This window comes from Columba livia, chromosome 1, assembly GCF_036013475.1.
Source record: "Columba livia isolate bColLiv1 breed racing homer chromosome 1, bColLiv1.pat.W.v2, whole genome shotgun sequence".
Lineage (NCBI taxonomy): Eukaryota > Metazoa > Chordata > Aves > Columbiformes > Columbidae > Columba > Columba livia.
In genome coordinates this window covers 174,375,823-174,447,911 of record NC_088602.1, presented here as the reverse complement: position 1 = coordinate 174,447,911, position 72,089 = coordinate 174,375,823, and the positions used below count along the sequence as shown (strand labels likewise).

The window sequence follows — 72,089 nt, the reverse complement described above, 5'->3', positions numbered from 1 at the left end:
ACACTTTGGGACAAATTCTTGCCCTTAGGATACAGAAGTTGGGTCACCAGACCTGTGGTGCTGCCCAAGGGCAATCCATGTGTAGGGCAGTGGCAATAACAGGGACCAGGTCTACACAGCTCCAGAGGATGAGGTGATTTTACAGAAGCTTTTGGAGTGTCACTGTGTCACTCTGGAGTAGGTCACACAAGTCACACTGAGCCGCATTCAGGAGTAGCGTGGTAGGAAATCTCAAAAAAGCTGCTTGCTTATGTGGTGTAATATTCCCTACATCCTAATACTTCAGATAACTAAGTGTCATCTTCCGAGCCTTCCACCCACTCCCTTAACCTCCCTACATCTGAGCTGAGGAAGTCTCAGCCACAGAATCCTCCGTCTGCACCCATCAAGCCAGACCTTGGGTTCAGAGTACCCAATCTTGTTTCACACAAGCTCCCAAAGCTCTGCTGGCACACCAGCATCGCCGCTGAATCACCGATGTGTCTTAGTCAGCCTGCTTAAAATGGCACAGCTTTGAATTATTTGGTTGCCTCCTCCAAACTGCATCTGACCTTCTGCCAATCCTGCTCACTTGTTTCTAGCTACAGGCCTCATGTCTGAATTTGCACCCCCATGCTCCTTGAGACATCTATGCTCCAAAGGCCATGCGACAGTCTGTGGCCCCTTCCTCTAATGAGGTACTAGGGCTTCCCTCCATTTGCACTGTTGGACCATAAACCCTTCAGGGCAGCGTGTTAGGCACTGACCTCTTCCTGTACCGCATCATGTACATTTACAGTACTATCCATTATTTAAAATAGCTCTGCCTTCAGTTCAGCCACATGCTGAGTTAAGCTCCATAGCCTTTGGGTAGTTTGTAGCAATTTTATTTTTCTTCCTCAATGTTTCACAAATTGCTTGCTGCTCTGTAGCACTTGTTACTATTTGCTAAGGGAGATTATGTAGTGTATTATCACTCAAGTGAAGTGTTTTTGTGGAGACAGTGGTAGCTTGCTTCCCAAAAATTCAGCTACGCCTGCATAGGAATGGAAGCCCAGACCCTACCCCCAAAGGGGCTTTGACTTCATTAGCACTTTCGTTCAGCTCAGACAAGTAATTATTAATATCAACATCCAATTCTAGCAAATCTAGCTGGATATGCCACAAGGTGATAAGACGTAATAAACACAAAATGATATAGACTTAAAAGAAGGGAAAATGTTCCTGTCAGTAAACAAGGGACAGACAAGACAGCAACAGCAACAAATGGTGATGCACATAAGTAGTTTCATATTTTTTGTCTTAATCTTGTTCCCATAAACTAAGTTAATTTTTTAATGCTTTTTCCCTTGAAGCGTTGGGGACAATTTTAATTATTTACTCAGGTTAATGAAGAAATTAAGCTCTACCTCCTGAAATATAAATAGCAAGATGTTAGATGACACAAATACTATTTTTATTTCACTCAGGAATAGCTGGAGACATGTGAACAGGACACGGGCAGTGCTCTGGTAGGCTACTGCAAGCAGCTCCAGCCCCACAACCACACCATAGACCTTCACACCTCCAGGTCTACTTAGAGCTTCAGGAACCTCACCTCTCTTGGCAGCCCTTCAGCTTGATGACTGAAACCTGTTGTTGCACATCCCTCTTGCTTTTCCACTGCCTCCTTGCCTCCTCCTGCATAGGGCTGTCCATGCCACCACCTGGAAGGTGAAGCCTCCCCTCCCCAGGGCCTGCCAGGGCTCAAAACACCTCTCCCCGTCTTCTCCCCTGTGTGTGCTCAGGGCTAAACCAGGAACAACAGAGTCAGGGCACCCAAGGACAGGGCAAAAGCCAGTCAGAATGAGAGAGACATTTCTTGCACTGTGCACTCTGAGCGTGGGTGTGTGTATACATGTGTGGTAAGGTCCAGCAAGAGGAATCTAGGAGCAAGACTTTTACCAGGGGACCATGATATCAAATGACTCATGTTATAGTCATGAACAGTCCAATAACATTATCGTTCCTATTTTTTGCTCTTCACTCAGGCCTGGACCTCTACATAATTACTTTTTTTGGCCACCATGTCAAGAGCATTAGACCCTAAAACTATTGAGCCTCATCACAGAAGACACAAACCCCACTCCCTCTTTTCAGAAAAGCCCTCAAATCAAGATGCAGGGTGACTTGCTTAGGCTACTCAGGCAGCACACTTGCGTAGTGTAATACATGGCAATCCACCTTTCAATGGGAAAGATTGAGGGAAAAGAAACTATTACGCTTTCCCATGGCCTGTACGTCTGTGCCCAGCCTCCTGCAGTCTCATAGCCATCACAGGACTGGATCTATTGGTTAGCTGGCTTTGGAGACAGGCCATGGAGCTCTGCAAAGACCTTTCTTGCAGGAATATCTGTGCTGAACACAATAAACTATAGTTGATCTTCAACTCCCAAACCCGCTAAACTCAAGGACAGCAGAAGAAGGGACAAAATCCTAAAGCATAGTTCTTAAATTTTGTTTGTATGTTAAAACCCCTACATTTGGCAAATTCATACCAGGAATTACAGAAAAATAGAGTATTTTTCCCTCTTTGAGCCTTTCTCTAGGATGTACAAAAGCTCAGGGCAGGGCTCTCTGGGGCATGGGTGACTAACATTGTTTGTGACACTGCCTGGCTGCATCCTCAAAAGGGGTATGGAGGAAAGAGGAAGAGCCTGAGAAATTAGCGAGCTAAGCCAGCTACTTCAATAGTGCTCCTGAAGTCGTCTTCTCTGTTTCTTTAGGACTTTGGCCAGCAGCCAGCACTTGCCATATGTGAAAGGGTGTCATCATTAGAAGTGTTTTCAAATATCTGACCAAGAAAAACATCCTTCTTCCTGCAATTGAAGCCCATTTCTTCTTGTCTAACTGGCATAATTTACACTTACCTTCTTTAAAAATATTTTTTTTTTCTTTTTCCCATATCTCCAATATCTCAAGGTTATTTTTAAATTCTCATCCTCTCCCTCAGTGTACTAACAGTCTGTCCTCAATTGGTGTTTTCTGCAAATGTAGTAGGCTGTTTCATCATCCAAGATGTTAACAAATGCATTGAATAGTGCTGGACTTAGAGAGGCCTCTATCCAAACCTACTGCATACCTCCATACACTCTGCTGGTAAACTGTCGATTACCGTTTTCCAGACATGGTTATACAATGAACTTGACTAATCATGATGTGCCATTCAGGGTCTCCAGTAACTTCACCATCAGTCCAGGGAGATGACTCAAGTAAAGCCTCATCACCAACCTTCAGGGTCACTCCCCCTTCCTTACAAACTCCTCACATTTTTGCTGCTTTCCACACTTCCTACCGTCCATCATCTCCCTGCCAGTGTCACCACAACAATTATTGCCACTGCTGCTCTGAGGAGCAGATACTAGATGATGGAGGCACACATGGAAGACCCTTTGGCACCGGGTGAGGGAACTTGGGCAAGTTCTCAGTCCTACATTTTGTCTAGGGAAGAACATGGAAGTCCTGGAGAAGGAATTAAGAATGTAGTAAGCTTTTATACTTTCATCCCAGGAATCTGACCCTGGGACCCTATGGTGAAACACCCAAAGGAAGAACTTCAGCAAAATCAGACCAGAGACTGCAGATGTAGAATGAGGAGAAAATAATGCTGAATGAGGAGAAAATAATGCTGAAATTTGTCCTTGTCCACAAAGCATATTAAATAGCCACAGAAGTGCAGCAGAAATGAGGCCTCTAAAGGCAAAAATATAAAACTGTAGCTTTCATTTGACCCATGGCTCAAAGTTTGGGCAGCCCAGTGCTAGAAGTGCATGGCTTTCTTGTCCAAGTCTTAAGTCATCATCACAGTTCATTTGCCCTTTTTCCTATGGCTGACCAAAAAGATCCAGTTGAAACTGCTCACATCTTTTTAAAATTGCTTTTAATTCTTTATTCAGTGAAGCCAAGGTTTTACTCATAGTCCCTTAGCTCAAAGAAGGGAAGCAATAGAGGAAAAGCAAATAAGTATAAGCTTATGATTTATGTAGATGGCTGGTCCTGTATGTATTCTCCAAATCTCTTTTACCTGCCTATTATGCATAGACTGGTTTCTTACTGGCCTCCTAAGAGGCCTAAGTTTCAATGAGGTATATGAGCAAAGGGAACAGTGGCCTTAGTGACTCCTTAAGGCAATAGCTGAAATAATCTTCTCAGAAGAGAAAATATACATACATGTAACTTGATTAATATTCTGCAGCATAGTGTATTGCTTTTAGAACAACTTCTTACATGAATTGCTGAGCATCCTCTAACATTCAAAGTGGTTTTGTGCTAAAAGCAGTGTGCAAGGCAAATAGCATGACCTTGTAGAGCACAATCCAGTTACCGGGCGTACTGCTGTGAAATGCATGCAATATCAACAGTCACATGAGCAAACGTGTCCCATATGGGTAAAGCTGGATGCCTAAGGCATTTGTTGGGTATAGCCTCATAGCTGCAGCCACTGTGGAGGTTGTTTTCTAGCCTATTTTTCCAACAGAACAAATAAACTTTTCCAATAATAAAATACTACAAACACTGTGGTTTTGCTAGCAAATTTGGGGTAACAAAATAATGCTTCTCTGAGGATAATCATGTGATGGGAGTTCTTTCCTCAAGCACAAAGTCATTCTTTCTCCTGCTTATGGGCCCATTCAGAAACAACCAGTTTTCAGTGACTCCAACAACCAGACAATTGCATCCCTCATACCAGAACATACTCCTCAGGTGTATTTCTTTTTTCCTGTGTTCCTCTTCAGACAAAATTATTTTAAAAGGGTTAAGCACATCCAGACTAGTGTTAAGCTAGTTAGTATACATGACAAGAAGTGGTGGCATGGCCAAGTGACTACCAGGTGTGCCCAGGCTGCTTGTACTCCAGTTGCTATCCTGTGCTGTTATATCTTTACTGCTGCTGTTACCAGTGTGAAGTATACTAAAACTAACACATGTACTTCATAGATATGTCAAATCTGCCTTGAGAAAATATTTATAGTCTGTGTAGACATATCCAGTTCAAAAGCCAAAAAAAAAGTGGAACAAATGTCTATAAAGATGCACTTTTCCTACTCTTTTTTCTTTTTTGCATATTAGCAAAATAAGCTTCCTTTGTGGAAGTTCTTATTTTAGTCTTCCTTAGAATAGACTGGCAAGAGACAGGCTGAGTCATATTGGGTTTGATCTCCCTTATATGGCAGCAAACCAGGAGTCACTCTGCTGAAGTTTACTGGAATAAAACCAGACTGAGATCAGAATCAGACTCACAAACTTGTGCAAGGGTGTTATATGTGCTGCTGGTGGTACATGTATTTTGGAATTAACCCTCACCTAATTCACCACCATCACAGTCACAATAACAGTTTGAATTGAAATGTTCAGAATTGAACATGAGTCCAAATCCACATGGAAGAATATGTGGCAAAATGATCTACAGCCTGGGAAACAGGCTTTTCTTTTAGCATATGATGCACGATAGCCTCTCAAACACACACTTGATACTTGCATCCCATAATGGTAATGGCACTAAAAGCATAAGTAAGGGTTACAAGATAATCCCTGACATAATTTTACTAATGCCTTACAATCATTTTTTTCCAACTCTCTAGGCTGTCATATAACTAAGTATTAAAAACTATGGGGGGATTCCTTGTGATTTAGCTCTAAAAGGTGGTTTATGAATCTTGTGATCTGACTAGCTTAAAATGCTGTTTGTTCCCTGACATGTAAGCAACATTATAACAACATTAAACAGCAAATAATTTCATCTTCAGACAATTCCTGAGCATGTATTATTGCTCAATTGCTACAAGTTTTGTTAGCAAAGACTATACCAACTACTTTCCATGGTGTATTCATTTCTAACCATTGTATTGTGGTTCCTGCTGTTCTTCTTCATTATTTTTATCCTCTATGGGCCCTGCATCACTTTGCTGAATCCAATGTCTTTTTCTTAAAAGCTAGTTTTCCTTGCTAAGTTGTTAATTTTTTTTTTTCTGCTGGCTTTGATGTCTTTCTTCAATTTCCCAGTGCATCCTCAGAACTCCAATTCATTTCAGGCTTTTAATTCTGTTGATGCCTGCTCCTTAATTTACTACTACATATACCAGCAATTTACAACTGTCTGATTTCTTTAATTTTAATTTTTCACACAACGATAAGTAAGACACTAAGTCAATGTAGTGCTATCAACCTAAGGTGAAAAAAAAAAAAAAGAAAATTAAAAAAGGAAATGTACCAAACAACATCTTCAGGTGCTTTTTGATTCTAAGCTTTTGTGGCATTTTTAGTCTTCTAATCTAAAGGTAAAGACAGAGATATGCAAATTACAAACAGCAACAAAAGTAACCCTGAAGGAAAGTCCAGTGTATTTGAAAACATAATTTAGTTTAGCAATGAAGTTAATATACTCATTTTTTTTCCAAAAGGTATTCTAAATTTCAAGCCAAAATGCCCAAGGCCATTTGAAACTCGCTTTCAAGAATTGTTTGAAGGTGAACTGCTCTATGGGGGTAAAAACCCCAGCCCAGCCATGCAACAGTTGCATAGACCCAGCGTTACACCCTTCACGGGAGTTACAGAATGGGAAGAAAGCATGGGGGAGGAGGAGAAAAAAAGTAGAGGATGGAGGAAGGAAGAAACAAAGCCTTGAAGAATTACCCTACTGCTTCCTAGGTGCCCCACAGAATACAGTCGACATCCCATCATTCCCCTTTTAGCTCACTACAGGGCACAAAATTGTAATTTCTCTGTGCTTCATAGTTCATCTTCAAGACCTTCATCTCCTGAAGTTAAACACCTCTTAAAGCACTGACATAGAGTCATTCTGCTGGGATCGCAAGGAACAGGCTTATAATTTATGTTGATGCAACATATAAAGGCAACATTTTCTGTATGTGATTAAAACAATGAATTGAGAATTTAGCATGCCTGAATTCACAACAAGAAAACCTGAACATACTTCTGAAGGAAAAAAATGTTGGACACCATTCTCCTTGTCATGTTCATAAAACCATCATTTCTGTGTGATTCCTTTAAAGTTCAAAGCACTGTTTTTTAGTAAATGAGACAAGGGGGAAAACGATTCCCCTGTTCTTAAAAAGTTCGAACATATCGAAACCTTGGGGACATGAAAGCATTTTCTATTACGTTTGTGCTTTTGTTTTGGTTTTGTTTGTTTGTTTGGCTTGTTTTTTAATTTGTTTGGGGGGATTGTGGTGTTTTGAGGGTTAGTTTTGGGGGGGTCTGTTTGTTCATTTGTTTCTGTTTGATTGGTTTGGTTTGGGTTTTTTTTGTTGCTTGTTTTTTACAGAATGTAGTACATTGAGAAATAAAGAAACAGATAATCCAGATCCATAAACCAGCTCTTGCTTTGGGTGACACCAGCTTCTTCCTTCTCACAATGTTTTGAAAGGTTTCCCACCATTTTCATTGGGCCCTCATTCATCTGTTTCAGGGCTTTGTAGGTGTTTTGTGCCTGATGTGTTGATTATGGAAGAAAATTCAGCACAAAAAAAAACAGCTAGGAAGAGTAGTTTCAGTTATGTCCCAAATTTTTTAAAACATATTTTCATCTGAAATACCCTGGAAAACTTTATATATAGCAACAGACTCACAAATAGGAGGCAGGAACGGACCTCGAGAGGTCCTCTAGTCCATCCCCTTATCCACAGTAACATGGACCCTACCTATGCCACTTCTAACAGATGCTTCTCCACTTTCCTCTTAAGGATCTGTAGAACTTAGAGATCTGCTTACTAGGACATATACTCTAGTCTTTCACTATCCTCACCATTAAAAATCTACACTACTACCCAAACTGCGTGTTGCACTTGCATTATCCCCCTTAGCACATTGTTGCTGGTCTTATCTGACATGAACACAGAGGTCAGAGAGTTTCCTGTCCTCTCCCTGGCAGGCCTTGATGTGTCTGAAAAAACATGTTTGAAGGCTGACATCATGTCACTCCTCTCTCTTCATTTCTCCACAGAAAATAACCTCGGTTCCTCCTGCCTTTCCTCAGAGTCTATGCCCTTATGATTATTTCTTGAGCTCTGATCATTCTTGTTGGTTTTCTCATGAAACTCTGTCGTTAGTCCCCCTACTCTTCTGAAGTGGGATATCCAAAAATTGATTCTGTATGGATGAGAAAAAGATCTCATCCTTGTCGGGCCCCACCTCTGCAACTCAGTATGGAATATCAATATGGAAAAGCTTCATCTGCCACAGTAGAAACAAATAGTATTTAAGGAGCTATTAAGCTGCACTTTCAGGAAATTGCAATTTGGTTTCATTGTGTCATTTGCAAGCATTAATAGGCATTATGGCTAGTATGACATACACTAGTATAAGTGAATATGCATGCAGAGGGAAGGAAAGTTATAGGTGCTGTTGGATCCAGATGTAGAGTTCCCCTAACTGCCATGTAAGGCCATCCACCACAGCCTCTCCACTAAAGGTCATTTGCCTTCCTGACACATGAAAAAAAAGAGATGCAGAAAATCTGCAATGAGAAGGAGATAGTGCTGACCTGCTGCAACTCAATCAGTGTTGGTACAAAACGATGCTTGGATAGCAGGATCATATCTTCATTCTTTCCTTCTTTTACAAAACTCAATCTGGTTCACACTCAATTAGTATAAAGTTTGCTGGAGACTAACTTTCAGAGTTAATCTCCCAAGAGACTGGTCAGTAACTTTAATAAGACAAGAAACCTTGTGCCGTGTAGCTGCCCAGGGCTTCTCTTGTGTAGTACTTAGGATTCCATTCAAGAGCAGTTCCCCTTTGTCTGCTGCCTTCATTAATAATGGATACATCTTGCATTGAAGATTAGCAAAGATTGTTAAGCTTCCTTTTTTGCATGTGTAAGATTTCGTAGCTTTTGAAATATTTATATAGTTGTGCAATTTGGTGCACCTATTATATTTTTAAGTAAGAATTAAGTTTTTAAAAAAAACGTAGAGAAGAGAAAAATTATGGTAAATCTTAGAAAGCAGATCTTTGACACTCAAAAACATCAGAAAACATGATGCTTGAATTTTTAAGTCTAGGGGAAAATAGTTGCATTACTAACTTTTGTAATATTCTTTTAAGAAGACTCTACAGAGATTGCTGTAGGTTTCAAGGCAATTACGATAGGAGGTTGTGAAAAGCCTTCAGGAAATGCTGCCAAGGTACTGCACCATCTAAAAGGAAGAACAGAGTGCTGGAAACTTTTCAAATGTGATTGAGAATAGACAAAAGAAAACAAATTTTCAAAGTCCTCTTTGCTCTTTTCACTGATTTTAATTTTATTGTAATACTTCACAATTACATCTTTTATCTGAAAACACTTTCATGTTTATCCTTGGTATTCCTTTTTTGAAAAAAAAAAAACAGAGATAATTCACTGCATCTTTTGGTAGGAACCAGCTTTATCAAGAATGGCGACTTCTGTTTTTTCTTCTGTGCGCATGCTACCAAGTTTAACTGTCTAAACAGTGACATTGTACTTGCAATTGTGGTTCTTTGTATGCAATAAAGTCCTATTTCCAGCTCTCTGGCCCATCCCTTCTGCATATCCCACAGACAAGACACTAAGTGCAGCTTATTACAGGGACGAGTTAACCGGTAATTTCATTGTGCTCCGTGGCTAGGATCCTGAAATGCAGGCTGCCTAGCCAAAAAAGGGTGGACAAAAACTGAAAGACAACATTAAATAACCATAAAAGTCACAGGATCTGATAATATATACAGTTACGGCAAAATCATTGCTTTTGTGCTGTGGCCAACTTGCCATTATCCAGAGCGATGGGAGAGGAGGAGAGGAATAAAGGCCTGAAATAACCTGGCTAATGGAAAATTGCAGGCAATATGGTACTGAGCAACTTGGTGCCAAGACATTTGAATGGTTTGCTGTGAAGTCAGCCAGGATGGTTGGTGCCACATTAGTGTTAATATGCTCTTCTGGAGCACGCTGATTCCTTCAGGACCACACAAGTGTGGCCTTTTGTCCATGCTCCACATTGCAGGGATGCTCAGGGCTGGCTGAGGAGCACAGTGCAGTTGTATTCAGGGCTCTACAGGAGTTAGCTCAGGTCCAGCTGGACTCAATACCTCAAGTTTAGTGCCAGACATGCTGAACAGAGGCTGGCTTCGTGCAAAGCCACCTTGAGCCATGGGGTGCTTGGACACCCAAGTTGCCTCTGTGCAGAGCAAGCTTCAGTCTGGGGGGATTAAATAGTTCAGTGTACAAAATGTACAAAATTGGCTGAGTTTCCTCAGAGATGAACTTATGCTAGCTATGGTATGCCTGTCTATGCAACACTGTCTAAGCTACTGAGCCTGGCCAGATCCAAACTGCCTCTGTAATCATAATATAATTTAGCCTGAAACCACAGGTCACTGAGAATGGACTGCTTTAAAGACAGATCATCTGAGATGCACAGAAGACTAAAGATTTACTCGAGGTCTTATTGCATGTCAGTAAGAAGTCCACAGCTGCAAACTATCTCAACCATTTTCCAATCTTTAGGTCTCAGTCCAGGCTACTTTGTGAAAACCACGCTGGAGTCCCTGTCCTTACCTTCCCCAGCCGCAGGAAATGGCAGGGTGAGGAACTCCTAACTTGTGAAATGGAAACTGCAAAACTGATCATTCAGCATATCCAGAGTGGAAATAATAGGACTGAGATAACGGGGACTGAAATATTCAGCTTTTATGACCACACAGGGATACCACAAAAATTATCAAGAAAACAAAGCTATTTGGAAGTTGAAAAGCAGGGGACAGGTACTGTGCACCCAAATGGATTAGCTAAGACATGACTGACTAGAATTACATGTGCCTTTTTAAATTACCCATTTAGCAGCACTAAGGATGTGAAGAAAGCAAGACAGTTTGACCACATTGTTTTCTCTTGACTCTGAGGCAGAATGTTTGGACTGGAAGAGGGTCAGAACTTGCAACAAGCTCTCCACTCTTCTAAGATTCATCAGGTTACACAAAGTGCATCCAAAAGTGGCTTAACCTCTACTCACATCATAAATATGTTATAGAAGGAAAGTGAGAAAATACATAAAGAAATTACAATATTTGGAACTTTCCTCTCAATTTTCCTCTTGGTGACCTCTATTCACATTCTTCTATGAATTATCATTACATTCCTCTCTTCCTCCAACTTTTCCTATGAAGAAATGTGAAATAACCCACATAAATCTTTCAAAACATAGAAACAGGGACACCAAATCAGGGAACATTAGCACAGCCCAGTATCCCATCTCTAACAGGGGGCAGCAGTAAATGCCTAGAAAAGAATTTAGGAACAGGGCAAGTGCATGATGTTGTTCCCAGAATATCTATTGAGCACACAGCAATTTGTGGTTCAGAGGATTCCTGAACTAGACGTGGTGATTTTGCATTTAGTAGCCCCCAATGGATTCATCTTTCATTAAGCTGTCTAGTCATTCTGGAACCCATGCTAATTTTACTCATCTACAGCATTTTGTGGTGAGGGGAGTCAGATCTTCAGCATTCATGGATATTTGAAGAAGATATTTCAGAAATTTTTTCAAGAACTGACAAACTAGCATTGATCTTTGACCTTGAGATGAAGAGAGAAGATGTGACTCTCCTTCAGAAGATCAGACAAGAATACGTCTACCTTTAAGCAAACAAAAAGCCTCACAACACAGCATGACAGTAGCATGTGTTTCTACATAGTGAAAGTAGTTGATTCTGGTTTCAGGTGCAAGCCTTCAGGTTTAATCCACTAGAAAAGTTCTCAAGAAGTAACCTAAACTTGGCTGCGTAGTGGAACTGTGCAGTTGTATTGCTTTTTGAGAAGCATTATACTGAATTTATGCTGCTGTGTGGCTAGACAGACTCCATCCCATGGAGCTTCATAAGCAGCATCTTCTGTTTTCCACGATTCCTTCTTGCCAAAGAAGACAGTTCCCTGAGCAATTACTCATAACACTCAAAGGAATTCACAACAGAAGCGTGAAATCTATTGTATACTCAGAAAAAACAGACCCTTTGTGCCATAAGGTAATGGAGCATATCTAAAATAATACAGCACAGACATTAAGCTCAGCAAGAAAAATTGTGTTCTGTTACCATTAGCTTATTGACAGAAAATGAAGCTGAAAAATTTGGCCAAGCATACTTCTGTATTTTCTTCACGCCTGGTTGTTGATTCAAACAAAGGCCTTCTCTTTTCCACACAATATAAATGCTCCTTGTTCAAATCTAGAGTTCATAACTTAAGAATTTGTTCCTAGTTAAATTGTTTTATTGTTGTTACTAGTGCTACTAAGAAGGAAAAAAAAAAAGTTTTATAATACTAAATCATCTAAGATTCTGTATTATATTGATACAGACAGAAAGAGGGGAAACACTAAAGCAGTGAGATTACTTTGGCCAGCAATAGCCACTGCACCGAGCTGGCACACCCGGTTTGAACTGACCTGAGCTGGGAACTGCCACAGAGCAAGGTCCTGGGATTTGGACAGAAAGCTCTGACAGGGAGGCGGAAATCCAAGATACCCACAAGAATAGGTCACCTCATTTTGTGTTGGGCTGAAGGTGGACAGGGAGAAGGGAAGACCAGGGAGAATTTGCCCACAGGATCTGTACAGAAATCTTGAAGAGCTCCAAAGGAAGAGCTCCAACAAAAATGCTAGAAGAGGAGCTGGAAGGAACAGAAAGAGAAATTATTGTATTATATGACCCAGCACAGGACTAACTAGGAACAGAAAGTGATTGGGAAGGAAATAATTATGCTTTATAAACTCCAAAATGCCATCTCTGAAGATGTGGATCAAGAAATACAACAATAAATGAAAGGGTCAAACACTCATATTTTCGATTCTAATATGTGCAAGTATCTTCCCCTATACAAAAGCCTCTCTTTCCAGTGTATTGCTGTTAGCTGCAGTGGTGAATAAATTCTGCATTTGCAGTTCAGGGAGGGCAGGATCTGCTTTCAGCTTCCCAGTGAGAACACCAAGGCCCTAGAAGCAGTGAGACGGTGAACAGCAATGGTGTAAGCAGAAGGGATGGGATGGCTGCATAGATTACTATGCTCCAGCAAGTGGGATTTTGCAGAGGAAAAGTGGTCAACTAGACCACAGAGCTGTCATTCAGCTGACTGACTGCTTCTCTGCAAGGCAACACAAGGTGGGAGCTGCAAGCAGCCATGGGGCCACAGCCATCTGGAGGGAGAACCAGAACATCCCCTGTCTCTGTGAAGTCCACACTGAAAGAAGGAGAGAAAATCCCTTCAACTGCCATATTCCCAAGCATCCTTTCTGCAACCTCAGATTGAGCAGATAAAGATTTTGCCTTGAGGAACAGATGTAGGTTGTTCTTCAGTCACTACTAAGTCATGCTGTGCTGTTTGCTGTAAGCTTACATTCAAAATAGAGCTGGACTTTTGAACTGGAGGTCCCCAGGGAGGCAGAGCTATGTACCATCACTAAATTTAGATGCCTCTGAAGTGGGAAATGGTAAAATGTTTTGCAAATATCAAACTTTTCAGGATGCAGTGCACAGGAGTTGTTCCACACAGCCAGGCTGCTATGAACAGATGATTGGAAAACAGGCAACCATTAATCTCCTTCTGGAAAGACATACAGATTCCTGAACTGTTCACAGATGACTTCAGATACATCCAGAATGAAAGGCCTGATTTTTCTTCCTGGCTCCATTCGCAGAGAGCGTTTCACACTGGCACTTCTGCCTAGAAATTGCTGTTCCCCAAGGAGGCATTTGAACCCTCTGCAGAAACAGATAAATCTGTGTAAAAGATGCTGCATTTCCTGACAATATTCAGAAAGGGTGTGTCTTCCCTATATTTGTCACCTCTTTTTTTTTTGAGAAGCTTTATAGGTATCATCAAAATTGATAATCTACTATGCCAGATAATCATGACATTTATGGCCTTTATCACCTTTGTCTCAGTTCAGAGTATTTAATTATACTTTGGACATAACTTTTCTGTACAATCTTCAAAGGCATTGTTCTGACAGCAACATACAGCCGCATCTACAAATAAGTTATTATTTCTTAATATTGGGATACACAGTGTTCATCAGGGTACCTTACTACTTTGTGTCTTGCCAAAGATCTGTAAGAAATCTGCTTTATGATTTCTTTACTGTTCTGCAGAAGCTCATCCACTGCAATACATCACAACATCTGCTTCATGGAAGCTCCTTGAAGTTCACTGGGACTCAGCAGAATGAGTAGTAACTAGGGGTTGGCTTGGCTGGTGGAAGCAAATGTAGAACCTTTCTGACAAGCACTGCGGTCACCACAAGTGATCTGTGCATTTCCGTGGATATTCAAACCAGTAAGTCCAGATGGCTCTTGGGATCTACAAACTGGAACAGATCAGGAGGAACAGAAAAAGCCCAGAGCTATGCTTCCTCCTTTAGTTATTATTAATTAACAACAAAGAAGCCAGATGCAGTGAAATAAAATGTGTGTACTTAGGCCAGTATGCTTCACTATTTAGATAACAGAATTATTTAATGACAAGAGGCAAAATCCTATAAAAAATAGCATTTTGCCCCTCTAATGAGGAAAGTATGATGCAGACTGGTAGTTCAGAGTAAAACTAGGACAACACATTTGAACGAGTTATGAGACAATATAATTTAAGAGAAAATGTAATTCTGTTGCAACACTGTATCTTGGTTTAAGTTCCACAGGAGGACAAGCGTTTCCTAAGACAAATTTGATAACCACCATAAAGTTGTTTGTTTTTTTTTTTCTTTCTTTAATTGCTTAGTTACAGAGTTTGTAAGCATACATTACAAGGTTAGCCCATTTGCAAGGTATCCTAAATATGTTAGGTCTGAAATTATATAGCCTTGGCATTGTATCAGAGACCCAAAGGTTTCTTACAGGAGACTCTGATATGAATCAGTTTCCAACAAAACCTACAGATTAAGATAATTTTTGGCATACAGAAAGGTCCAGGCTAGATGCAGATGGACAATGACCCAGTGTTTGTCCATGGCTTCGTCATTAGGCTTCTTTGTGATTCAATCCTCTTTATATTTGTAATATGCAAAACAAAAGTATATTTCCTTCATTTCTATAAAGAATTTTAAGATTTACAAATAAAAGAGTTGTGTGACACAGCTGAGTACTATTATCCTAAATAACTCTACTGCTGTGTCTTAAATCTATTTATATTCTATGATTCATAGATTTGCTATCTTTTTAGTAGTAGTTTATACAGTTTTTGTGGGTTTTTAAATGATTTTCAGTATTTTCTGATGTCATGCTCTAGGATTTGCAAGGATTCACTCTCCTCAGGACTCTGGTCTAGAACCTGAATTGCCATGGGATCTGTTCCTCTCCTCTGTGATCACAAAGGTAACCTTGAAACTGTGATGGCATCATCAACCAGTGCAGTAACTTCTTCCTGAGGCTGCAAACAGTTTGAATGTGGCACAATAAACAGCCTGTTCATATTCCAGATGACCACGCTTATGCAGTGATTCTGTGGCTAGGGTATACAATTTGTTTAAGAAAAAACAGGTGGTGCCTCTTTACATAAAATATTTCACCTTCTCCAGCCTCTTCTCTCCAACACTTTGTTTCCTCTTTTTCTGCCCTACCATGACCTGTCTGAATCTGCCCTTTTTCAAGCCCTCTAGGAGCAAATTAATTGCATTAAGTGACTCCTCCTCCAACCACCACAAAAGGAAGTAGGGTGTTGGAGATCCTGTTTGCAGCTCTTCAGGCAGAAAGCCATGGATGCAGGAGGCAGAACGGGGCTGCCCAAGGACCAGCTTGGAAACTGGGACCAGCTGAGTCCCAGTGTGGAGCTGCTGAAGCCACCTAAAAGCAACTTCTTTCCTTTGAACAACCGAAAGGGAAAGAATGTGCTGAGTAAACATCAGATGTGCCAAGACCTGAGCAGCAGACACTACCCGAATGACAGGTGTAATATAACAAGCTCTTCCTCTGATATAAGCTTTGTTGAGAAAACTCACCAGTTAGTTTCACTGTCAACTTCAGCAACAGTCAGCTGTCAATTGGCCATCGATGATTATCCAGCCTGCACTTGGTAACTCCTAAGACAGCTCTGCATAAGCCCAGGTGGTGTATAGCAACAGTATGGACCCTTCACTGTTTTTTCTTATTGTATGTCTTTCTAGCCTAATTTAGATATGTTTCACATTGCTCATTTTTTTTCTTCAAGCCAAGTGTTCACCTCTGTCTTCCCTGCTTGCATCCTGCTAGATGATTATCAGCTGTGTGAACCATACTCATGGGATGAAGGTGGGGATGGAGAGCTGGGAGCAAAGATTAAGGCCCAATTCCTTCACCTTAGAAACAGCATTCTGTTTCAGAAGAACATACGGGTGTTGCCATGGCACTTGCAGATTGGTTATGTGCATTGGGTTCCACTGTGTTGCGATTTACATAGAGTTCCTTTTAATTTACTGACATTTTCAGTGACAGTGCTAAACTGTAATTCTCAGATATCTGAACTTTGTTCCTATTTTGTAGTTTGAGCTCATTTTATTGACTGATAATGGTTTTATAATAGAATTGTTTCACTCATTAGCAGTGCAGTGACTGCTGGAGGTCTGCACCCAGCACAGATTACTTAATCCAAGCTGGCCAGATACTTAAATGAACCATGCATTTTAGCTTTTTCAGATGAAGGCTGTTTTCATTGAAATGGTTTCTATTAATTTTTACTGCCCTCTGACAGCCGCTGCCTCAGAGTTTCTTTCCTGTAATTAGTTATTGCAAATTTGTTTATATGAACAGTTTTTAAATATGAAAGGTAGCTGACACTGGTGCTGTTTGCACTGCCAAAGCCATTAGCTCACTGGGAAAATGAGCGTAGCAGAGAATATGGGAGATCTTACAGAAGTGAACTCCTGCCATATGAAATGTCATTTGATATAATGAAAGGCCTCAGAGCTGTGTATCAATCATGTGGCACACAGCACCCCCCCAGCCACATAAAGCTGTGGCCCAACACGACCAACCAACACTCCTCAGGAGCAGCTCCCTTGTGCTCTCCTGGACCTCTCTGTCATGAAGGCAACTCTGCTGCTGTGCATGGCTGTATCCAGCCCAGATACAGCTTAGGCTGAAATGATTACTTGACATGAAATGCTAGTTGCAAGGAGTAAAGCCATGAAGAAGTGAGTTTGCTGGGCTAGGCTTGCCATCTCTCCACTGAGACACATCCAATGAACAAGTTACCACCCACCAGCATAGCAAATAGGCAGCTTTTCCACTGTCTGTGACAGCTTCACCAGGTCTCACTATTTCTTTTAGCCGCCCATTTGTGCTTTCACGAGACTCCCTCAGCAGATCAGCAAAACTCTGTGTGGCCACTCTGTGACCACCAGATCAAATGACCAATGTGGACCAACAAGAGTTCTCCTGGATTTCCCAACAGAATTCACTGTGCTCCCCAACAACAGCTTCACCAGCACCAATCATATGGCACTGCAGAGGAGCGAGAAGGGAAGGAGACAAAAAGAGCTGCAATTTAATTAAAGCCATCACTGACGGCACAGGAAACATCTGTGGAGCCACCACATCTACACTGACTGCAGAACAACTGAGCCTCCTCTGGTACTTATTTCTTTCTGCTAACTACTGTCAGAACCTAGAAGACCTCATCAGGCTGAACACCTAACTTTGAGATGGTTAAAGTCAGAATAAAAAACCCCACCCAAAACATCTTCGGGTCTTTGATGTGAAAGCACCACATCCCAGTATCTTGTTTGCTAAACAGGCTATCAAACGCTAATTTCCAATTATACATTTATCTTGGTGCTCCCTCACTATCTACTCTTTTTTTTTTCCTCATCCTTTCAAATTGTATTTCTACCTTTTCATTTACTCTTGCTTCTGTTTTACTTCTTTTCCCCTTTCTTTCATGTTTTTTATTGTCTCTCTTCTTTCTCCTCTGGTTTCAGCTTTACATTTCCATACTTTGTTTTCAGTGCGCTGCTGCCTTGTGGGCTGTCACAGTAACACCTCGTACGTAATTAGCTCCTGTGCTCTTTGTCATACTGCCAGGTAGAGATCTAATTGGCCTCTCAGCCTCAGTCATCCCTTCTTTTTTGTACTATCCATCAGCATTGTCCTCCTGAACCTTTCTTCACCCTCACCATCCACATGCCTTTGGCCAGGAAGACTGGGAAGCAGCTGATGTAGCCTCAGAGCCAGCCAGATTCCTACTTTGGTAGCTCATAAAAAATCTGCATTCCTCAAAACCCAATTTGGAGCTGGGAAATCCAAAGCCAAGCTCCAGCAGTCTTGGGAACATGTGATTTTAGGCTGGTGTCACTGACTTTGGGGACTTGCGTCCACCAGAACCACCCTTAGGCCCTCAGCACGAAAGCCTCTGAAAGATGGAAATAGAAATAATTCTGTGAACTGAAGCAAGGAGTGGCTGGGAAGGAGGGGGGAGGAGGAACAGACACGCTCCTCAGTGTTTGCCAAGAGACAGCTTGCTGTTCAATCTGGTTTATAACCATTAGCTTAGGAAGAGGTACTTCTCAGCTCTGCTATGCAATAACACCGAAGAGTCAACGCTCTCCAAGTTGTGAAGGGCCTATGCACAGCCTGCTGTAACCAAACAGTGCATTTGATACGTTTCCTCCGGGTATTGCTACACATAAAAAATATCCCAGATTGTTTAGCTCCATTAAAGAAAGCAATTACACCATCCTCATTCAGCTGGACTGGCAGGCCAGCGCCACTGGAAAGGAAATTCATCTCCAGGATCTGCAAATGACAGAGCTGGCTGCCTTGTACAATACAGCTTACTGCAGCAGCATTAGCTGCAGTACCTTTTGTTACATTCTGCTTACACTGTACAATATTGGGTAACTTGATATTTCTCCAAGTGACATTTAAATTTAAGTCCAGAAGAAAGCTGATCATCATCTTTTGTGAAAACATTACGTGAGAATTCTAGACCCCTATATCACTTGATATAAATCAGCTCTGTATATAAAAAGCTACTAAACTACCCTCAGATCCTGTAAGGGCTATAATTTTCACATAATTTTGGTGTGATTATTGTTCAGCCATTTATAAGTGACTATGATAAACATACTCCCTTGGAATTAGTCCACTTAAAAACACATTTCCATGATCAGCTTGCCCTTCTTAGCCCTTCTTGACCCCTGCTTGGTAATTTCTTCGAAGTCATTTTAATCGTGTTTTATCACTACAAGACTTCTTAATAGGACGTTCTAGCTTTCCCTTTTCACTGCATAAAACACTGCTGCTGGAGCTTGATTTGCATGACCTAAATGATTTCTGCAATCACTGCTCTCCAGTTGTTTGTCCTGGAGGGACAGTGAAGGATTATACTGTTTTAAAAGCACTTCTATTTAGCAAATACCTCATTTGCAATAAGACATCAGCATTTACCACATTCATAATGCAGCTTGTCCTGCTAATAAATTTCATTTCTGCTTCAATTTTCTTGTTTCACAGAAGACCAGAGACAAAGATTGCATAATTGAGATCTAAGAGCAGGTAATGAGTCCTTACCCATTAGCTCTCCAACTGCAGAGCTCTAAGCTTGTTCAAAACAGTTAATCAGCAGCTTGCACCATCCATCCTGTCACAAGGATCCCACACAGGGACCTCCATACCCCACCGCATAAAAAGAGAGGAAGAGACTACTCTGCTGAAACCTTGAAATTTTGTCTCTCGCACTGCTGTTTCTTTCTACCTCAGTTTCTCTTCATTTAAAAATAAAAATAAATAAATAAATAGCTAGATAAATATATAAATAACCAGAGCCTTTTAGCAGCACAAGTACTTTGAAACTAAAGATGATATTCCTTCTATTTGAGGGATGGATCCAATCAATAGGAATCTCATTATAGAGTTAAATCACTGCTAATTTAAGCCCATTTTTGGGAATGAGGAACAGAAAAACCATGAGGTGTGGTAAGGTGAAAGGATGGTGTTCAAGCCTTTTTCAGCTGCTCTGCCAGATGGGCTGTTCTCAGTACCAACAGCTAATGGAGGTAACACCCGCTAGGCCAGGAGTTATCAAGCTCATTTCCTTTGCTGCCACTACACAGACGCACTAAGGAAGAGTCAGCTGAGAGGAGGAAGGGCCTGATGTTTCCCCATCACACTGCAGCTGTGCAATACAAGAGGTGTGATTTTCTTCATAAAAGTAACCTAATGAAACTTTGAGTTGATTAAAGGCAACAGCAGAAAAAGAACTAGTTATAAGTCACTGCATACCTTCCAGTCCGGCAACAGATTCTTAAACAAATGACTTCATGCAGTGGTTGCTGTTAAAGGGATGTATTCATCTTGCATTATTGATTTTGTTTATTCATACAGATCTTCACAATAGCCACCAATGTCATGGCAAAAGCAGTAATAATGGATTTCCATATCTTGAAATAGCCTATGTCTTTCTTAAAGCAGGGTATGTCTCTGCCACATTTCTGTAATGCCTAGGACATCGATATTGCACCTCTTAGATCTCATAGTAGAAGAAGTAATTACTTTATAATCTTTGTAGAAACAATATAACTCAATAAAATATTTCCTTCTCTCGACTTCCATATCTAGACAATGCAACAGCGTCCAGCTCCGTAGCTCTTTCGTAAAACAGGTCTGTTTGTGGTAAAGGGAAATAACTTATTCGGGGAAACTTTTTTTTCCTATTTGTCACCAAATCTGAATCAGTCTCTCTGTCAAGACCACTAGCAACCCAGAATATTGCTGCTCTCAGTAGAGTGTGCTTTCCTCCGCACTGCAGGCCTGCCTTTGTATGGGATAAAGAACCAGCTGAGCCAGCGGACACTTGTTGAATTCTGAGCATTCTCCATCACCCACCACAAGCGGTGAGGGCAGCTCAGCTGCTGGCTGCAGCAGCAGCAACACAGAAGGCATATTAACAGAATGGACCAAAAGGCATCTTATCAGGTTACACAAACACACACACATAAGTACGCACGCCCTAACACACAAGTACACACATGCACACACACACAGAAATAATAATGGCCCAAGAGAGATAAAAGCGATTTATAAGGTTTCCACCTTGCAGTGCCACAGCAAGCTAGGAGATAGACAACTCCCTAAAATGTGGCAAATGGCCATAACTGGAAGTCTCACTACTCGCAGTTTGTTCCTCTCCTAAATTTGGATTAAAGGGGGAATCACAAAATCTGTTGTTGGAAAGATCAGAATCCCTTGTAGAGCCACTAACACTCTCAGAGCAGGTTGAGGCTCGTGGTGAATTGATGCAGCTCATGCAACATCAGGCAATATGAGATGCCATTTAAAAAAAACACAAACGAATATTTGGCAGATAACTTTGGGTCTGTTGGCTGAAGCAGAAAAAGCAATCAATACATGTTGGCAATATTTACCCACTTACAGTGCTGCCAAATGTGAATTTGCAGGAATATATTGGCTGTTTTGAACTGATCTTTGACTTTGTCTCTTCATAGACAAATGTGGACTGAAACTAGAATAATACATATTACAGAGAAAGAGATATGGCAGGAATGCACAGGGTCACCCCTATTATTTGTTCTTGCCGTAAGAGTCACTGCTGAAAAAAATTAGGTCAGACACAATTTCCAAAGGGATTAAGCGAGGTAAATCAGATTGATAACAGAATATGAGTCTGAAAAAACTCACCATGTCGGACTAGATCACCCTTCTACCTGGAATAAAACCTACTTTTTTAAAAAAAAAGGAACAAAAATTTCAGATTTTAAAAGAACAAGCCCACATTTGGTACAGTATCTGTTTCTAGCTCACTCACTCTCCTTCCTCTCTGCCTTCAGGCAGTGGCTTTTCGATGCACCCCCTCAGAAATACAGACTGAAACACCAGTAGTTATGATGTGCTGCAAGCGGACAGCAAAGAAGAACACCTACGAGATAGAAATACATCCTATGGCAATGAAAACTAGGACAAACATGACTTTTGCTTATTTAATTTGATTCATGATTGCTATTACAATCCAAGTGAAAATTTCACTGAAAAGCAATAGTAATTTCAAATATCAGGCCCTAATTAAGAGCAGCAGCAATGTCCCACTAAGTCCAACTAATGATCCATCTCATCCAGTATTCTATCTTCAATGTGGACAGTGGAAGATGTCCATGGAGAGCACGTGAGTCTGGACCCATCCTGAAGCCCATTCTTCTCCATCTCCCAACAAGCAGAATTGCTTGTTTGAGGACTGTTAGGTGGTGCGTTGCTGCCTCGTGCTGTTAGCATAACTTTTTATCTGCAAATTTGCCTCATCTCTTTTAGTCCTGCTGATACCATCTGCCTTTCCAACCTCCCCTATCGCTTGTGTAGCACAACACAGCCTTTCTAGTCTCCATCCTTGTCTTCGCAAGGAAGGCCCAGCTGACTCAGAGAGACAGACCTTGGGCCACAAATTGCAACATGTGGGTCCCTTCCTGGAACAACATCTCCCTTCTCGTTCTGCAAGGGCTAAGAAATAGTTTGAAACTGAAGAGCTGTTTTCTGTGGGAGAGCAAAGGCAGGAGAGGAAAGTTAGCCATTTGCAAGGTGCCAACAGAAACAAGGCTCTCCTTGGTCATACAGAATTAAAAAAAAATAAAAATAAACAACAAGCCTGAGACATGGAATAAATCAAAGGGAAAACTAACTATTGTTCTAGGGCTTTTGCTAGTAGTTCTAATTGCGGAAAGAAACGAGAAAACTGTCAAGTGGAATCTCTTTGGTATAACTGCATTAAAGAATAATTTCCAATCCCCAGATGCATGATCTAATGAAATGTGTGTCCTGAAGGACAGAATTCGGCCTTATGTGAGTCTAACGAACCCAACATCTTTAGCAGGCTTCTCAAATACTCCTTTGTTCTGCAAAGTGCTTCACTGCACTGTTTACATGAAAGAAGCTGTACAAAAAAATGAGTCAGATTAAATGCTCTAGGGACACATTTCATTCGACCTTCCCATGATACCCTAGTAAAAAATTAAAGGAAGGTCTTGTATAGGGAGCATTTCTTTTTGCTGCATGAAGCAGCAGGTCTGCTCCTTCACTGGGAAGAAAACAAGGGCTCAGGTCTAACTTCCCTCTGCTCTGGAGGAGATGATACTGAAAGGTTTAGACCACCTGCATATTTCCCCCATGTAGCCAAGCTAGGGAAGAATTGTGCCCAAGGTGTAGCCTTACCTTTCAATAATATCTAGCTCAAAAAAGGATTGTGGCTTTCCCTAAAACTGTGTCTGCAGGGTGGAGTCCGCTTGCAGACTGTGAGGTTGAAAGGTGTATAGGGAAGGTTAATATAACTGTACAAAGTTGGAAAAAAAAGTCAAAATAAAATGAAGCTTTAAATTAATCACAAAGCTATACTGTCTAAAGCAATAATGAATTCTGAATAACTAAGAGCTTAATTTTTCATACAATGCAGATGTATTTATTTTTAAAAATTCCTGCAGTTATGCTGACACTACCTTATACTCCATCTACTTCTTAATGACAAATCTGCTTTGGTCCCTGGAGAACTAAGTTCAAGACAAACAGAACAGCAAGCACCAGACCTAGCAGGACCTATAGTTGACATATAGCACTCTGAAAGAGCTGCTGCTAGGTATGAGCTCTGTTCAAGAGCAGTGAAAACAGACTGGGAGAATGACAATAAGACAGACTTTAAACGTGCTGTGTGATCCCTGCAGAATGAAAAGCATTTTGGAGGCATTTTTAATTTATTGGCAGAGCTCTTTAAATGTGCATGGTAAAGAAGGAAATAGATTTTCTGTGGCTTGGTTAATAAACTGAGGTTCTGATTTACATGGATATTCATTACGATGGACTGTTAACCTGTAGAGATGGCCAGCCTCTACTTAGTGGCAAACTTGACGGGGACTGAAGTTAGAGCACTGTGGCCCCCACTCTTCACGATCACTAAGCCAGCTTTAAAGCAGCTTTAAAACTACTTTCTGTATCTCAGCAGCAGAGCAGCACAACCACAAGGCCAGGCAGAAGGACATGCTGTTGCACAGCACACTGTGTAGCTGCTGGCTCTGAGCTGGTTGGGCTACCCCAGCTGGCTCACGCCCTTGAACCTGGCTTTGGGGGCCCAGCCCAGGAAACCCACCTGCTGTGCCTTGCACTTTCCTGGTCACTGAGGAAGGCAACCAGATGCATCCACATGGCCTCGTGGCTCTCACTGCAATGTCTCTGGACACACACCCCACACATTGCCCTGGTTCTCCCTGCAGAGGTCCTGGTGTGATCTCTAGCAGGGCAGCAGGGACGAGGCTCTCACCAGCCTGGTCTCATCGTGAGCACAATTAGTCTACAAGTGAGGGATGAATGTGTGGCACTAAATTCAGGGACCATTTCAGGCACCTGATCTGGTGCCTCCTTACTTGGCCACTGAGACTTACTAACATTTAAAGGTCCAAAACACACCACAGTGTCAGATGGGGATCAGTAGATTGCCTCAACATATTGGCTTTGCCTCTCCCCATAACTCTGTATCTTACATGGTGTTTCTACTGACAACTGTGACAGAAAAGCAAGCACCTATCTTAACTCTCCATGCCACCACGGTTTGTTCACAAAAGCTTTCCCATGCCTTTCAGTGGAGAAACCACATGAGAAGCTACATATGATACACAGTTTAAACACAAAGGGCCACAGATTTATTTTCTGGGATCTACTCTGGAAAATTTTTGTGAAATAAATGCAGTATAACTCAATGAGGTAGATGACACTAAGCTGTTTGCTTTACAAGATGGATATGCAGTATGAAATGAAACATGAGTTCAAGAACTGGAAAAGAAAAAAAAGAGTGAAAATCTAATATGCAAAAAACATTCAGGAATTGGAAAGAAATAAATATGTACAAAGAGGTAGCTTTGGAATCTTGCAGGACTCAAACAGCAACAGTAATATAATGAAGTGCTACAAATAAGAGATGGAACTAAGTAATTTAAAGGGAAAATACATAGTCCAAGAAGCAAGAGAGAGAAACTGATTTCTTTGTCTTTTCCTATGACTTGTCTTCATGCTGATAAAACTGCAATTACTTAGCGCACAGCCTTAGTGGTAAACCTTACTCTGAGCTTTCAAGTGTTTTCAGACATGTAGTCAGATGTCAGCTGAACAACAGTTGAACAATTTCCAACACATGCACAGACAACAGGCCCATAAATGCAAAAGCACTAGGTACAGTATACCCCCAGTACAACCGTTTTGGATGCTGGGGGTATACACAGGGAATGGACCACAGAGGGTGTCAGAACACCCTTGCTCTTCTACTTGTATGATGTGTCAAAGGCAGAATACAGGACGAGACAGATGGATGGTCTGAGCCCATTGGGCCTTTCTTGTCTGCTTGTGCTCTTAAATCCTTTCAGAAAATGTTGTATTAGATGACAGAGTAAACTTAAATTTAAGCTCACAACCCCACTCTCTCTGCTGTAGTGCCCTAAGCTATAAAAGTACTGAGGGCATTCAGGAAAGCTTCTGTCATGCTTGGATGAAAGATTGGCAAGATGGCCACAATGAGACACATTGCCAAGTTGTCTTCTGGTCCAGAGGAATCCTTTCAGCAGATCGACATCTTAGACTGATCACAGGGAAAACCTCATGGGCACAATACAGAACACACGGAGTGGAGAAACCCAGAAGAAATATTAGATTATTGTGGCAGGACAAGAAAAAGGGGTAAAGTTTTTATTACTTGAAATTCAATAGCCAGGTCCTTGCACCCCTTTTGGCTATCAGTAACAATCTGAAAATTCCTGCTCTGCTTAGAATAACTGCTGGTTAATATAGATGCAGTTTTCATATAGGGCTTTTTCCTTAGAATTGCTGAGTATCTTTGATTCTCATGTTAATACTTTATCAGCCAGTAGGAAAGGAGCGACCATTTTATGCTTGGCCCACAAGTTCCAGTGTGAGTAACGAGTACTCATCATCTCTTACCATTGCACCCAGTAATTATCTTCAGGATAATTAGCATATGTATCCTGGAGATCTCCATCAAGACTCTTCTTTCTATTGTGGACTATAACTATTAGGTTGTATTTCTGACTAGTATGAACTGGCATAGCACCCTTAATTAATATCTTTTCCTCTCCCTCTGAGCTGGGAGGAAGCCTGAGGAATAGATGTTGTTAAGGGATATTCAAGGCAGCTGTGAGCTGAAGATTTGAGTCTCTTAAAATCTGATTATGCATTCCTTGTGCACTTAGAGTTCTGAAAGTTTTAGCTTGGTTGTATATATGAGATCAGACCCTTGACTTGTTTCAGTGGAGGAATATGTGTTGAACAGAACGCTGGTATTGTTAAACTGCTAAACTTTGCACTCATAGAAACATTTTTAAAAGACCGAACAAATGATTTTCAGACCTTAAAACCTCACAGCCAATATCTGTGATGCAAAAGTGCTTGGTGTGCCATTCTTATTTTAATCAGTATAAATATAATGGTTACTTCGTATCATTTAAACAAGTGCACATATCATCATCTTGCAACCAAAATACCATACATGGATCTACCTCAGCCTGAGAACAGCTGAGGTTTTTCTTATTATTCCTCTTTCTCTGTTGGTTGTAGCTATGGCCTGTTTCGTGTTTGCTGCTGAAACAGGACCACAGGCTGTTGTGGCAGCGGATCTCTGTACGACCTGGGGAGCCGGCAGTGGGAACAGAGAAGCCGCGTCCCCACTTCCTTTCAGTGATAAAAGCCTCAGGATAAAATGTCTGTAAAGCCGAGTGCTTCTGAATGAGCCGTTCAGAGGAGTGGGAGCAAGCTGGGCTTGAAATCTAGCTATTTATCTCTTCCTACCACAGGCTGGTGAGTGTTCGCTCTGGAAAGATGAGAGGCTTCAGAAGCCGCCAGCGTTCACAAACCACAATGTTAGAGAAGCGTTAACGCCTTTCTGTGGCAAAGCATTGTCTTTGTAAAGTACAGTAACTTCTGCCTGCAGATGAATGCTCACAAAATGCATATCTCAACTTGTGGGGAATCTCTTACTAATAACAATGGGGTTTCTGTACCTCGTAACATTTCTCTGGATTAAAGTAAGGTATGAATTTTAATTATAACAACAGTTCCAGGACAGCTACTTTTTCAGGCACATGTAATCTGCTACAGTTATTTTGGTTATTTTTTTCTCTGTGAACATGTACCACTAGTAATAGCCAGCATGTTGTTACAATCCTCTTACAATATTTCTCATCACATACTTTTATACACAATTATAGTTATTATCATTACATAGTCCTATATAATCACTATATATGCTATAAGTATATGTAAGTATATGTGTTATGTCATTAAGATAACGTGTGTTGCGTAAATAAATGTATAAATATATTAGTGTATATGTATGTGCTTGGATACATAATGCACAAGTGAGTCATGGATACTTTGACACAGGGTATCATATTTTGAGTCACATACAAATAAAAATTTGAGAAATTTAAAAAAAAGGAACTATGTTAGTTCAAACTAAATTCCCTGGAGAGAAAACAAGAGAAAAGGTCTAAATGAAAGTACTGTATAAAACATAGGCTAGACGTACATTCTCATGGCAAGTCAGTGCTATAGATATTCTATCAGTATCCAAATTATTAACAATAAACTATTTTTGAGGACAGATTAACACAAAACTACCAAAGAAGTAAAAAAAAAAAAAAAAAAAAACAACAAACAATCAAACTATCTTTTAACTATATTTTCTTCTCTTTCCCTTATAGAATGACTTTGATTTTTACCGTATTCAAATAGATGCCAACACCCAGGAACTGCCACCAGACCATTTGTTATTCATGGGGACACAGAACAGAATGGAACTTGTAATTTAGTAAATGAAAGAGGAACATCTGATATTGCCAGTATAATATCAGCACTTTCTGTTTCATTTGGATGTAATTTATCTGGAAATACGGAAAGGTCCCAGGAAACCAATCTTTCCCTAGTTTTATGCAGCAGAAATAGATGTCATTTACTGGAACAGTGGCCTCACATGTGTGGGACAGACCTTCCAGTTGGAGTTTCCAAGAAAACCAACACTTCTCCTTTGCCAAGCTTCCTATAGGTTATATATGTACATTTTCTGTGCTGGCAGTCAGATGAGCTGTGAACTCTGGGTGTCATGACACGGGGCACACAGCCTCTGCACTTGAGCAGGGGGGGAAGCTGCACAACACTTACACATAGATTTGGGTGGCATATGCAGGAGGGCAAAATGGTGCATGTGCAAAAAAAAAGGCAAACACACACCAAAGACATGAAGCTGAGAGGCAAAGAGGGTCATCTTCAAAATGCCCCTTGTCAACAACACAATTGCAAGGTCTCCAGCTTCAGTGGAGTTATTGGCCAATTTGGAATCTGTATGGTGGCCCTGTGAGGCTTGGAAGCTCCTCACTCCCTAGATCTGTAATGACTGCAAGCACTAGCAGCTTGTTCAAAAAGGTGCTTAATTGGGGAGTGACGATACCTATGAGGATGCCACTGTTGAGCGCTGCATCTTCCCAGCAGCACCCTGAGCTGCTGGCAGCTGTTGCTGGCACGACCCAACACCCAGGCATAAATAAATGACCTTTACTGTCTCTGCATGCAGCATTCAAACACAAAGGAAGGCAGGTAACCCCCTAGCCTATAAAACCGCTATGAATATATTGACATTTAACAATTGTGACTTAATCAAGATTTGTAAATACGTTAGAATGAGTAAGTGATACACTCAGTGTCAATTAAAACATGAGGATGACACAGCACTGAGTTGATACCAGCCAAAGATATTTCTTGATGATCAAGAAACCGCACCTATCTACTGCTGATGCTTGCGGCAAATTATTTCTGTAGGCTCAAACAATTAGAGATACCCTTCTGAATGATGTTTATCTAACACTGCTTTCTTCACAGTAAAGACTGTTAATGCAGCAGTTGAGCAACTCCAGGAAGGCACAGTTATCCTAAGATAATCGGGAGCCTGAGGGCTCAGAGGCAGTCATCTGTGTTCTCTGCCCCAATTTCATCGGTATATTAAATTAAAAAAAAAAATCTGTATGTTAATACATCATGAAGGTCAAACATCTCTTTGCAAAGAAGTATGGAAATTCAAAAATTGCTCTGATTCCCAGAGCAACCCTAACTGCATGTTTATGTGTATATAGGTACAGTGCATTTTCCCAAATATTATTACTTCTGTCACTCACTCAGCTCAATGTGGACAAATTATTAGGAAACTGATGTCTCAAAGATTGCTTACATGTTTATTTGCCTCCATGTATGTTTATGAAATGCATGCATAACCAAATCACCAATTAAATCAATTTCACTTTGGACACGTATTTAACAATATTCTTTGATTAATTTTGTAATTTGTTTCTGTATTACAAGATTGCATATATAGGAGGATGGAATTAAGTTTGATCTGTCCATCTTACAGATTCCATGTAACTACATGGAATCTATTGTATGTGATACTGATACCAAAACCACAGGACACTGGATATATGACATGGTTTTAGCTGTCGTTTAAAGAAATTACCATTTACATATAGGTTCAGCTAGCAAGCTTTTCACCACTGATATACTCTGAAAGAAAATAGGGTTGAGATTTATTAGTGGTGTTTAGGATTCCTAATTATGGGCCAAGGCACATTGGAAATACACTAACAAACCTGAAATAAGCTGTAATGAGCTGATGGGCATCTATATGACAGAGTGGTTCATCACTCTGTTGTGAATAGGTAGCTTATGACAGAGCACTTAAAACATACATTTCCAGAGTGTAACCTGGACAAGTATACGCACAGCTTACCAACATGGGTGTCATGAATAGATCAGCATAGCAAGGAATCATGACTGACTGTTCTCCCCGCAGTCTGAGAGAGACGTCTAATCACACTCTGGGCAGATCAGCAGGAATCCTGAGTGTGGAAAATGCTGAGAATTACTGACCCAGTGAACTGATGATACTTGGTGTTCTCTGTACATTAAATAATATGGGCAGCTCTGTTCACTTTCTGGAGTCCATGTGCCCATATATTGCAATCCCCACACATGCAGCCTTCACGAACAGCCTAAACCATGCACGGAATGTTCCTTGGAACTAAAATATGATGTAATGCCTGGAACAGGGCAGATGCAGGGAGAGCGGGACATGGGGCAACCTGGGAAAGCCCGAAGCACCTCGTAACTTCTTCTATAAAAGGAAAGATTCCATCCTGACGGCTTTTCCTCCATTACTGAATGCTCAAAGACAGACAAAACAATTAACTTAAATGATAAAATGCTATTTGCCCAAACTGGCTATAAAATGACTGTTATCTCCAAGGTGCTGCTCTTCCACTGAATCCATTGTTATGTACCAAAATTGTTAAATAACATGGTGCTAATCTAAGGGTGTTTTCACGGAAAAAAAAATGCTACAGTCTTCTCTTCTTATGTATTGAAGCAGCATAGAGAAATAAAGTAAATCCTGATCTCTGAGCATAAATTTCAGTATTTTAATGGATGAAAGGAAATGTAAAGACTATCTTGAAGTTGATTGTATCACACAACCCCGCCCCATAACTAACTTGCAATCTTTAAACTGCTGTGTTAAAGCAAAAAGGGAGACAAGATAAAAGATAAAGAGAAGGAGAAGGGGGGAGGGGAAAAGGTGCTGTTTTATAAAATAATCGAATGATATATATTAAAGCTTAGTTGAAATTGTGTGAGTTAGAGAAAGACAGCAAGGAATCCATTACTGCAATTCACTGCGTCCTCACTGGTGTCTGAAATTCTCATAATTTTTTTCATTTTTTAAGGAAAAGGAAAAATGTAGAAAACAAGAGCTAGGAAAAAGCAGGGAACAAAACTGACAACACAAGCAGCAATGCCATTTAAAAATAAACAAAAAAACAAAACACGAAAAAACCTCAAACACCTAGAATTTTTATTTTATGTTATGTCGTTAAAATCATGGCCCTGTGTCTTCTTTCACTTGAACCAAACTGGGCAATGCCTCATGGCACACACAAACAGGCTGCACAACCAGCACAGCCAGTGGAGTATCACCTTAGCATGTGAAACACAGCACCAGGGCAACGGGAGTATCACCTTCATGCAAGGAAATGCAACACCAGGGCAACAGCTTCCATTCCGTCCCTAGCTCCTCCTCACTCAGACTTCCTCTGAATGTTAAAATCCTGTCTAGAGCTCAAATTAGAATACATTTTACGCTGCACAAAGTTGTAATAGAAGATTCTGTGTACTGCAGAGGCAGTTAAAAGGTCTGGGACCTTGAAGCAGTTCTGAATTCATAAGAAAGGTTTGGAGAGGACAGCATTTTCATTTGAAATGCATATTTTTATTGATAAAAATTGAATATAACAACACAGACATCTCCTGGGAATAGGATATTATGAAATCTTGAATTTGAAGTTCAGCAGAACTGCATAGTATAGCAGCAGTAAAATGAAAGGGTTAATGAGATAAATCTGTTACACAAATAAGCTACTGGGAACCCCAGGCCAGTTAAGGAACAAGAACGGATTTGATCCCTGAGTCCCTCTGAATGTGACAGCAGAGAGCGGCAAATAGGTTGCAGGTCCTACCAGCTGATAAACCACCCTGAAACATGGGCTAGAACAAACCAAGCGAGTGCAAAGAGCGTGGCGAGACGGGGCAAGAGGAGGCAGAGTGGGGCATCAGCACATCTCTGCACAGCTCCGATGCCATTGTCAGAGCACCCATACGACACAAAAAATCGTCAAAACTTTTCCAGATTAGACTGTGAGCCACAGTCTGTGGCAGATGTAGCAACTTATTTGGAGGTGGTTTGAATATATGCACTCAACCAAAATCTGCATGCTTGTCAACATTTTCCTGTTTTTCACATTGGTTATTTGGGGGATACAAAGTTTCACTAAAATATTACCTGCCAGCTAAAATATAGAGTCAGATTAGTGATAAACACTTTAATTAAATGGCTGTTTTAGCAGTTTGCCACTTACGGACTTGTTAAGAGAAGCAAAACAAAGACATTTTTATCAGCTAAAAAACCCAGGATACACTCTTTTTTGGGGAAAATAAAATAATGGAAAAAACCCACCCTGCTTTTTTTGGCTAGTTTTAAAAGGCAAGGAATATGTGTATTCCTTGGTGTAGACTTTAACAATCCTCATTAAGACCTCTCTTCTGATTGTATTGTCAGCAACAGCTTCCATGGCCAGAGGAAAGATATGGCAGAACAAGGGCATATCTACTAAGAAAGCTAAGGAGAAAATTATCTAATAACGTTATGAAGTAAATTCTACTTTCTGTGCTGTACATTTTGTTCCTCTAACCAAACTAAGTACCAAAACTAATGAATTGCTAATGTAACTAATGATTTCCCTATAAATGCTTTTGGCCCATTGTGTTAATTAAGGCTTGATTCTGAAGTGGACAAAAATGAAAGGAAGCAAAGAAAACTCATGTCTATATTTCAGTGTAAATTGCTATGTTAATTGGGATATAATTCTGCTGCTGGGGGAAGCAGGATAAAAAACACCAAGTATTTTTAGACCTGTCATCATTAAATATACTTGGTCCTGTTTTAATATTGACATAAACCAGAAGTGAATATATATGTTAAATGCAAGTACTGCTAAATGTTGCACATCCCTCAAGGGTTGAATTTATGTCCCAGTATAAAGCTCATTAAAATTAACAGTAACTTTTCCTCTGTCTCCAGTGGTGTCTGAATCTGGATATAAATGAGTATCCTTAAAAAAAAAGAGTAACAATGAAAAGGAAAAAAAATCAAAGAACCAAAGAAAGGTGATAGTTAAAATGTTGGTACTGACATTCAGTTACAAACACTCTTTTCCCAAGTTAAAATTCTGTACTCTCATGTTCTGGTAAAGCAGAGTCAGAAGTACCTACTTCCCATGTGCTTGATTGGAACTGCCACCAAGGTCCCACTGCTGTCTGTGCTCAGGCCATTCAGTTCTATTCAACGCGTTATTCTAAAATATTTGGTAACAGGGTAAAGAAGGACATTCTCAGGAACAGTGCAGAATTAGAAATGAGGGAAACTAAGTGTTAGTTTAGAACTTTCTACTGCCGTGGTATCTATCTTGTGAATGTGTCAGTCATCACCAGTTAACTGCCCTGCATCCAGTCCTTTCATGGATGACTTTGAAGAACTATCCAGGTATCACCAGGGCTGGTGATTCAGAAGGTACTAACCTTCTTTTTACATCACATGCTGTTAAAAGTGTAAAAGAAGGGAAATAAGACTTCTGAAGCTTTGAAATTGTTAAAATGTGTGACTTTTTTTTCAAGAGAAGCATTTGCCCATATCCTGGACAGATTCTGCTCCAGGTAATTACATTCCTTCTCTAGTTCCGATTGGATACATTATTCTTCATTTACTCTTAAAACACTTACGTTATTGTGGCAGTCTTGTTCCTTATCTGATCAGCTAGTTGTCCAATGCAATTTGAAAGGTATTTTCAACACAGCATAAAATAAAGTAGCCTTTTCCTTTTACCAAATTAATCCTTGTTTTTAAGACTGTACATTCTAGAGGTCAGGGCATTTTCTTGAATCTCTCTGCAATTCAGATTACAGTGCTTTCACAACAGTCATGTTGTGAAACAGCTATTCCTTGCTTTATCTGAAGTAACTGCAGTAATATAAAAAGGAGAAAATCGATTAAAAAAATAAGACCCCTGCAAGTAAATATTGACATCTACAATTCAGATTGCAGTAGTGTCCATTGCCCGTTCTTCCCCAGCTTAGAAAAACAAAGGCAAATTTTGTTCCTCAAAGAAGTTATCATGGGGTGGGGAAGGAGAAAAATCACAAGATAAAGGGATGGCTATACTTCATGAACAAATAGTAGGATTTGGGCCAATGGGAGGGAAAATGCTTACCCCAGTAAAAGATATTGGCAGATAAATTGGAAGAGTCATGGAACAACCCTAAGAGAGAGGAAAAAGCATTAATTCAAGATAGTTTGTAGGAGGAAGAAAAGCAGAGAAGTGACTGAGGATTTTCCTCAACAGTGAGGTAAACATGGAAAGTGAAATAGACTTGGGGAAAAAAACCTTTCAGTCAAGCTTGTGATTAAACCCCTGTTTAAACAACTTTGATTAGTAAACGGCAACACATCAAGAAGATGCAATAAAAAGAGTTTAAGATACAGAACTGCACAATGGAAGCTATGTCAGAAATGAAGATGATGAACTGGTAGTACTGATAATTATCAGTGAAAAAGTCTCAGGCTGAAGCCGTATCAGCAGATATGAAGACACAGAGAAACTGCATCAAACTGCAGGGGAAAACACATCTCTGAAACATCTCAAGGAGCTACTTGGGCAGGCAGGTATTCCCTCTCTACGTGACTAAATCTTCTGAGTATTGAGAAATATCAAACGAAAATCATGCTGAAGGATAAAGAATGGCAAAGATGTCTCATGCATCTTTGTCTCAAAAATAACAGACATTTTTCTTAAGTGTCGGAGATGTTTCCTCCTTATTGCTCTCATGATCCAAAGCACATTCTGATCTAGTAAACACTCTGTTGCTGGAACAACCAAGTGAGCTAAGAAGCGACCCCTTTCAGTCCATTCACCACAAAATATAAGAACTTAGCTTCCTCTCTGAAAACAAAGCACCCTCCTAGATGAACCAAATGACATTTCTTTTCCCTTCAGGACAAATTTCTAGAAAAGTTCACAGCCAGTTGGCATGCAGCCAGCACAACATTCCCTGGCACCACAGGCCCATTAAACTTCTGAGTTTGCTGGCACAAGCCAGCTCTGCATTCTGTCCCAGAGATGGCTGTATTTCAGCAGTAATGAAACTGCAATACACATAGAGCCACATTCTTCGCTCCAACACCCATGCAGCCCCAGTGAAAACAATGCAGGCAAAGTTAGAAAAATTACATGGAGGTGACCAAAGGCCACCCTGTCAAGCTTTTATTAAAACATCATTTTAAAAAATATTCCTTTGTTTCCTCCAAATAATCTATCAGCTCCCCATCCCTCCACCCCGCCACCCAATAATTCCACACAACTTTCTAACAAGTACTGTCAGTATTTTCCTCCATCCACCAGACAGGATCTTCTGCGTCCCTTTGTAAGCTGTTCCTCACAACAGCCATGACTTTATCAGACAGCTCCCTGTGATAGCAATGAGCAGGCCGAATTAGCTCCAGCTAAGCATTAGTCATTGAAATAAGAGGTTTTTGAAGTATAGGCAGGCAACTGGTAAATCAGGATACAGAAGTTACAGCTCAAAGGACAAGTGGTACTGTGCCTTGGAAAGGTATACTTGTCATTAAAGTTTATAGGCATAAGCAGGTCTCTTCTGGTTTTTTGTTTGGTGAGCAGGCAGCTGGGTATTTGACCTCCTTCTTTAAGAACTCCAGAGCGACGCTGGGCACAGGCAGGCGGGCTAAGAAACGCTGATGCATCTGTGTTGCTCCTATTAAATACAACAGCTCTTCATCCCTATCTCCCCCATTTCTTCCATATTCTCAGTTCTCTGAGGAGTTGCTCTGTCAAAGGGGCACCTCCACACTGGCACAGTTTCTTGAGTGACCATCAGCGAGTGGCTCAGACGCATGTGCGACACATAACGAGCTGAGCAGAACAAGCCGTGTGGAGAACTGGATAAGTACACTTAACAAGCACACCAATTTCTATTCGCCAGTCACACTGATATGAGTAAAGCCGGTTTAAGAATTGTGTTGAGGATTAGCTAGATGATTCATAGGAAAATCCAAACTTAAAGGCCCGATTTACATTCAAAGTATGTGGTTAAGAGAGTTGAAAAGGCAACAGTCTGTCTCTTGCTCAGAATGGATCCTAATTGCCTATTTCTTCTAGTTACAGTGATCAATCTCCAAGCATGTCTATATTAAGTAAACCATATGTGTGTGTATGTGTATACATACTTCTTTCAAAATACTGAGTTTCATATTCCCCTGTATGAACCTCAAAACACAAAGGTCTGCTCACGGGAGATTCACTCAGACTCCCAAAGGCCCCTTCCTGTTTCTTGTCGTTTACCAAAGAGCAGTATTTACCCCACTGCCTATAAAACACAGGGCAGTTAAAGGCACACTGTAAAATAGTACTACAGTAATGACACACATCTGTTCCCAGAACACTGTTTGTTATTTGTGATTAATCTAGTTCACTGAAGAAAGTTGGGAGGGGAGAGGATATGTCTTTCTGTTTGTTCTTTTCCTCTCTACAATGAAAATTCCTGGGAGCTGATGACAATATCTACTGACAGAAAAGACTAAAGAAATGAGCCTTTTTTAATATGGTGAGTAAACACACTATACAGCTAATAACTGCATGAGATACTCTTATGATTTTTACTTGAGAGACTGTATTTTCTTGATTTTGACATCTCTCATTATTTTTGCCCCACACAGAACACCCTACTGAGAAAGGACTGGTTTCTATGTACTTGATTTTTCACGACCTGAGCTCTCTTGCATTATCCATCATTTACAGGGATTCGTTATCAAAGTACTGCACAAGGGTTTAAGCTGTAAAACACCAAGAGATGTGTCTGGACTTCAGAAGAGATTTTATATGACATTTGGGAGCAACACTCTAGAAGAAAAATGTGTTTTAAACGCAGCATTTTCTGGATGCCTTGAATCTAGATGAAGCTTCTTTTACCAAGGGCAGTTCATTTCGCTGGTCATTCTTTGAGCTCTAGCATCTCCCACATATTCATTTGAAGCTGTATGGCCTCCCAACATTTCTAGCAAGGAACTCTCCATCATACAACTTGGGGAAATGTAATATTTCTTTTTTAATTCCTTTTCTATCTCTGTGCTACAAACAGAAAGCCTGTGCTTCCTCCACACCCACTCTCCTTGCCAAAAGCCTCACTGCAACTTCCTGTCAGTTTTACACACTGCTGTGCACTTCCTCCCAGAAAAACTTTTATCTGAATGTACCATGTTAACTATTTGCTTACTAAGTGTTTCCTAGAAACATAAATGCTCATTTAATTTTAACCTTCATCAGTTAAACCCTTTGTAACTGGAAAATATTTGTGACACTCAGGAAAAAAAAAAAAAAAAAAGAAAAAAAGAGTTACTTTTATTATTTCAGACTAAAATAACAGAAAGAAATATCCTAATTATTTACAGGCAATGGGCATCCTGCTCTATACCAGCAGGGCTAATAATAGGCTGTTTGCATCCAGAGCTGTAATAATCCACGTAAGAACAGTGGTGCGTTGCATTTCTAAAACACCGTTCACCGATGGATCTCAAAACCCTTTTAGAAATTTGAGAGATACTGCCCTGGCATTTATGTCTCCAGCTCTTGATGTTCTAAATTAACTTAAAGCAACCATGATGGGCTTTTGACATGCTTTTGAGGTCTAACTAGCCCATGGCTTCTACTTGGGGTTTACAAGATCTTGGGGAGAGATGGACCATGTTATCCCACAGAGAACCTGGGGAAAGGAGAATGGCATTATCCCAATGGACACAGCTGTGGAGAACAGGGCATCTTGGGGACTGTCTGGCAGGGCTGGCGCTTGGATACAGATCAAAGGCCTGGCACCGCAGGGCAACACTGGGCTCTGGTCCCCAGCTTTAACACACTTCTCCAGTCCCTGGCTGCTGGAACAGCACATTTTGCTTATACTCCATGCCCACCCCAAGTCCAAGAGCAGCAGCGTGAAGACAACAACGCGTCCTGCCCGTCAGTACCCAACAGCCACACCCGCGGGCCCCGGGCAGGCCTCCCTCCCTCCCTCGCTGCCACCACGGGCGGTGGCGGGAGCCCGCGGAGGCCGCAGAGCCGCACAGCAGGCGGCCCGGCCCGGCCCAGCGGGGTTTCCAGTCGCGGCAGCGCCGCCAGAACGTGGGCCACCCCCTCCTATCCGACCTCCCCTCCGCACCAGAGGTGTGTGCGCGGGGGACGGTGTCAGCGCCCCGCGGAGCCCAGGTCGCCCCAGGCCGCCCCGCCATGGGGCCCTGCGGGCAGGCGGGGAGAAGTTGGGGGAGGGGCGGCCTCGCGGCGCCGGGCGCCTGCGCAGAGAGAGCGGAGCGGCGAGGTCACCCCTCCCCTCCGCGCCGCCCCCGCCGCGCCAGAGCGAGGCTGGGCGTGCGGCGTCACGGCGACGGCCCCAAGCCGCGCCCCGGCACAGGCAGCGAGAGGGAGAGGAGCGGGCGGCGGGCGGAGCGCAGCGGGCTCGGCCGGCGAGGCGGCGGTCGGCGGGGAGCGGAGGCGCTGTCCGGTAGGTCGCGGCGGGGAGCGCGGGCCGGGCTGCCGCGGCGGTGGGGTGGGGAGCGGCGTGTCTGGTACAGGTGGCGCGGCGGGGCGGGGACGGGCCGGTGGGGGCGGCGGCGGCGGCGGCGGGGGAGGGAGCGGCGACGGGAGCGGCGCTCTGTGAGGGAAGGGGCACGAGCCTGAAACATGGCGGAGGAGGAACTGGGAGCCGCCGCCTCGTCCGGCCTCAGGCGCGGGGGGACACGGCGGGGGGGTGAGGGAGAGAGCGGGGCGCTGAGGGGCAGCCGCTGCCAGCCGGGCCGAGGGCTCGGCCCTGCCCCTCGCCGCCACCTCCCTCCCGCTGGTCCCCGGAGCAGAAGTTGGAGCGGAAGCGGAAAGTTGTAACCCCGCGGCTCGGGGCCGCGACGTGGGGCCCGGCCGGGTGCGGGGAGGGGCGGGTGACGCCCGGCTCGGCCCCGCTGCGGGCGGGGAAGGGGACGGTCCCCGGCTGCCGTCGTCGTCGTTGTCAGCGGGAAGTCCGAGCCGGAGCCCCACCTAGTCCGGTCGTCGGAGAGAAGCTGCTCGCTCTTTCCGGCCGGTGTGTGGGGGCGAGGCGGGAGGGGCAGCTCGGGTGCGGCCGGCGGATCGCCCGGCCGGTCTGCAGCGGCAACACCCCGAGAGCGGGCGGGCAGCCCGCCCACCGCCGGGGCTGGTGCCTGGGGTGGCCACGGAGTGGGACAAGCAGGCAGTGCCATGGCCAGCGAGTTCCCCTCCTGCTCGTCACAAAATAAAAAGGAAAAGGGGTTGACAGGGATGTTCATCTCGCCTAAACAACCCCCACAGCCGTGTCAAAGCAAATGGAAGAATTTGACTGACGCTTCTGCGCCAGACCGGTCTAATAACCCTGAGATACCTCATGTCCTTCTGTGTGTGTTGGTGAAGAAGCGGTGGAAGGAAAGCGAAGTTTGTAAAGGGTCGAATAAAACCAAATCTGAGTGTTTTTGCGTTAGCCTCAGATTACAAAAAAAAAAAAAGGATAAAAAAACAAGGTTTCCTGCAGAAAAGACAAGTCTGCTTTTACCCCCTTTTCCATCTTAAAGAGATGGGTTACCTTTTTCAGGGTTTATAGAGAAAACAGTATTTTCTATACTCCTTTGGGGTATAATAGTAAGGTAGTACAGCTCCAAGACAGAGGGTATTTCAGAGGTGCTCAGCTTGAAAATTGCCCAGCTCCTGTATGTGTTCTTGCATTTAGATGTTTTGATTAGTTTAATGTTATTTCCAGCATATAACAGCTACATCTTACCCCAATGTGAAATGTGTAGACAGTGTATGACAAAACTTTTCAGTACTCTTTCATGGTAGAATATACATTGAAATTACTCTTAAAAAAAGACAGGAAACACTCTTCTTTGTCATAAATTACAATTAAAAGGCAAAGAAGCAATCACATTGTCTTGTATAGTAACCATTCAATACCAAATGTATTTCCTTTTGAAAAGAGATTATTTAATTTTGTATGGAAAACTTGCAAAATGAATCAAATTATTATCTTTTGGATGTCTTGCCTCTGTGTTGAAATCACAAGCCTTTTTGAGAGAGGTGGGGGGGAAATCCACACAAAGAAAACAACTTGCTCCAGTCAAGTGTTTTCACTTTTTTTATTTATTGCATCTTTTTTTTGCTTTTGCTTGAAGTCTAACCTGTAGACTTCATTCTAGCTAAAAATGAGCAACGTGAATAGTGGATGTTACCTTAGCTGTTCACATCAAAAGCTTTGCAAATAAACTTTCTAACTAATTAGATGTACAGTGGTATCTGCATATTTTCAGGGATGCTGCTTCTATGGTATGAACTACTTCAACTTGCAACTGTAGTGTAAGGCTTTATGGCTATCTGTAGCTAAATAACTGAGTTTTGAGTTGTGCTGTATAGTATAAATGTCATGTACCTTTTATGCAGCAAAGCTGATCATACTTGGAGCACCTGTCTGCCTGGGGGTGAAATAATATGCAAAACAGGGTTGAAAGACTATAAGTGTAAAAACAGAACTTGTATTTGGGGAAAAAAACCCCAATAGTCCTTTTACTGTCTGTAACTATGTGTCTTGTTTCTATTACTACATATACGAACCAGCTAAGTTTCCTGAGTGGAATTAAAATTGTGCTGTTTTGTTCTGAAGCTTTGCTGTAGGACAGTTCATAAAAAATAAATCTGAAGTGAACCATGACAGTTACCTTCGTGCTGTGCCAGTTTTGCAGAGTAAAACTGACTGTCTTTTTAATTGAGAGCCTTTCTGGAGCAGAGGCAAACAGATGGGAATCTAGGTGAGGGCAGACAAAAAGAGAAAGAAATAACTTGTATGGCTGAGGAAGGAAATGTGCTGAAGACTACACTCTAGCTTGTGATCTAACAGTAAATGTGACTGGGAACTAAAATAAACAGTTGTCCACCTATCATCTGGGATGTGGGAAGTGCAAGAGTCACAGAAGTACTTGAGTACTTGATGCTTAGTGCTATAGTGCCAATCCTGTCATCTGCGGAGCTCTGCTAGCTGCTTGGAGTTAGGTATGGAGAGGTGCTTCTAAGTGTAAGAATATCTTGCAGATAAAAACAAGCACTCTGTCCTTGAGTGTATAGTAAGAGGGTAGGTGGGTCCTTTATGAATTGACCAGTCTGAGTAACACTTAGATGAGTTTCAGATACTTAACTGATGTTTGAGAATGTCCTTCAGGGTAAGCTCCAGTTGTTGAGAGTTTGAATCAAAACTGCTCTCTTAGTAAACAGATCACTAAGCATACCTCGTGCAAGAGAAGTTCATGTTTAGCTTGTAGCTGCCAGTGCTGCCCCTCTTTTGCCACAGAACAAACACAAACTGAAGTGCACTGTGTATGTCAGTGTGTAGAATCCCTGCTGAGTTGGGGCAGGCTTCTGCTGTGCTCTGTTGCATCTATGTCAGGTAGAGGGATATTTTAGACAGCCTTCTTCTTTGGAGAAATTGAAGTAGTGTCTACAGTAACCGCACCTTCGTATTTGAAGGCAAACTTTGTTTTATCGCTCAGATGTGGCTAAGATGGTCTGTTTCTGTGCTTCTTGTATAAAACGGGAATATAAATGTTTTTTGTTACTGGAGTGCCATTAATGGGGGGCTGTTTTCAAGTCGATTGAATTTTCAAAGTTGTTCAGCAGTTGGCTGTAGCAGAGCTTTAGCATTTTACTTAAAGCATCTAAAGTATTGCTCTCTCCTTAGGGCCTGTCAACCACGAGAAAATGGTGGGACAGGCATAGTAGAAGCAATATTCTGATGAAGCTCTGACAATTTGCTTGTAGTAGACAAGTACTATTTGGAGAAAGTCAAAGACCTTGGCTGCTGGCACAAACTGTTTCTTCATGGAACAGTTGAATGAGGCTACCTTCAAAAGCGACAGTAGGTTCTGGCTTGAAGCTCTCATCTCTCAAGATTTAGAAAGCCTAAAGAAACATTGGACAACTGAAAATGAAAAGGTTTTATTATTGTTTGCCTGTTTATTTATGCTGTTGTGAGCTCCTAACATACTATGTGTTCCTGTCCTCTAGCAGCAAGGAAAGAGAGGACGGCTCTAAACACCAGGTTGGAAATTTGCCTGTTAGGCAACTTTTGAAATATAAAGTGATTTGGGGGCCCTCTAGCTATTCAGGATGCTCTTGTTTTCAAGAGCAGTGTTTTAGTAGTATTTTTTACTACTGAAGCAGTAAATGAAAGTTACTATAAGAACACACAGAAATATGTGTAGAGGAGTTAAAGGAACATTTTTAGAGTTGAACCTGGAAGAAGAGGAGGTGTTCAATAATATCTTGTACACTGTCCCACTCAGTTTTCTAGTTGTTATTCTAAGGACTTGATGTTAGTTGGAGTAAATCCCTGCTATGCAACTGTGAAAAGAGACTGACAATTACAGTACACATGGTTTGTTCATTCCTGGCCAAGGGAGGAAGGCCAGACCATCATGCAGGAGTGGAACAGCTCAGCTCTAATGGACCGGTGTTTGCATCCTGTGGTGGAGAAGCAGCATCTCAGGTTTCTCTCCAGCCTGAGATTCTCTTCAGGGAACCCCTAGTTTCTTAGATCACTTCATATCATTCCTGCAGCTGTTGCAACACAGGAAGGTGTCCTAACTCTGAATGACTTGACCAGGTCTTCTGCAAAAACAATATTGTGTGCCACTGTTACTCATTTGTGAAATAATTTTCAATATGACTCTAATTGTAGAGCTGTGAGAAACCTTCTCATTAAATTTTTGGACAATATTGAAGAACTGAATCAAGAGAACAGTTTATTTTCATAACTGAAGAAAAACTTAAAGCAAGGATCTGTGGTTATAATTCTTGCCTTTTTTCGTAGAAACTCTGAGAATGTGCTCTTTGCATCAAAATTTGTTGACACTGAGGTACACGTTACTCATACTTGCTTTAATTAGAACAGTTTCAGAGTCTTGATTTCAGTAGGTAAAATGGATTAAAGGAAAATATGTAGTTTAACAATATTTCCTTTAGTGTGGCTTAATTGATAGCTTTATGTGAAACTAGATTTGCTCTCTCAATCTCAAATACTGTCTGTTAGGCAGCCCCCTCTTCAGTTAATCTAAAATACCTTGTGAACACAGATTGTCCCTGCAACTGTTTCCTTTTGTTTCTCTGTATTAGTTGTCTTTACTTTTGAAGTCTTGTCCTATTTTTTCTGCTCATAGTCTCTGTTTCTGCAACCTGACCAGTTGTGCCTTCATTTTTTTTTGTGTTTCCAGTGAAGGGAAATTTCTTAAAAGCATTCTTCATATATCAAGAGGAAGCAAAAATAACACTACCACACCTCTGTTAAAGGTGAACTGCAGATATATGTGAGTTACCTGTGTGGAGTTGGAGAGGGGAGATAGAGGAGATGGGAGGAGGATCCGTCTGTTGCTGGTGTGGCACTTCAGCACTACTGAAGTCAAAATGCTTTTGGTAGTTGTAGGGCCAGACCAGCTACTTGTGTTTTTTCTAAAGGTTTGATGTATGGTCCATTTAAGATGAAGCTATGCTGTACAGTGCTTGAGCTGCATCAGAACCCAGACAATACTGAATAGTTAAGTTGTGCAGTTGTACAATCCTTGCTTCCAGTTAATCAAACTTCTGTAACATCTCATCTGATATTTCCCATGAAAGTAATTCATTAGAAAGTTGCAATGTGTTTTCTTTTTTTCTGGATGTGGAGAAGAGTAAACTGGAATGTGGAATAGAAGTAATTATAAAATTGAAGTTATCTAAGAACCTTATTCTCTGCAATACACTATTTAGGACTAGATCATTGGTTTATAATGTGACATTTACAGTTGAGACTGAGCTGTACATGGCTGTGTGTTGTGACTTACGTTGTTAGTTAAGTGTGGGGGCAGCCCAGCAACATACAGCGCAGGAGCCTCTTTTATTAGTCTTGGAAATGTGAAGTGGTTGAGATGAATTGTCAGATGTTGTAAGATGCAGTCAGTAACTCTCCTCTGATCTTTCATTGTGAAGCTACTGGCAAGATAACATTCTGAAAGCTTGATATACAAGATGACCCATAAGCATAGCCTACTTGGCTTTGTGTGATTGCTTTTTGCTCACAATATTGTTGAAAGATTTTCTTGGGGTTGGGAAAGTGTATAAATTGATACTGCATGCAGAATCTTGACTCTTAAGCTTCTGGAGTTATATAGTTAGTATGTATAAGTATATATCTTGCTGTCTTTCTGTGACCTTTCTAACTTGTATAAAAGGAGAATTGATGGGCAGTAGGCATGCTGTGAGTGTGGTGGTTTTATTGCCATTCAAGGAACGGTCCTCTTTTTATTTACTGCCTATTGTTTATATTGGTGCAAGTGTACAAAAGATGCTGGGTGCTTTCATGGATTTCATGATGAGCTGCATCAGAAATGAGTTCTTGGCAAATGTGACTTCACCTTCAGAGTTTTTGCACAGAGTATGTCAGTCCATAGATGAATTTCCAAGGTAGTTTTATATCCGCAGTATTCAATGAATATAGGTTTACAATTCGAGATGCCTTGGACTTGGGTTCTTAGTGTGCTGCAAAATGCTGTGCTCCAAATCCAACTTCTGCTGGCATTAGGTATTTGAGAATATGCCATGCTTCTAGAAATTGATGTCACATGGTCATTTTAGCACTTGGTGGAACATAAGAGACTGTGTAGTAGTCCTGTGGTGTCAGAGAGCACTGGAAGATGCAAGAGTAGCTGACTGTCATGCTGGAGGATTACTCTTCCATTTTTCTGATTTCTTTTTTTTTTTTTTTTTTCCCCCCTTCTTCCTTTAGTAGCAGATTTGGTGTAGTCTCACCAAAGTAGAGACACCCTGTTACTTGATATAGATCATCCTGTCCATTAAGTTTGGAGGCAAACAGATGTCTGCGATATTATAATAAGCAGGCATTCATAACTCATTTTTTTAACTGGATGCTTGGACTTCAAATGTTCTTACTTTTGGTTTACAATTTTCTGCTTGCTTTTTATATTTGAATACTAGAGAGAAACAAGCATTTCTGAATGATACCTATTTCTGCTCATTGTATGTTCTTACAGTATGTTACTTTTTCCCCTTTATGCTCAAGCGAGTCCATTTTCTTCAATGACACTTTTATTTTTTTTCCTCCTGATCTCCCTAAGCCTTTTATTTCAGGAAACACCACAAGCTAAATTGAGGTTCAGCCAGACATCTTGCATAGAAAACTTAAATGTGATAGCTGAGGTTCTCTAAAAACTGAGTAGCTAAAAACAAGGTTTTGCAATTAAGTGCTTTATACTATGGCATGTGCTTTGACATCTTTTTAATCTGTGTGTTGCTTTTCATCAAACTCTTAAGCGTAATCTCAGAAGAAAGGTGCTGTATCTATGTGAGTATGAGTTAGAGTGAGAAAGTAAGAATATTTTATGTGAAGCCCAGAATCAAAGATCAAGTGGGCTGTACAGTTTTATTCTTGATGAACAAAGAAGTCCTGATGCTATCTCTGCCTTTTCTACTGGAAATCTGTGTTCTATCTAGCCAGGAAACTGATGAAGAAACAACGTTAGACTTACTTATAGTAACCAATATTTTGAACAATGTGCAGCCTGCCTAACTGAAGGACCATCCTGCTTCTAGCCGGAGGCAAGATCTTAAAACATAGTTTGCAAATACTTTTTTTCAAAGACAAATATATCACTTTGAAAATATTTGTATCTTCAGGTAACGTAGTTCTTCCATTACGTAATCTTATTATGGACTACTTCTTAAATGAAATTTGGTGCTGTAAGTGTCACAGAGGGAAGCTGAAGCCTCTTCTCCAAGCTGAATGCTGAATCTGCTGTGATGGTAGAAGTGAAAATAAGGAACCGTTCAGAGCCTTATCTATTGAAGGCTGAAGTCATAGATCCCAAGAACCTAAACAGGGGATGCATTGGGTAAACTAGGCGCACCCTAAGCAATGTGAGAGTAGAAGACTGCGGTTTCATGAATTATAAACTTGCTTCACTGGAACAGTCAAGGTGGACTGAAAAGTCATTTTTTTCACTGAGGCTTTGCACAAAATTTAGCTTGTTTTGAGGTGCACGTATTTAACTTGCTGGATGTAAAACTCTTCTTCAGTAAAAGATTAAGGATGCAGTATTAACACTTGTTCAAATGCTGTGGTGATTGTTGTAGTCTAAATAACAGATGATTCCTAGAACACCAGACATGCCGACTTGTATTTAGAAAGGTCTTCCCATCCAAACCTCTGGAGCCGATTTTAAATTTCAGTATCCTTTGGACATTTGCTGCTGCCTTATCAAAGTACCGGTTTGATTGGACTTAACAGCAAAGTGAGTGTTGAGGTACGATAAGTTTCTCCAGAAAATGGCAAGCTTTGAAGATACAGAGGAACCAAAAATCATGGTCTAAACAAGAACGGGAGTGATCTTAAGAAGATTCAGATAAACTCTTGTGGAGGCTTGATTAAACAAGTGTAACCCTCACTCTCTACTAAATATCTAGTCCATGTAATAGAAAGTGATGTGGAGATGATTGTGATTCAAATTAATTTGGGTTGTCATCTTCTAGTCAAGGTATGTTTGTGAGTTAGATGTTCCCTGAGGAGCTACCGTTCCTAGGTTCAAGATGCAACTGCTTCGCTGCCAGAAACAGAACAGGATGCTCTGCCCAAGTTTCAGCCACTTCAGTTTCAGCATTTCAGACCTTTTACAAACCCACCTTCATCAATGGATTCAGCTAATAAACTGTGAAAAGAGACAGTCAAAGTTGCATCTCCATTATTGGAGAGGCAGCAAAGCCATGTGGCAGAAGATGGTAGTTATTGCTGGCTGCTGGTGTGTGATTTATTTATTTTTTTTTAACTTAACCTCAGAACACGATGCAAGCTTTAACAAAATAACTGTTTGTAAAATTACCTATAATTTTGGTGAGTTTGAGTGAGGTTTGCTGCTCACGTTTAAATATGATGTATCTATTCGGGAAGTATTGATTGAGAGGTCAAAACAGACATGAGTTAAAATTACTTGGGATTTGGCTGGTATGGTTCATTTATCCTGGAAGAACTAATTTTATCCCTGTTAATGAATGCTAGTAGTTAGTATTCTCAATTTGCATAGAACCAGTGTCCTTTCAACAGATAACACTTTTAATCTTAATTAAAATGACGTATGGGAATTTGTAAGACAGCTCTCAGGCTACCAACCTGATTTGTAATAGAATTACTGTAAATCATACTATGGAAGGACGCTTCGTATGTAAAGGGCCTGCATCAGCCAGTCTTGAATGGCCAGTAACAAAAGATCATATAATGAAGTGTGCCTTGACTATGTGTTAGCAATCTAAACAAACCCGAATACAAACCAAACTTTTAATAATGAAGACAGCGCAAGTAATGATACCTTGGTATGTAAGTTCTGGCCTTGCCAGGGATGTAAATGATGTGTGGGTTATACAAAAAAGTAGTCAGGATGGACAAAAATTCAGGTGTTATTGGAATTGCAGTTGAACTGAGCATTGCCTTGTGTCTGTAGAAGGAAACCTGATACAGGGCTTTACTGGTTCAGCAGCCAGTGGTACAATCACAGAAGAGCTAGGATTGCCAGATGTTAAGCAGATAACACATGGTATTGGATGCTAAGTCTTGTTTCTGCAACAGAAGTTAAGCTTTCTGTTTCCAAAGACAAGTGACTTAAGCCAACTGGCAAGTTTATTCTTGAAGTATCTTTAAAACTGCATGAGTGCGTTTTTACAAGGAAAGTATCTTGACTCTGAAAAATTCCATGCCTTGCTTGTAGTCCTGCTGGTTTTAACTGTTTTTGTAGCTTGAAAGATGAAATTTACCATTACAATTGTGCAGAGAAACAATCATATCTGCTTTTAATCAGAAGGATGCATATCAAGTAAAGCATGTTGGGTATACCATAATGTGGCAATCCATTAACAGATGAAAGTTTTAGAGTTAGGTACTGATGCAATTGTACTATGCAATGACTGTACAGCCAAATTCACAGCAGTAAGTTGCTGTCTTAGTTCTCAAAACTTGCTGTATGGTTGAATACTTAGCTTATGCTTAGCAAGATATCATAATGTGGTAATTATACATTCTCTGAATTTACTATACTTTTAAAAAATCTGAGTGTTCTTTCTGTTTATTGTCTGCCTGGATTTTCTTTGCAAGCATAAAAACCATTTACACTTCAGTTTCTTCATGAATTCTGAGGTCATCATGTTAGCTGCAAGTCTGGCTGGTAGAACATGCACAAACAACTTTAATGGGGGATAGTGGCTGTTTTACAGAAACAGAGAGAAAATGCAAAACCATGGCAAACAGTCACAAAAGATAAGAACGTTACAAACTCCAGCTGAGCCTAAAATAGACTCCATAGCTTAGGCTTCATAAGGGACTCCAAATTTGAATTCACATATTTGAATTTTTGCACAACGTTGAAAGTTGAACTCTGTAAGTGTTAGAACATACTATAGTTTTAATAGCTTAATGTTCATTACACCACTTGCTTTGAAATTACTTTTTATACCTTGTATGAAACTACTGCAAGTTGCACATGCTTGTTAGTTTCTCACACTAGGAAGCTTTAATCTTTAGATAGCAGTGGCTTCAAGCAGGTAAGTTTTCATCTTTAGAACATGCATTAATTTTGTGTTCAGATTTCAGATCTAGCTGGGAGCTGACATTGACTTGAGGGGAAAGATTCCATTGAGCTATACTAATTATAGACAGTGGAACTAGTTTCACAAGGTAAGCTTGTGTTAGGTGCTTTACAGAAATTCTCTCTGCATGCGGTATTAATCAAGGTAGCTCCCTTCAGTGAAAGAAGGAAAACTTAGTTGAGCTTTCTCTGGTAGGTGTCCCTGTGGGCAGTTCAAGGAGCAACTTAAACCTTGGTGCCCTGTTTGTGTTGCAGTACCGTGTTCTCATGTCTCTGCCTTTTTCTCGGGTGGTTAGTATTTATCACACAACTTTGTTTTTGAAAGTCCTCTCAAGATTCTCTGGAATAATTTAAAATATTTGAACATAACCGAAGAAATATTTTTGTCCAAGAAAAATTACTCTATTAGTGCCCAGAAGAGCTAGCTGTCCAACTGACAAAATACTCGTTTGTCAAGACAAGAAGCTATCAAAATCAGGTAAAAACTAGAAATAAAAATAGCTTCTAGCTTTGTTTACTGAACAGTTGACTTGCTTCCAAGAGCATGCATTAGTAATGAAATAGCTCTACTTCTAGGAGTCTTGAGTATAAAAGCCTTTAATTAGACCCGATCAGCTTTTCAGTGTATCTTGTCTTCAGAATTGATTTCTGAATAATGTTTTCTATAAATAAGTGTGAAAATCAGTTCTGTAGCATTTTAATTTATCTTTTGTAAGAGATACCGCTTACTGTGTTGAGTAAGGATTATCTGAGTTGCTTTAATTCCTGAAGGATCTAAAAGTTGGTGAAAATGAACAGCTTCCACTTTGGCCTATATTGTCAAGGTGCTGCTTAGGCACTGAAATTATACTGGGGAACAAAATTAGGGAACAAAACACCATAAAACTCCTTGGAGTTGAGGGATAAGAATTTAGGACTTCCCTTTGCATACAAGTATTTGGGGAATATTAAGAACAACACTAATCATCTGTAATTAGTTGCTTCCCTGGATAAAGGGTGCTAAATCAAGAGACTCAAAACGTGGTGGAATCTGGATGGTACAGACAATTAGGAAGGTGTAGATGTGGCTGTCTGAGACTGCTCTAGTACCAGAAGTGGGAAACATCTTGTCTAGGGAGACTTAATCCTCTGACCTTGGTTGGTCCTGTGACCGAACTAGAGTTATTTTTCCAAATGTGTGACCATCGTTTTGTTCCATCTTGGGGCAGTATCCTCTCTCTGAGAAGCAGTTTTTCTTCCTTGTTTTTTTTTTTTTTTTTTACCTTCACTGCTATTGTAAGCAGGTAAACCAGTTGCTTAATTTGCTTCATCTGTCATTCTAATGTTTGGGGTTTTTTTTCCCTCATGCAAAAAGTTGAGACTCATTTAGGAGTCTGTTCTCAAGGTGGTTCTAGCAATCTGTCTCTTACAGAGAGGTAAATGTGCTGGAGCAGAAGCATTATGAAAATTTTAGTGAACATGCTGCAACTTCACAATACAACCAGAATGTCAGGGTCTGAACAAGAATCATGGTGTCTGTAAAGTGCTGAATAATCATGATCCCTTCTGCAAATGATAATGCTTCTGGGAGGGACCATTAGTTTAATTCTAGACCTGAACAACTAGTTCACATAAGAAAGTCTTGGGGATATCTGTAGTGACTGTATTTAGTTCATGTCTTTAGCCTGAGGCTGAGCTCTACTTACGGCTTCATTTGATTTAGTGTCACTTGGAAAGACTGGTTTATTAGCTTTCCTATTCCTCACACAGGTAACAAAGTTGAATCAGAAACCAAAATTTGAAGCTGAAGGAATTGAAAGAAAAGTAACAGAGTAAATTAAAAAAATGTAGGGGGAAGATGGGAAGATCCACAAACAAACAAAAAACCCCTTTTTAAGTATAGTATCAAGCACAACTGCCAGTGGTATTTGAACCTTGATGAATTCTTCATTATGTGGTTGCTTTTTAAGAAAGCTTTACAAGCTCTAAGTGTGCAGGTTCTTCATTCATTGTTTGGGTTTCTTATTCCACAACTTTCTTAGCATCGTCACTTTGGTTTGCCTTTTTCTGGAGACATACTTCAAGAAATTATTTAATGAAATGTCCAGAAGGTACTCTCCCCTGGTTTGTCTGATAAGGGCAAAAACTGAAAGCAAGTTCCACATGTACAATCTTTGACAAATATGAAGCTTTTAAAATACACTTCTAATGTGTTGTCTTGGTTAACCTGTCTTCCTTCTCTTCAATGGTGTTTATTCAAAGATCTGCTCATCCTTCAAAGAGAATATTGGAAAAACTGTCCATGTGCTCCTCTAGCTTATCAAGTACTTTGTGTGCCATTCAGAAGTAGAATTAAGCAGTTACTTCAATACACTACACTAATGCATTAATACATGCATAAATTAGAAAAAGTAATATGAACAAACTGAGCAGATGCTGCACAGCTGTGATGGTTTTATGGACTGTTCCATTTCAGGAAGTCTGCAAGGCAGTTACTGAACCACCACTCACAGTCAACGGAGGCGACCTGAAAGTGAGCTCTCTGCTTCTGAGAGATTGCGTACTTGAAACAGCAGTGGAATCTGGTTTATGTGAAAACTCTATTTCTTGAAGAAGAGTAGCTTCCCTCATTTTTCTAGTCTAATCTTGCATTAGACATCTCCAGAGTTCACAGTGATGTCAAGTATCTGTGCATAAAAATACTTGACTCAGCTGTTTAAAGCCAGTACCTGCTCCAGTTAAGATGAAAAAAGCTTTACTTTTTTGATGCTTTCTATCTTCTTGTTCTTTAGTGCCTGCATAGAGACCACAGTTGACAATACTTTCCTGCCTAAAGATGGAGGAGCAGAAAAATGAAAAAGGAAAGGAAGCTGGTATTGCTCTTACTCCTTGCATGTCTGTCACCATAAAGGTAGCCAGCCTTCAAAGCAAAATTTCTCTCTTAAAATAGGCTCCACTAAATGAAGAGGGATACAGTTTATTTGGTAGGAGTAAGTTTAAACTTAATTAATCTAATTTTTGGGTGATTCAGTGGGTGCTTCTCATCAACTGTCCAATAAATCTCAGGAGGTTTTGCTTATATGTTACCCAGTTATTGTAGTCTCTTAATTTCTGTTTTGCACCTTTTGAATATTTCTGTTTTCCAACCATGAGACTTGGTGTTCTGGGGAGTACAGACAAATATTGTTGAACTTGAGCCTATCCTAGACTAGAAATGCTGACCATGCTGTGATATAGCTGTAGCTTTAGGGTGCTAAATTTTAGATGAGGGGAGATCTAAACCTGTCTCCTTATTTGAATGACTGCAATCATGTGATCTAATGAGCCTTTTTCCTCCTTTCCAGTTAATACAATTGCTTTCTGATAGCTTTAGAACTGAAGGTTATCACTGACATCACTGGTTAGTGCAGACTGCTGGGAATTATTGTTAAGGTGCTACCTTGAGCTCTGTCTTGACTGTACAAATGGTTTCATAATTACGTATTCTTTCAAAAGTTCTTCCAGTAACTTTTTTGTTTTTCTCAGATGTGAGAGGGGATGACAATGTGTGAAATGCAAGGCACAGACTTTGTAAAGAGATATTCTGTGCACTAAGTCCAGTATCTGTTTTAGAATGGCTAGAGAAGTGGATTTGGGGGGGGTGTTTTGTTTTTTAAATATAAATATAAACAGAAAAGGAAATCCACCAGAAGTTTGAGTTTCCATCTCTGGTTTTATAGTTTGCATCTCTTTCAACAGTTGAACTTGTCACTTTAATATCTTGCTTGGAGCTTAATGGCTGGTGTTGTTTCAAGTGCTACATGGTAACTGAAAGCCAAGGTTCTTTATGGCTTAAACCTCCTCTTTTATACTTTGTCCTCTTCCCCCTCTTCCCCCCACTGGTGTGTCATCAGTGAGTCAAAAGGAAGTTGTGTTGGCAGTGGATGGAGCCAAACACAATATTAGTTCCAGAGTCAAGCATTGTGTCAATCTGAACAGTAAAGTAAGAACAAGGTCGAGGTTTCGGATGAAAGAGGTCTGTACAACATGTGATATGGAAAAATAGGTTTGAGCTAGAGCAGAGTCAGGTTGGGCTAGTTGGGAGTCACTGGGAAGTCAGGTTCAGGCAGGATCAGAGCCCTAACTCAGTCTGGGGCACACTTGCAGCTGATGGACAAATTGGTCAGTGAAAAAGTGCTTGCTAGGCTTTTATTCCAAGTAGCATGGCAGACTGTAGTGTCTACCAGCTTCATGGGCTGGTGGTTTCTTAGTTGAGAAGGAGGCTAAGACCTGTAACCAGGAAAGTTTTCTTAGAAAAGTTCTCTTAGGTAGGAATTGTGTGTTTATTTTTGTTAGAAAACAGTAAGAGGAAGGTGAAGTGGTATTAAGACTGCCATTCAAAGCCAGTGGGGTAATAGGTCTAAGTGAGAGTAGATGATAGATGGTGCTTCTGCCACATGCTGTGTTACAGATGTCTGAGTTAGCTTTCTTAAATTGTTTTGGAGAATACATTTGTTTGTGTTTCGTTCCAAGGCGTCATGGCCAGACTGCCTGATAATAGACAAGTGCAGAGATGCCAGGCTACCTCTATGCTGTATAGGTGAGTGTATGTATAGAGGGTTACTGTGTGCTATCTGTGACTTAAGGAGTAACTGTACAAATGACACAACAGTTGTCACGGCGAAAAAGGAAGTGATTACTTACTTTGCTCATCACACAAAGGTCAGAGAAATGTTTGAGTGTACGGCAGTCTGGCTTTGTCATGCCCTCGAAGATCTTAAAAAAACTTTTTGCGTAGGTCTTTCAGAGATTAAGATTGGCCAACCAAGAGGTATATATATGCTTTAGTTATGTGCCACCACTTAAAGTAGCGAAATTGCCTCCAGCGTGTGGTACAGCAGTTGGATATTGAGGGCTGAACTTCCAAATCGGGATGCTGAAAGAAGCTTTGCCTTGTGTTAAATTCCTGAATCCCTGTTTAAGAGCCAAAATGGAATTGCTAGTATCTCACTAAAACCAACCTGTTAGCTTCTTATTTCAGGATTTGGAATTTTCTTAAAGAAAGTGTAGATCATTCAGTTAGAAAAAGTCACAAATTACTCAAACCACTAGGTAAAGCTGGTAGCTGCTGCTTAAGTTCTGTTACTTCTCAATTACTGTCAGGCTTCATTATTAACATATCCATATTTAGTTGCTAACTTCAGACTGAAGACTGAAAAATTTGGCTTAAACTGTTCTTTTCAAGACAGTGAAATTGCTGCAGTTCGCTCAGATTACAGTACTGGGATTTCCCCTACACCTACTACATTTATGTCATTCTAGTGACACCTTTCAAAAAATTAAAACAAACATTCAGTTATGCCTTTACGAAACGACAGGTAATGTTATAGGCTTAACTTGTACAGTTAGAGACAATCCTTTTTCCTATTGTTTGTAGGAAAGCTGGACAGCTTATGGGTTTATGGATCTAATTTAACACTTGTAGTGGTGCCAAATAGATTAAACTTGTGTTGTGCATGGTTCTGGTGGTCCATGTTTGCAAAAAAAAATCCATGTAGGGAAGAAAACATATTTTTATAAAGTCGGGAGTGAAAAAATGTTCTGTTAGGTGTGAAAATCACTGAAGAGTCTCAAAATTTATCGGTAATGAAAACCTGTGTAGAGACTTGCTTTACTGGCCATCAGGACAATATTTCCTTATGGCGTTCTTCTTGCACTCTTGTTGTTTCATAAGGTGGAAGAAATGGTTTAGGTAAGTTGAAAAGCTGCTTATTATGTGTTTGCAAGAGAAATTAAATAGGACCTGGCCTGTTTGCTTCTCATGTCTTCTGACAATGTGGAGTTAATCAGTGATAGCAAAGATGGACACTAACATGGAGGTGTTCTAATTTCTATGTAAATCACTTTACCATTTTGTGCTAAACACCTAACAGATGGTGTGACTCCCACAGATGCTGTGAGATTACTGCTGATGAGAGAGGTCTTTCTTACCTTGCTTCTGCTGCTTGTGCAAGCACCTGTGTTGGATTCCCTGCAATTTCTCTCTCCCCCAAACCCCAAATTATTTGTCAGCTGAGGTGGGTTTAATCTTTCTGAGAAGGCAAAGAGTGGAAAAAACAGGTAACTCAATCTGATAAGTGCTGGAGACAGTGCGGGAAAGGAGCTGAGAGCTCCCAGGGCAGCAGTAGCAGTCCTGTTAGCTCAGTTGCTAGAAGGACTGCAAGAGGTGCGTTTTTTTGAGCAGTATGACCCAAAGACTTGTCCCAAAATTTGTGACCTTGTTTTGTTTTTGCTCAGTTAGTTTTTGACAAAGATGAGCCAGCAGATCTGCTTGGCTGCTGCAGGCAGTGGCTGGGGAACAGCTCTAGTTTCTGGGAGAGAAATGGTCTCAAAAGAATATTTTAGTTGCCTGTAGTTGCTCCTGAAACCACAGTCATTATAACTGTGGTTATATGTCTACCGAAACACTAATCAACTTGCACACATAAGCAGGGATTTTTTTTTTTTTTTTTTTTTTTTTTAAATTGGCTTCTGAGATCCTGCTGTTCTTTTTGAGAAATGTTTGGTGGGAAGAGGTTGATTTAATATTCTTCTGCAAGTCTTTCTCTGTGACTGTTTAGCATTTAAGTGTTTCAGAATGAGAAAATGCATGCTATCTCCTCTTGGATAATTGTTTCTTATCAGTAGTAACTGTTAGCTTTACTATAGTAGGATTTGTTCAATATTTCTTTATGGGACAACAGTAGTGAGATAGAGAAAATACCGTATCTGATGGTTTGCAGCATTTTATTGTAGCTGCATTAGGAGCTGATAGTTCAAAAACAGCCACTGTATTTAAAAAAAAACAAACAAAACCAAACAAACCAAACAAAACTTAGCTAAGCCATTTTATCAAACCTTGCTTAGTGAACTGGATTGTGGTGTCATGGTTGTACTTGCTGCATATAGATCAAAGTTTGAGTCAGTAGATACAAACTTTGGATGTTATTTCAAGTAAATGACAATAGAAATAAAGAAATGCTGTTGCGTGGAGAAGTTTCCCATTCTGTTTTTTGTCAGCATACTGATGCTTTCAGTTCTCCAGAAGAGACTGGAGACATTTCATGCATGTCAGCTCATATGAACAAAATAATTTACACCTCTATGTGTATATATATGAAATTACAAAAACTTGTGTGATATGAAATAAGTTTGGGGGATGGATGAGGAAAAGATGTAGTAGCTGTGAAATCTGGTACATGTTTTTGGAATTACTGTATCAGTACCATAGGTAGCAAACATTAGCAGCTGTTTACCCAATAAACCTATTCGGTACTGTGAATGTAGTGTTTGTAAAACTGCAAGCTCTCCAGGCATCTGTGTGGCTCTTAGGAATATTGGTTTTGGTCTGTTGTTGCAAAATATATAGTCCCAGCAACTTCTCATGAGTGAATGAGTGATCCCGAGAAACCTGTGAAATACCTTAATGCTTGCTGTGACTATAGATGAGAGGTGCTGTGGACTTGCTTGCATGGCTAGAAGAGATCTGGTATGTTACTGGAAAATGTTATGAGGTGAACTCACCTCACTGGATGGTATGCCATAATCCAAGTAATTTACCTGTCAATGAAGTAAATCAATTTCTATGCCTCATACCTGCTTGCTGTAAATAAAGGTGAAGAATCCATCCAGAGGCCTCTGAGGAAGTGATGTGTGCACATGGGTTTGAGCAGTTCTTCAGTACACTTGTGCACTTTCTTTGAAACACGTGATATTTTGGCAAGATTGTGATACTGAGGTCTTTATTACAGGGAGTCTTAATCTGTTCTTGCCTTTTCTCTAAATTACTGTTTCATGGGATATAAAAATCTCCATTTTAAAAACTTTCCAAGTCTGTACTATCTTGACTGTGAAATTACGCTAGATAACATGTGAATAATGGTGGTTCTTTAAGTGTTAAAATCCTGGTAACAAGAAAACCTTGGAGGTACTTTATTTGTGCTAGAAGAAAAAGTAGCATTGTTCAGCACTTACTGCGTCTTGAATAAATGTCCATTGTTTCTGTTAAAGTGACATCCTGCCTAGGTTCTGCCTGGTTATAATAATGTATCTCCTGCATTTATCAGTTGATATCAATTGTTCATGTTGTGTTATATATGCGATCTTGCGGTGGCTGTAGTAATGCTAAAATAGTTGTCTCGTTGATCAAAACAGTGAATAATTTATTGTGTTTTAGGTATTGAGGGTGATTTATCTCCTGCATCATGCGTGAATACAAGCTAGTGGTTCTTGGTTCTGGAGGTGTTGGAAAGTCTGCTCTGGTAAGTTCTCTGTGGGGTAGTTCAAGTACATTTTCTTAGGCTTCTCATGTCTTTTTTTTTTATTTTCCTCTAATACGCTCTCTACTAACCCATATTTTGTTTATGTAGGCGTGCACAAATAAACATAAATATAAGTAATGACTGCTGAGGGTTCCTGGCTAGCATAGGTACCTCCTTCACTGGATGTATCCACATCCGTTGGTGTGCTCTCGCATGCTAATATTTTTGTATGGTCAGATCTTTGCCTGTCTTACACAGCAAAGTGCATAGGCACAGCATTATGAAGGTCTCTGGCTTCACTGGGTAACCCAGCCGCAGGTCTGTGAAACATCAAGCTGTGTCACGAAACTCACACAATGAACTGATTTGCCTGTGTCTGGCTTTGGTAACTCCTGTCTCTTGAAAGGTCTTCAGAGTGCTGGTTGCTTAATATTCGATAGCAGCCTCTAAAACGTTTTTTAGATGCAAATACAAACATACATTTGCATGTTTATAGGAAGTTCAGCATGTTTTCTACATCTTTCCCTGTGAACACGTGTATAGCTGCAGCAGGTAGATGTTTGTAAACCAAAGAACTCATGCATTTTAGTTAAATGGTTACAGAAAAGTTTAATCTGACCTAGACTAGCAGTAAAAAACTCCACAGAATGGGATGCTCCCAGCCCACCTAAGAACTTTACATTTTTCAGTTTAATTGTGTACCTTACTGTAAAGTAAGGCCTAGAGGTCTATTCTATCAGATAGGAAGGATTATTTTACAAAGTAGTTCCTAAAGGAAAACTTGACAAATCATCTTAGATTGTGAAAGAACTTGTTCCTTTACCTCTGAATTCTTTATCTTACTGCAGCATTTCTGGATTTGAACCTGTCTGCTCTGACTTGGCCATTGAGTCTTAAAGTTCCGCTTGTGCTAAAAACATCGTACATGCTAGGTACACTGGAATATCCTGCTGAGTCTAGTTAAGACTAGTAAATGCTGGCAGCCTTTTTTTTGACTAATTCCTGTGCTGGCAGTAAGTAGCAGAAGATGCAGTAGTTCTAAATGCAAACGTAAAAGACATGCAGCTGTACAGTATTCTGTACAACTAGAAACTAATAATGATTCCAACATTTAGACAAACCTTAAATCAATGCATGCTTTAATTCTTACACTCCAAGTGAGAGTGGATAAAGGAGGGTGTAGCATTGCTTTATCTAACAGTACTTAGTTAAATAGGCATGTGTGTCTAACTTCCTGTTGTTTCTTATAGGTATGTCAATCACTTAATTTGCCTTCAAAAATGTAATGATTAACTGAGTATACACCTAGAACAGTAATTTGTGTACAATGTTGACAAAATGTCACTGTGCAAGAAGAATCTTACAGGAACTTTTATATTGCAGACTGTACAGTTTGTTCAAGGAATATTTGTTGAAAAATACGATCCTACGATAGAAGACTCCTACAGAAAGGTACATGCAAAAGACCTCTCTAGTGTTACAGAAACTTAAAACTGAAGTACATACTGTCATATATTTGAGTCATTGCTTGAAAAAGGGTATGACTGGTCATGTGACATAATACCAGGTAACCTAACAAGTTTGAAATCCAAAGGTACTCTTAAAATCTGTCTACAGGAATAATGCAGACTAGCTTTTTAATGTTTAAGCATGATACCTTACTAGCTAGTCAGGAAAAAATGGTAATTTCATTGTCAGAATTGGAAACATTGGCTTTTTTTTTTTTTTTTAAATAAAGTATACTATCACTTTTTATTTGTCATAATATTTATTATTAGTTTGTGTGTGTGTTAGTATCTGCAGGTAGATTTGGACTTGTATGTTGGAGGTTCTAAGCTTTTTTTGCTACTAGGAAAATGCTAAGAACAACTTTGCACACACCTTCAGAACACTAGAGGCATCATACTGTATTCCTGACGATTTAACTGATAGCTTGATACACTTCCATTAGATGGGTTATTGTTTTATTAATAGGTTAACACAAACCTATCATAAATGAGCAAACACTTAACAGTAGCCTGTTAGTTTCTCTTCCCCTCTTCAGCATGACAGGCTGAAAGGTCTGACTCTGCTTGCATCACCTTGAATCTCCATATTGCTCACTCTTCAGTTTCAGCTGAGACCATGATTAATATTCCAGGCTAAGATAGTTTCCATCTGAACTGCTACCAGAAGAGTTAACCATTTGCTGAAGCAGATTAGTCTTCAGCTATGTCATTTTCTTAATATTTCTTTTTGTAGATTAATTACTTTTCATTTGCATTGATACTCTGACATAGCTCACTGTGTGGCCACAAAAATGCCAGTGGCTATACAAGGGAGACAAGATGTACCAAACCCTAGGGAGTGGGCAGAAAGTGCAGGACCTCCTCTTTCAGCACTTGGCTACACTTATATTGAAATAAAGAGGCTGTATTACCAGAATCTCTTCTGAACAGAAGAGGAATTAGTGAGAGCAAAACGATAATTTCACACTTGTTTTCTTTGACCTCATAGAAATCTATATGCTGGAAAAATCATAGTCTTTCTTAAGTACGTGGGCTTCCAGCCAAAGCGAGAATTCTTATTAAAGAGGCAACAACAAAACCAAAAAATCTATAAAGCCATTTACTTCTTCTGTATTAGAGGAGCAGGAATTTTGGATCCCATCCCAATGTTTGGTGCAGGCCTTTGCTGGGTCAGGCCCAATAAATGACTTCAAAAATATTCACAAGCAGTACTAAAGTGAAACATTTCCTTTGTTACATATTTATATTCTTCAGGTCATACTAGATGCATGATGTTTGCTGGGTGAATTATTACAAAGACTGTTTCCATGGAGCTGAAGAAATTTTGCCTTTTGCTAATTAATTTTTTTGGTAAAGACGTTATAATGTTCCTTTCAGGTTTTGTCCTGAAATGACTAGGAATATCTCTGTGTATCCATCTTCTCAACTCAGCCAGATTGCTGAAGTCTTGCTTAAGTCTCAACAATACTTTAGGCAGTAATTTTCTTTCCTTTACTGCTAGTTACAATTCTAACTTGCTGCTTGACTTGGGTGACTTTAAAATGTATTAGTTTGGCAGTTGCAATCCTGTACTATTAATCTTAGATCTTAATTTTATAATATTTGAAGTTGAAAGGATGTGGCTTGAAATATTTGAAGTTTGTCTGGAACTAAACAATTTGGGCATGAAGTCTTGAAACTTGATGCCTTAGTTTACTCGCCAAATATTTCTTCATAAAGAGAATAGATGCTGCTTAATTAGCTGAATAACTTTGTCAGCAATGCATGCTAAAATAGTGGCTATTGAAGGAATCGCTATCCCTAGGGGACATGGGGGAGCTTTGAGAGGCATGGAAATACTCCTCTTCCCCACCCCCGCCAAGCTGCAATCCAGTTACAAAAGAAAAGCTCAAATCGGAGTATGAGTGCTGATCTGCCAGCTGGGAATTTAACATGCAAAGGGGAAAAGGGAAGTGTACTAATAGCGTGGAAGGGAAAAAAAAATAAAACCACAAAACAAACAATCAAAAACCAACAACAACAACAACAACAAACACAAACAAAAAAACCCCACATGGGTAGCCTGCATGAAAGTGCTTGAGAGCACTTCTGTGTCCTTTGAGCTCAAGGCCATTTGGGTGGTGGTGTTTGTGGTTTGTTTTTTTTTTTTGAGGTAGAAACTAGACAGAGGAACTCTAAAATAGATACAGAAACTGATCCAGCTTCTTAAACCTATTTTTTGCAAATTTTTCTAAGCTGGATCAGTTTCCTAATTAGTGTCACTAAAGGCTGTTTTTGAGGACACCACTCTTAGTGGTTTGCTTGGTTTATTGCTTGTTGTGTACTACTTATTCTCCTGTTGATCTAAACTGCTATTAAATGAACATTAGTATGCCAATCCAAGTTTCTAGCTTTCACCTGTACTGTTCGTTCAATCTGTGAATGATCCCTGAAACAAGTAGAAATTAATTGTGCTAGTTGCTAATAACCATCATTACAAATTTAGCAGCCTCCTTTTTAATAATCAAAAATCCCTAATCACTTTGCAAAGTGGTACTTGGCTGCTGACGCTTCTTTTGAAAATGTCAATAAGGCTCTTTGAAAGGCTTCTTCCTGCTGTTTTTGAAGTGCATATCCACATAAACTTTTTAAGCCATTATGTTGCTTTATGCATTATGAATTTGCTTATAAAATCATACAATTCCTGTTGTCTTTGGAGAGGAGACTTGAAAGAGGAAAAATTCTAACCACATTTTTCTCTCTTCACAGCAAGTTGAAGTAGATGCACAACAGTGTATGCTTGAAATCTTAGATACTGCAGGAACGGTATGTAAAACAAACTTTCTTAAATACCGATGTGCAGTGTTAAAACTATTAAAAGCTGTAGGGATGTAAATGATGACACGTTTCCTTCCTCATTCTCTAAAGAGTAACTGTGGTCGGTGCACTGGATTAAGGGATGTTCTTTAACATACTAGTATTCAAACAAAACTTGAATTTTGCAGCAGAAAATAAGTTGCAAGTTTCCTGTGAGGTCATCTTCTGTAATAGTGGAAACATGAGACCAAGAATTTTAAGAGGTTGATGTGCTGTTTTAAGTTCATATTGCCCAGAGGAAAACTTAGGCTCAGTGATTACTTGTGTTTGATTTCTGTTGCTGTAGAGAATGTGATTTCTTCTTCTCTCCTTTTTCTTTTGTGTGTGAGATGTACTCTGACATTGGGATAAAAATAGTCTTGCTTTAGTCAGCTTCTGTGAGCTCGAAGTGCAGGGTTTATGCTGACCTTTTTCATACTGGTCAGGTTTTACTCTGACTTGTTCTAAAACCTACTGAAAGCGATCATTTCCTTCGTTGATTCCAGTGAGCACAAGCTCAAGACCCTTGGAGTGAAGTATGTGTTCTCTGGACTATAATAGTAATCTGGTCCAATAATAATTTGTTTGAATTCCATATCAAAGTAGGGCCATGTAAGACAACAGAAAGATGGAGTGACTGTTGTCTCGAAATAAATTGTGTTTTTCATCTGACATTACAGTAAGGGATTTGCTGAGTGATCGATCAGTTCCAAGACAGCAGAGTCACCAGTGTGAGAAAGGCAAATGCTCTTCCACAGTCACACCGTGAGAGTTTTCAAACAGAAAGAGAAGTCCTAATGCTGCAGTGCAGTGCACCTGCAAGTCTTCATATGCAATATCATAGTTGTCACAGAATTCTAGGAAATGTGACAAGTCTATTGAGTGTCTCCATCCTCTAGTCAATGTCCTTGAAAATGAAAGTAGAATTTAACATAGAAAACTGCCCAGACTACAAAAGCGAGGCTGAAAAGGGGTGTATTTACTTTATTATGTGTTTTAAAGGTCAGGAGATGGGAAAAAGTTGGTATGTAAGAAGGGGGCAGGGAGGGCACAAATGCATTGTACTTTTGATCCATTTGTATCCTGAAGTATATGTCTTTTTTTTTTTTTTTCTTAAGGAGTGTGCAAACTGAATGCAACGTCTGTCTTCTTTTTTTTTTTAATTACAGGAACAGTTTACAGCAATGAGAGACCTATACATGAAAAATGGGCAAGGTTTTGCATTAGTATATTCCATCACAGCACAGTCCACGTTTAATGATTTACAGGATCTAAGAGAACAGATTCTTCGAGTCAAAGACACTGATGATGTAAGCATCTCTAAAAATGCTTAGTGCATATATTTACAGTTTTCATTACAGATATTGTAATGTATACGCTGTGATCAGTTAGCTTCCAAGCTTTAAATTAAAAGACAAATCAACCAGTAGATGCGTAGTACAGAAGTGCAACTCTTAAGGCAAACTGAAAAGATTGTAAGTTGTCATGTGGCGTATAAAGATAATTCTCTTTTTCATCTCATCCTTTAAGATACTCTGTTTGAAGCTGTATGTAGCCTCATTCACTAGTACTGCAGAAGACATTTCTGAAGTAACTCTATTCTCACCTCAGTTGCTATCAATGAAGGTTAAAAAAAAATACCAAAGAGAAAATTTGAACTGTATGCCTACTGTTTATGGTATTTTAAAAGCACAAAATTCTAAGTTCTTGTAGAGGACATTGCTGTAAGCTTTAAACTTGGTTGTTATGTAGCTTTTATATTGTGTGTGTGCTTGAAAGTAAATTTAGTCATACTATTTCCACACAATTTCACTATGTGCCTTTTAGCATGATTAAAGCTATAGAGGCTAAAACATTCCAGTTTATAATTGATTAAAAAAACCTTACTGCATTTGTAGGAAGTGAGTAGTCTGTTAATAAAAGAAAGAAAAGTATTTCAGATGTGAAACAGCAGTAAAAGTGTGATTCTTTTTTTAACAGGAAGACCTTGTAGGTTGCAGCTGTCAGACAGAAAATCTTCCTTGAAAAAATAATGTAAGGGATGAACAGTTTAAGTGTGCTCATCTCATTTAAAGTGTGCTCACGGAAACTTTGATCCCTTCCTTACTGCATGTATCCACATATGCTGCTGCTGCCAACAGAGACAGAATGTATTAAATGTTTCAGGGAAGTTTGTTGTGACTCTTGTGATACAAACTGCCTTGCACTTTCTTAAGTGTAAGCATTTTTAAGTCTTGCCTACGTTCAGCAGATTTCTTCTAGAAGTGATTTGTTACCCATTATCACAAATGTATCTGAAAAAAATAGTATTTAAGTAATAAAGTTTTTCCTGTGCTAAAGCTTAGGCATGACTTGCTTTCTCAGTGAGAGGAAATTAAGCAATCAAAATATTGTAAGCCTTTTTTTGAGCACTTCAGCTTGGGACAAACTTAGCTATGTCCTTTGAGTAGTAAAAAGGAGAGGAGGAGGGAAGGAAAAAAAAAGCTACGCTTTGTATGATTGCCTTTTTTTTCCATAAGGGTCAATTCAGTGTTTTCTGTAGTTATTTTGATAAGCTATCATGTTTCTTTCCTCTGTGTGCATCAGCTTACTAATAAGAACTTTGAGCAAACTGTTGCTGAAAGGAGTGCAGATAGGCTGGAAGCAGAGGAATGGTGAAAGGAGCTTTAGTGTCCTTCATCACGCTGCCCAGCACAGCCCACTTTTTCTAGGATTGCTGAACATGTAAGGATTTTGTAGCAGATTCTTCAGTAGACTTCTTGATACCTTCAACATGTAAAAATGAAATCTCATTAGGTCTTCTAGAAGATGTGAAATTTTCTCAGTTGGTAGTGTACTGAATCCTCAAACCATTCCTCCCACGGCCCTGCCAAACAGCAGGCAAAAAATGCAGTCACTTTGCTTTGAAGATTAAAGCCTCACACAACTGTAACCTTAAGCTTCTGTTACACCAGAGCTTGATTATTCCAGAAGGTCAGGATCCTCTAAGGATTCGGGTAGGGTTTTAGGTGTGCGTTTACATTGTGCCTTCCAAAAATGTTAATTAATTCTTTGCTGGTATTGAATTGTTTTTAGGTGCCTATGATTCTGGTTGGCAATAAGTGTGATTTGGAAGATGAAAGAGTTGTGGGAAAGGAACAAGGTCAGAACCTAGCAAGGCAATGGAATAACTGTGCGTTCCTAGAGTCTTCTGCAAAATCAAAGATAAATGTTAATGAGGTAAGGCACACTACCCATGCGGGGGAGGGTGCAGGGAGAGGAGGACGGGACACTGAATTCTGTTAACCAAACATTACAGTCCATCAAGAAAAAAATAACAAAATTATTAATAGCATTCACTATAATAGACAAAACTATTGTGAGAACTTGTGAGATGCTTCTGCTAATGGATGTAATTAGCTTTGATATAGGACTTTAAAAATTATATTAATTTTAGTATAATTAGTTTTCAAATTGTATTAATATGAATTTTGTATAAATACTTTTTTCGTGTTACATTCCCTGGTTGATATAATCTCCATCCACTGAGAATGCACTGCTAGACTACTTCTTTCATTTTTTAAAAAATACCTTTAAGAGAGTGAACTCCTTAAAACTGATGGATTCGAGTTATTTGGTATTAATTTATTTGAGGTGGTAAGGACAAAAACTCTTAAGGGTTTTGTCCAAATTAGTTGATTAGAGAAGAGACCTAAATAGGTACTCTGTAAAGAAAAAGGGAGGCAAAAGTCTCTCTGCTATATAGCTACTTATTTATTTAGCAGGAGCTAGGTGACTGATCAAAACCACGTGTTTTTGGGACTTGCCATAGCCTGTGCAGGCTTATCCAGTGGAGGTGCCAGCATAAAGAAATGGATGCAAAAATTTTTAGAAAAAGAAGCTGTGTTAGTGTTTACGTTTCTGGAACAGCTTGAATATTATGATAAACCCTATAATTTATTGTGTCTCCTGGAAAACGTTGCTGGCAACATCAGTCAAGTTAGAAGGGCCTCTGTTGCAAGACTTGCATGTAATCAAATGCGTATGGTGGGTTTAAGCACAGCTGATTTTAAAAATGAGTGATGTGTGTTTAATTACTTGGGAATTTCTGGAGACTATTCAGTTTTTCTTAAATACAGATTAATCAGCCTAACTGTATAAAAGTCATCTGTTTAATAAACTAGAACTTTCATCAAATACTAAAAGCCTTTGTTAGAATGTTTGCTGCTTTGCAGACTGTGCTTAGGAAGCTGTTAGAATGGCTTTAGTACGAGGACTTCCTGGATTGAGGAGATGCAAAAATAATTGGAACAATGTCAGTTATGCATGAAACAGATGCTGTTTAATTGTGGTGTGTAGACTTGTCTTAAATTAGCCTTTCAACCAAATCATGTTCCAATTACAATTCTAGGAGATTGGAAGTGTGAGTGAGTCTCATACGTGAATTACTTTTCTAGGAAATGTTACGCTTATGTCACGCTGTAGTACTAGAGAAGCTGCTGAATTAATTTTCTAGACTTCAGTACTTTTAAAGTATCTGGAAAAGCACGATCTCATTTGAATACAGAAGACTATCACAGACCATGCAGTGTACTTGAGTTAACATGAAAATGTGGAGTAAAAACTTACTAAAGCTTTCTTTAAAATAATACCTTTGGAGTGATTTGGGTTAGGAGAAAGCTGTGGCCTGTTTCTTGAACTTGGTGCTAAATTGCAAAGCAATAGCATATAGTAGTTGATCATTGTGACATACATCATGCATGTTCAGATAAACTTGACCCAGAGACTAAACAGCTGCAGATTATAGGTGCCTTTCCAGTTTGCTTCATTGAAAGTAGAAAAGCCTTGACAGGCAATTATCTTAAACAGAAAATAAACGGGTATTAAGTGTACAATTTAACTTTCTGGCTTTGTGATAACTAAATATTTACAGGAGCTCTGGAGTATGCGTGTACATTATGTGTGAAGACTCAAGGCTTAGGGTTATGAGAGAAGCCTCTTAATTCCAATAACCAACTGATTTTTATATTCGCAGATCTTTTATGACCTTGTGCGACAAATTAACAGAAAAACTCCAGTGCCTGGAAAAGCACGCAAAAAGTCATCATGTCAGCTACTTTAATACATAGCTGTACTGTAGCTCTGAGCCAGGTAAACCTTTCCTCTAGAAAACAAACAACAAAAAAACCTAAACAACTGTAGTAGCTGTTGATGCAAAACAGCATTGAAAATTCTTGATTTACATAATCACAGAAGTTTTTATGGTCTTTATTTTGCTATTCTGAAGTCAGAATTATAAATGTATGCAAGATATACTGTTCACATTAGTATCAATTTTCTTTCAAGCTTCAAGGTGTTGGTAGTGCTCAAATTAAGGATGTTTGTTCTGATACTTCAAAACTTGAGCTTTTGGAAACAAGAGTGGTTTTTTTTAAAATCTGATAAACTGAGCAAGAGCTCAATTATCAGGAATGCACACTGTAAAGTATTGCAGTTTGCATGTTAAAATGTCACTTCTTGCTTTGAACTCTTGCATAGGAGGATGATGTCATAGGAATGTAGCTTGCTTTCTTTGGACTACATGGATGTTTTATAGGCTACATTGTAATTAGTACATTCAGAAGAGAATGGTGAAGTGATCATTGTAACACTCCAAATATTTGACCTGGAGCTGTTGGTTATTAGATCAATTTTTTTTTACTCATTGGCAGTTGGCTAATGTTCTGTGTGACTAAATCCATGCATTAGGGATTATGCTGAAGGCTGAAACAAGCTCAGCCTGCTCCTTAGCAAGCCTTTTCAGAAGGCAGTCAGCAGGCATGAATTTTTCTGCAACTTGTTTCTGGGCAGGTTGTTTCCCCCTTTCTACCTCTGAGCCTTAGGATGGCAGAGGTCTATCTTGATTGACCTGACATCAGGCAAGTTGTCTGTTTTTCTCAATTCTCTTCAATTTTACTGGACATGTGGTGGTTCAGGTGCTTCAGTACTGTGATCCATTATTTTGTCATCTGATAGACCTGTTTGATATACTGGAGGATCCTGGTAGAACCATAAATTGCAGGCTTTTATTAATATGTAGACAGTGCCACGTTCAACTCTTTTTAAAACTTACTTCATTTGTATCAGTTCAAAGTCAAACTTAGAGGGTTCCAAAAGCACTAACTGAGGATGGCAGAAGTGGCTGCTGCAATTCCTCATCAGGGCTTTTGATTCAGGACCTTAGATCCTCCAAATGCGTTTTTGTTTTTGAAGTTGCTGGAACTGTCGTAGTGTAAGCAGAACTAGTCCCACCCATCAAATACATACTTCCACAGTTCAGCTGGGATTACCATATGTGTCCTAATTCAGTTTTACTAATTGAGATAGTCTGTTATTTGTGTGTACAGTAGAAATCATATCTGCTAAAAAGAAGTGCTACGGTTATGTTCTGTTTGCAAAGAACTGTGCTAGTTTCTGCTTTAGTTCTTTTAACTGAAGAGCAATGACAAATAGTTGTTATTAATACTAACCTCTTGTTTTGTTGTTACAGGTCTGAAGAACTGTTGCCCAATTCAACAGTGCCAGCATTCCAACTTTATTAAACCTACCAACATCTTAAATGGACTTTCCTGTGGTGGTACCCTTTAAGAAATGGATGAAAGCTACTACATCAGTTTGCACATTCTAATCACTTTCCAGTGTCACGAGAGATTTTTACTTATAAATATTCTAAGTGTATGCAACTGGTAAAACCAGAGCCTACATCCAGTATTACTGATAAGAGACATTGTTCATCCTCCAATGTTGTACATGTATGAAAACTGTGTACTGTATACTTCAACAATCCCCACTTTCTATTGGAGAGTACAATAATGTAAATCCTAAAAGCACCACTATTTTAGCATAATAAAAGAAAGTCCAAAGAGCTCCTATATAGACTACTCCAGATAACTTTGCTTCATCGGTATTTGTAGCTTATTGTAACTTTTTTAAAGAAATACAGGATCATCATCATCGTATTGTACAAAAGCGCTTTGATTAACACAACAGCTATATAGTTTTTTAATTTTAGGAAAAACCTGTGGAGACAGTGACCTAGTCTTTAAGAGTCCTTTCAGTATAACGTCTGACTAAAGACATGGCCTTTAATATCTGTTGGGAAGGAAATGTCCAGACTTTTCAACCTTTTATTGTATGTTTCCTTTTCCTTGTTTACATAGGGAACAATGTTTATAGTTGTGTGTACAGTGGGGGTCTACAACAAGAAGTGTATATTTTAAAACGATTTTTTAATGATTTAACAATTTTTTGTAAATCATTTTCGGGCTTCTGCAGCTGTAGATTCTCACTGTGAATTCCCTTGCTTGCTCATGCATAAGTGTATTTGCAATACCAAATATACAGGTTTAGTACTTTTGCCTGTTAGTGATTGTTTTACATGTGTAACGTTTTGGTTGAGATGTTAAATGGTGGAAGAGTACTGTGGATGTGAATGTGGGAAGTAATTTTAATCATGTGTAATTGGTCACAGGGCCTAAGTTGCAGTAATTAACTTTTGCTGATTTATTTAACAATGCCTTGTTGCTTTGTATGCATTAACGTTTGGGTGTAAAGATTGTGTGTATATCCAACAGGGAGCCACAGTATTTAAATTGACCAACCTAATGTTACAACTGCTTTGAGGTGGCCAAATGTAAACTAAAAGCCTTAATTAAAGTGGTGCAATTTTGTATGACTTAGCATCAGTAGTTCAATAAATTTGGATTGCCATGCAAGGGCTTGCATTACAGTTAAATACTACTTGAATGTTTTGTGTTTTAGTAGTGCTGGTAAATATTGATTTTTACATCTCTTACACAGTGCAGATTCATACATCTTAGGACAAAAAGGAACCATCATGATTTTTGTCTTCTGACAAATATATACCATAAACATCTCTTCTAATAGCATCCCATGTGTTAGGGTGGGTAAATTTCTGACTGAAGGAAATTCCACTTACAGTTTTGGATTTGGAATATTCCAAGTTCTAATGTAAGGCAGAGTCTAACAGCAAAATATCTCTTCAAAGGTCAGACTATCAGTGGCTGTTTTGGAAACTTAAAACAATGTAGCCTGCTATTTTCCTTCTTTCCAGGAAGAATTAATTGTTAAAATTGACTTAGTGTAGCTGAAAAAAAATCTTGGGAGAAGATAGAGTTTTTTTGCATGATTAAACCATATTCGTTTGGTTTGAAGGAAATCTGCAGAAGAGCACCCTTGCAGTATTGAGTGTAGAGTTTCGCAGACTAAATATCTGTTAACACTGTTGGACTGTAAAGTGGAATGCATGGACTGCAGCTGATTTCCTGATCTTGGCTGTGCTCCTGAAAATTAATGTCGCACCCAAATAACTTGGTACCTCCTGTTTCTCTGGCACAGAATTATCAGAGCTTGTTCTATTCCATTCCTGCAAATTCAATCAGAGGAGGTTAGCTAATACCAGTAAGCTCTGAGATGGTTTATGTTGCCCAGAGTGAATTAAGGAGCCCAGCTGATCCTTCCTACTGGTAATTTCATCAGTCATCACCATGGTTTAATAGAGGGTAATACACTTTTTCACTGTGCAGAGTCAGAGTTAAGGCTGAAGTTCCTTTTCATTTATCATTAGAAACCAGAGCATGTGGTTGATGATCCCTGTAAGCATCTCTTTTGGCACTTTCTTCATCCCGATTGGTCCACAGAGAAGATGAGACTGGAGCACTGGATGCTCTAGTTCCTCTTTCACTAGGTACCTTCCTCCTTGATGAGCTAATCAGTATTTTTCCTTTCAAGATCTGCTTATTTGGGTCTTACAACATGTCCCAATTGTCCTTTTCTCTGTGTTCTTCTTAATGTGTTTCTTTTTCTAGGCAGCCGTACAGATGGCATTGGGTAGGAGGGGAAAGAAAATCCTTTGATAACAACAGAGTGGGGGCCCTGGTCTGGTGTCCATGTCCAGCCAAGGAGTATTGCTGATGGGGAACATCAGGCTGTGGCCTGACAGCTCTGTACTGAAGCATTCTTGGTTGCTCTGTGGAATAGCAAATGCAGTTTCCCAGCACTGGAGGTAGTCAGTTTGGTCAAGCCCCAGGAATGTAAAATTTTTAGGAACTCCAGGTTTTACCATCTAAAGATTGTGCTAAAAAAGTGAAATATGCTTTTGCACCCTTATAGTTGGAACTTAGGCCAGATTTGTCAAATCAACACATCACCCAGGTAATACCTAAAAAACAGTCTTTTTCTCCTTGAAAACTTAGGCAGGCTTCAAGGGAGCAGTGTCCCGTCCCAGCTGTTAGGGGGAAGATGCATGACAAAATAATGCTGATGAACGTGAAGCATAAGGAAAAACACATGAAAGAATTTTCTTCATATCCAAGTAATTGCGGCATAAGGAGCTGTTCCCAGTGAGGAAGTGAACATCCAGTTCCCCACAGGAACTGGAACTATGTAAGCAGTCACCACTTCCAGCAAAGAATCCTGTCTGCTGAAATTTTTGAACAAACTTTTACGTATCTTCATGATAAATGCTTTGTGTACCGGCGCTTAAGAAGTTCACGCTTGAACTACTTGTACAGGAACAGAACACTTCTCATAAAGCTTCAGATGAAAACATGCATAATTGAAATTTTGAGAACTAATGCAGTAACTTTCCAAATTCAGTGTTAATACCCATGTATTACTGCTTGTAAAGTTAGCTTATGCTTACAGTGCACACAAGGGCTGTGACTGCTCTATTTCCACCCTAATCTGAAATTGGTATATGTCAGTATTTAAATGTCTGAGCTTTCTACGGAAAAAGTAATGTTTATGTCCTGAAATATAGAAGTAGTATTTAATGGAATTGCACTCTTCCTATTAGGATTCTTCTTTCCTTGCAGTATAAATTTTTCTTAGACCTCACTTTGTTACTAATGTCCTATTTCATTCTCAAGTTATTCTGTGAAATGAATGTCTACTTGCATAACTTACAAAAATATTTTGAGTTTTTGCAAGATGTTTTCAGATGCCCAAACAAATGCACTGTAAACTCAAAGTAGTATTGCTCTTCTGCATAAGAGAACGTAACTTCTGGAAAAGTATTGTAGAATTTGTTTCATAATATGTACTGATGCTGTGATGCTAGAAAGCGGAGGTGGGAGAAGAATCCTGCTGGAATTTGGATTAAACTGTGCATTTTTTCTCCTTTTCTGGTGTAACGAGAGTTGCTGTTTCCTTGTGGGTGAATGCAAAAGATGAGGGTTTTCGTCTTGTAAAATGCTAAACTGCAGATGAATCAAACTTGATGGGTTTTTTTTTTTTCAAAGTTTTCTAATTTTTGCCAGTTTGGGGAAAACTTAGATGGGGAGAAATTTTGCCACGATACTGTACTAATTCTAGACAGACTTCGGTTTAGACATATCAGCAATAGAAAGTTATTTCTAGATGTGAATAGACCACAATAATGGTCTATATACAGTTGTCTGCAACACTTACTTTTTGAATTGTGATATGAAGATGTAGCCAAGCATTTGCACAGACAAGCTTTTTGCCCAGTGTTAAACTGCTGTCCCAACAGCATTAGGTACTTCGATTCATAGCTTTTATTTTGCCCATGTATGGGGAGGAAAATGGAAGCAAAGAAAAAGTTGCTTAAATAAGTAACAAAATGCAGTTTTATCTAGTTCTTGCATTAGAGAAGCAGAGCACTTAAATTAGGTTCTTATTTCTGAGTCTCAAACACCTTATATTTTTCTTTGGAAGGTTTGTGAACAGTTTGAAGAGTCTTAAACCCCCTAATTTAACTTATCTGTTGTAGAAAGTAAAACTTTGCAATGATACTTAAATTTATTACAAACACTACATTCATAGTCTGGAACTATAAGCAAAGCTGTTTTGTAGTCTTGATTTTGTTCCCCGTGTTGCAGTATCAGAGGTTCAAACAACAGATAAATGTGGATTTTGCTTATTTTTTTTGCTTTTACTTTTTGAATACCCTCCAAAACCATTTATTTTCAGAATTTTGAATCATCAAGAGGGTGGCTGCTTCCTATTTTCAATGAGATATTCTTTAGGGAGAGATTTGTGAATGGGGAAAGGAATGTCTTCGTAATTCCACTGTACTCATTTCAGCCTTGAGAAATATTAGTCCTG

General features: G+C 39.9%; 1 protein-coding gene across 2 annotated transcripts; it reads left to right on the top strand.

The window, feature by feature from the left end:
• Positions 1-38,047: 38,047 nt before the first annotated feature.
• On the top strand, positions 38,048-71,145 carry RAP1B (RAP1B, member of RAS oncogene family). 2 transcript variants are annotated; one of them, XM_065048347.1, is made up of 9 exons: positions 38,166-38,223; positions 51,154-51,272; positions 56,556-56,640; positions 58,024-58,092; positions 60,897-60,953; positions 62,153-62,293; positions 64,059-64,202; positions 65,998-66,113; positions 67,492-71,145. In XM_065048347.1, exons 3-8 carry the CDS (start codon positions 56,584-56,586, stop codon positions 66,082-66,084), a joined length of 555 nt encoding a protein of 184 aa, XP_064904419.1. In that variant the 5' UTR covers positions 38,166-38,223; positions 51,154-51,272; positions 56,556-56,583; the 3' UTR covers positions 66,085-66,113; positions 67,492-71,145. The 2 variants fall into 2 exon arrangements, with proteins under 2 accessions (XP_064904409.1, XP_064904419.1); XM_065048337.1 differs by lacking the exon at positions 51,154-51,272 and having other exon boundaries at positions 38,048-38,223.
• The last annotated feature ends 944 nt before the right edge of the window (positions 71,146-72,089 follow it).

What these genes read in the sequence shown, in the direction of transcription:
- RAP1B (XM_065048337.1), top strand. Translation starts at nt 56,584, where the DNA reads ATGCGTGAATACAAGCTAGTGGTTCTTGGTTCTGGAGGTGTTGGAAAG. An exon ending in GTGTTGGAAAGTCTGCTCTG is followed by an intron (nt 56,641 to 58,023) that starts GTAAGTTCTCTG and finishes TTTATATTGCAG; the next exon opens with ACTGTACAGTTTGTTCAAGG. An exon ending in CAAAGATAAATGTTAATGAG is followed by an intron (nt 64,203 to 65,997) that starts GTAAGGCACACT and finishes TTATATTCGCAG; the next exon opens with ATCTTTTATGACCTTGTGCG.